A 71397-nucleotide genomic window follows, 5' to 3' on the forward strand; every position below is an offset into this window, starting at 1 on the left:
ACGGAACAAAATTCTAAATGTTAGTGATTTGTTGTCATCCTGAATGTATTCATTTCTGAAAGAAAATTCTAAACAAGCCCCTGAAAAAGTGACTTAACGAGTGATAATGTAATGTGAAAACATTTATGTTTTCACAAATACAAAATCATCTCAGTTGTGTTTGACATTTAAAAAGGGCATTGCTCAACAACTGTGACCAGCAGTGTTGTATGTGAAGCCAAAAATGGACATGCAGCTATGTCTGCAGATTTAAGTGTTAATAGCATGATATGTGTGAATACCAGAGACATATCTGTTTACACATAGTAACAAATAACTGTAATTCAGTTTGTTTAATAGTAAACTTAAAATAAAAAATAAAATGATAATAAATATCTTCATAGTAAAATAAAATAAAACTTTTCATGCATCTGCCTTTCATTTCTTAAAAGGTTATTAATAATTACTTGACAAGAGTTAGACAGTTTTATACATGATTCATTTAATTAAAGTTCTATCAAATGAAAGCGTTAACAGCACTAGTCTACCTGAAAATAAACATTAAATTACATTTTAAATAGAGGCCGTACAGAATCTGTTTTCCCTGATGGAAATGTGATACGTAAGATGTATGGTGCTATGACAAATGTTTCAAGTCATGTAAGCATCAGCTGTGCTCCACGCCATATTTGGCAGGTGTCCCAAATTTAACTACTGCTTTGTAAGCAAAGCGTGTTCACACAAAGGATGGCAAATGTTCGAGTGTTGGGACCCGGCATGATTAGTTAAACTGTTAATCCTCATACATTGTGCATTGCAACACCACTTTATTTTGAATAAGATTTGTTCTGTCGCAGAAACCTTTTTATGTTGTATTTTTAGAGGATCTGAAAAAAGTGTTTACATAAGAATATAAAGTAAATATTTTTTTAACCATAGAATTTGGTCATAGGGAGGTAATTGTGGAAATTGCCATCCTATTGTGACTTAAAACTATCTTTGGAAACATAGTGGAGCTGTGTGTGTTTGACAGAATGATGGAACTACTGGAAGGTGGAACTGTAATAATTTCCTATAATGTCCCGAATCTTAATATGAATTTAAATCGTTTTTTTTTTTTTCAATTATCCAATGATTTTGGTAAGAGTATGTAGCCACTCCATCCATACATCCACTTTTTCAGAAAGTGATTAATTGAAATTGGACATTTCAGCTCTTTTAGGTCATGCAAAATGTTAGTGAACAGAGTGCAATGTTAAAATGAATATAACTAGAAAATACTGCCCACAAAAATTTTAAACTTAAAAATTTGCATTAAAGTTCCCATTTGCATCAAAATACATTTGGAACTGGAAAAGTTATAATCAAACAACTGTCCTAAGCCATAAGCTGCCACAGCTGTCTTGACTGAAAAAAAGGATTGCATGCCAAGACACGTTAAATTGTGTTAGTTGTGCATTCAAGTCCAGATCACATTAGTAAGAGTACAAGGACAAGGAAATAGTCTCTGTTTTATGTTAATGAATAATGACGACAATAAACAAGAAGATATTGATTGCTAGACAACATATAAACAAATTGGAAAAAAAATGTCACACAACATGTTTCCATAGATGCTGGCTTTCAAAATCTGCCACACCACATTTGGTTTGTGTTCCTTATTTAACTCTTGCCATATAAGCAAACGACACTTGGTATAAAGGGAGAACATGGGGGCTGAGGCATTGTGTGGTGGAGGAGCCTGAAGACCCCAACGTGTGGTAAGTACGCATAAAACCGCTCTCTGCTGGGGTGCAATTAAACATATACCTAACATTTTAATACATATAGTACTGACAGTAAAAAAAAATGTCATTTGATTTCAACAGGATTGTGACATTCAACTATTTAAAGGATAGACAGTAGGTATGAACACTGTTCAATTACTTTGCATGGATAATCTTAAATATAGTAAGTTAGTGGCGGCACAGTGGGCAGTTTGTTAACACATGCGTATTGCTGCCCAGAGTTTGCATGTGCGCCCCTTGCTTGTGTGGGTTCTCTCCAGGTACAACTGTTTCCTCCCACATTCCGAAAACATGCATGTTAGCTTAATTAAAGACTCTAAATGATCCTTAGGTGTGAGTGTGAATGGTTGTTTGTCTATGGTTGTCCAAATGTGCCCTGCAATTGGCTGGCAACCAAACCAGGGAGTACTGTTCCTCTCGCCTGCAGTTACCTGGGATAGGCTCCAGCACACCTGCGGCCCTAATGGGGGTGATTGGTATGGACAATGAATGGTTTTAAGAGTAACACTGCTTGCACAGTATGCTGATCTAATATCAAGACATTGGTGAATGTGACTCCATGTAGAACTAGAAATCCCAACTGTGAGAAGAAATTGATTATTTGGTTGAACATCATGTTGGTAAAATATGAACTAGAGATTTGATATTAATTAATCAGACTGTAATTTTAATGACCACACAGACATAAACCACCACCATGAGTACCGACGCAGAAATGGCCATTTATGGCAAAGCTGCCATATACCTCCGTAAACCCGAGAAGGAGAGAATTGAGGCTCAAAGCAAACCCTTTGATGCCAAGTCAGCCTGCTATGTGACCGATGCTAAGGAGCTGTATTTGAAGGGAACAATCCTCAAGAAAGAGGGTGGTAAAGTCACCGTCAAAGTCTTGGACACTGAGGAGGTTGGAATCTTCTCTTTTTGAGTTAAACTCATGTGCTAAAAACATGTCATAGGTTCTCACTATGTCTTATGTCTTCTTCTAGGAGAAGACAGTTAAAGAAGATGATGTCACTCCAATGAACCCTCCCAAGTTTGACAAAATTGAGGACATGGCCATGATGACCCATCTCAATGAAGCCTCTGTCCTGTATAACCTCAAAGAGCGTTATGCAGCATGGATGATCTACGTAAGGCAATCTGCTCAATGATTATCAGAATTGTATACATGGATGGACATACCTTTAAAGCATACAATTAATGTTTGTATACATTGCATCTCTGTCAGACCTACTCTGGGCTGTTCTGTGCCACTGTAAACCCCTACAAGTGGCTCCCAGTGTATGATTCCGAAGTTGTGTCTGCATACAGAGGCAAGAAGCGTATGGAGGCTCCACCCCACATCTTCTCTGTCTCTGACAATGCATATCAATTCATGCTTACTGGTATGTAATAGAAGAAGCTGAACATGTATAAGTTCATCATTATTTGAGCTGTATGCTGTAGAAATGCTATATTATTGATTTCGTGTTTATGTTTGAACAGACAGGGAGAACCAGTCTGTCTTGATCACGTGAGTTATTTCATTTTCATTTGTAAACTAAGAAATGCTTGTCAACAATTTTTCACAAGTTTGTCTCTATTCCCCAGTGGAGAATCTGGTGCTGGAAAGACTGTGAACACCAAGCGTGTCATTCAGTACTTTGCTACAATCTCAGTTGGTGGTGATAAGAAAAAGGAACAGAACAAGTATCAGGTAAATTCATTCAGAAGAAAAGACCATTTGTTTTGAGAAGTTAAAGGGGAAAATCAACTCAAACATATGTTTTTATATAAAATCTGATTAATATTGTGTTAGTGGAATATGAGTTAATCAGCAAAATCCACCCCTTTTTAGCCATCTCAGGGGGCGGCCATTTTGTCACTTATGCCCCCTGATATGGCTTAAAACAGGTGGATTAACTCTTATTCCACAAACGCAATATTTATCAGAATGCCTTGTTTCAACTAGTGGGTTTGCATAGAACATATTCTTGAAAAAAATATGTTTGGGTTAACTTCACTTTAAGGTTAATCTATTTGCTAATGTTAATTCTACATTTGATTACAGGGCTCACTTGAGGATCAGATTATTGCTGCCAATCCTCTTCTGGAAGCCTACGGTAATGCCAAAACTGTGAGGAATGACAACTCATCTCGTTTTGTAAGTGTAGTAATTGCTACAGAATAATTATTTTTACATTTCAGCAATGAATGAATCTAATAAAAACTGGTACGTTTGAAACAGGGTAAATTCATCCGAATTCATTTTGGCACAACCGGTAAACTGGCTAGTGCTGATATTGAGACATGTAAGTGCACAATTCACACTGTGAAAATGCTTAGGCTGTAAGACAAGCATGAGAGATTGATTCCATAAAATAATTGCAGATCTGCTGGAGAAATCCAGAGTGACATTCCAGCTTCCTGATGAGAGGGGCTACCACATCTTCTACCAGATGATGACTAATCACAAACCGGAGCTGATTGGTATGGATTGGTATAGTTATTTCAAAATACAAGTCACATACTTCAATGAGAAAAGCTGAAAATTGCTAAGTCTTACATTTTTTCCCCCACAGAAATGTCACTGATCACAACCAACCCTTATGACTTCCCTATGTGCAGTCAAGGACAGATCACTGTGGCTAGCATTGATGACAAACTTGAGCTGGAAGCCACTGATGTGAGTGATTATTTTTCAGATTATCAATAATGTAAAGAAATAATCACATGCTAAAAGCAACATCTGACAGCATAATTGTATGTTGTTGTTTTGAATCTTATGTTTTGCATGAATAACTTTTTTACACACAGAATGCCATTGATATTCTGGGCTTCACTAATGAGGAGAAGATGAGCATATACAAAATGACAGGTGCTGTCCTTCACCATGGTAACATGAAGTTCAAGCAGAAGCAGCGTGAGGAGCAGGCAGAGCCCGATGGCACAGAGGGTAGGTGGAAAAAGTAGAGGAGTGGCATATTCTTGCTGTCAGACTTATTCTGTTGAACAAAATACTTATTAACGGTACTCTATAAAACATTTCAGATGCTGACAAGGTTGCCTACTTGTTGGGTCTGAACTCCGCGGACATGCTGAAGGCTCTATGCTATCCCAGAGTGAAAGTTGGAAATGAGTTTGTCACCAAGGGACAGACTGTACCTCAGGTAACATCGATCAAAACTAATCATAATAATATTTTTTTAAAAAACAAAAAAACACACACACACATTAAAGGTAGCACTTAATGTAGGCTTAAGTATGTGACAATTTACTCTATTCATGATTGGGCTACTTGTGACACAGCTCTAAATATAGTACTGGCTCTCAAAGTTGATATTTGTTTTAGGTGCTGAACTCAGTGACAGCCCTTGCCAAGTCCATCTATGAGAGGATGTTCTTGTGGATGGTCATCCGCATCAACCAGATGTTGGATACTAAACAGTCAAGGCAGTACTTCATTGGTGTCCTGGATATTGCTGGCTTTGAAATCTTTGATGTAAGCTTCATTCATGTGAAAAGACGAACTCATTTTTAGGACAATGGTCAATGTGGTAACTAGTAAATGATTGGTGACATAAATTGTTCTCACATAGTTCAACAGCATGGAACAGCTGTGCATCAACTTCACCAATGAGAAGTTGCAACAGTTCTTCAACCACCACATGTTTGTCCTGGAACAAGAAGAGTACAAGAAGGAGGGTATTATTTGGGAGTTCATTGACTTTGGCATGGATCTGGCTGCCTGCATTGAGCTGATTGAAAAGGTATGCATTTGATTCAGATTTGGTTATTGACATGAACTAAACGGAATCACCTAAAGTAAGCTTCTTCTTCGTTCTCTTTAAGCCCATGGGTATCTTCTCCATCCTTGAAGAGGAGTGCATGTTCCCCAAGGCCACAGATACATCATTCAAGAACAAGCTGTATGATCAGCATCTTGGCAAATGTAAAGCATTTGAGAAGCCAAAGCCTACAAAGGGCAAGGCTGAGGCCCACTTCTCCCTGTTGCATTATGCTGGTACTGTGGATTACAACATCGCTGGCTGGCTGGACAAGAACAAGGACCCACTGAATGAGTCTGTAGTGCAGCTCTACCAGAAGTCTTCAGTTAAACTCCTGGCTTTCCTTTATCCACCTGCTGCTGCTGAGGGTATGCTGATAAAACAGGTTAAATATCGTTGGCATCGGGAGGAATCCTTGTACCTCCTAAATCATCACTTTTCAGGAGCCCCCCAAAACGACTTGTTTGTTCAACCATATACATAATTAATTACATTGTCAAAGAGAACAAGCCATTTTCAACAACTTTAGAAAGGTCAAAAATTCATAAAAGCAACACCCACATGTGTGGACTGACCAATAGTATAGATTTGTGGAAAAAATAGGAAATTTACCAAATTGTGACACAGGAAGATTTGGCCCGACGCCAACAATCTAGTAAATGAATATTAAATGTGATTCTAATGCTACATCTCCCTCTAAAATGGTGAGCAGAAGCTGGCAAAAAGGGAGGCAAGAAGAAGGGTGGTTCCATGCAGACTGTATCTTCACAGTTTAGGGTAAGGTCTAGTTTGCAAAAAGAAATGTGATTTTCCATCGCACGTTGGATTGTATCGACATTACATTATATTAACATTCACTGTTTTGTACTTTCAGGAGAACTTGGGCAAACTAATGACCAACTTGAGGAGTACCCATCCTCACTTTGTGCGTTGCCTGATTCCTAATGAGTCAAAGACTCCAGGTAATGTATGCATATTATATAAAGTCATATCTATGACATTATAAGTTATACTGTCATAAATCTTTAGGGCATAACACCTTACCTCTAATGATTTGTAGTTGGGGCATGCCATTGTTAAAATAACCACTATGCAATGTTCCCTTTTCCATAGGTCTGATGGAGAACTTCCTGGTCATTCACCAGCTTAGGTGTAATGGTGTGCTTGAGGGTATCAGAATTTGCAGGAAAGGTTTCCCCAGCAGAATCCTCTACGGTGACTTCAAGCAAAGGTATCATTCACAATATTTTTTATCAGCAACATAATAGTGATGGACCAAATTACTTTCACAATAAAAAGATACAAGGTGCTGAATGCCAGCGTCATCCCTGAAGGCCAGTTCATTGACAACAAGAAGGCTGCTGAAAAGCTGCTCGGGTCAATCGATATTGACCACGACCAATACAGATTTGGTCACACCAAGGTAAACAGCTCTTGCCTGAACAGATTGTCCATTTCACGAAAAGATTTTTAAGATTTCTAGCCATTCATTAGTGGGTTTTTAGTTTAGTCGAGATATCAAGTTGGTGTTTTTTTCCCCCCAATCTGGTTAGGTGTTCTTTAAAGCAGGTCTTCTGGGTACCCTTGAGGAAATGAGAGATGAGAAGCTGGCAGCTCTTGTCACCATGACTCAGGCCCTCTGCCGTGGTTACCTCATGAGGAAGGAGTTTGTGAAGATGATGGAGAGGAGGCATGTTAAGAATTCTATAAACACACTCAGGATTTGTCCAAAAAATAAAAATAAAAACACAATGCATCAATGAAAATGTCCATATACAGGGAGGCCATCTTTACCATCCAGTATAATGTGCGGTCATTCATGAATGTCAAACATTGGCCATGGATGAAGGTGTACTACAAGATCAAGCCGCTGCTGAAGAGTGCTGAAACAGAGAAAGAGCTGGCCCAGATGAAGGAAAACTATGAAAAGATGACATCTGATTTGGCTGCTGCTCTTGCCAAGAAGAAGGAACTTGAGGAGAAGATGGTGTCTCTTCTTCAGGAGAAGAATGATCTGCAGCTGCAAGTTGCATCTGTGAGGAACAAGCCACTGACCGATTTTGTTTGTAGGCAATGCTTTGTGTGATTAAATGTGTTTGGTCAATATGAAACAGGAATCAGAAAATCTGTCTGATGCTGAGGAGAGATGTGAGGGTCTAATCAAGAGTAAGATTCAATTGGAAGCCAAACTCAAGGAGACAACTGAGAGGTTGGAGGATGAAGAGGAAATCAATGCTGAGCTTACTGCAAAGAAGAGAAAACTAGAGGACGAATGCTCTGAGCTCAAGAAGGATATTGATGACCTGGAGCTTACCTTGGCCAAAGTGGAGAAGGAGAAACATGCCACTGAAAACAAGGTGTGCAATACATACATACGCGCACACACAAACACACATATACTTATATAGCAGAGTGTCACTGGTGTGGTTGTGACGCGTCTTTATCAGCTGATGTTCCAAGAGGGCGTGACTTGGAACATCAGCTGATAAAGACGCGTCACAACCACACCAGTGACACTCTGGGGAAGGCGTAAGTACACGCTGAAACATGTCAGGTAATTAAACGACCTAAAATCACGATTTTCTGTTATATATGAACCAACCAAAATATAGATAACAAGGAAGACAAAATGAACTTAATACAACTAGGAAGCAGAAGTGCAATTGAAATTTGAATTGCATGAAATAGAATTGAAACTCCATGAAATTCTAAGAAATTCGTGCTGTATTTAAAAATGAAGCATTTATATAAGCCTTTTTACAACATGATTTAAATATTATTGTAAGGACTTTATGGAAACAATACTTAAAGATAGTAAATAGTAAATTGTAGTCATTGTTTTTTTTTAATTTACATAAAAAAATAAAACAGATTATTAAAATTGAAACACTTTCAAATGGTTTGATATGATGGTAGAACGGCACTTCTTTTCCCAGAATATCTTTCTTTATCTAAGTCTGTAAAATGGCTGGCCAAACATTTTGGACATTTTGTTTGGCAAACATCCGACATATGATGAGGATGCATTTCTCTGAATTACATTGAAATTAATTCCACTTCCTGTAATTCAAATTCAAATTGAATTTCACATCCTGTGTGGTGGAGTCAATTCATATTCAAATGAAATTGAATAGAATTCTGAAATTCTGAATTTTGCCCAGTCCCGTTTTGAACCTTGTAATAATCATAATCATCATAATCACCATTATCATCATCATCATCATCATCATCATCATCATCATCATCATCATCATCATCATCATCATCATCATCTTATTCTTTGTTTCAATTGTAGGTGAAGAACCTGACTGAGGAGATGGCTTCTCAGGATGAGACCATTGCAAAGTTGACCAAAGAGAAGAAGGCCCTTCAGGAGGCTCATCAGCAGACTCTTGATGACCTGCAGGCTGAGGAAGACAAGGTCAACACTCTGACCAAGGCCAAGACCAAGCTTGAGCAGCAAGTGGATGATGTAAGTTATGAGAAGTCATTTGCGATACAAAAGCAAGATGTCATAATGACTAAATAATATTACTCTGCAGCTTGAGGGTTCTCTGGAACAAGAGAAGAAGCTGCGTATGGACCTAGAGAGGGCCAAGAGGAAGCTTGAGGGAGACCTCAAACTAGCTCAGGAATCCATCATGGACCTTGAGAATGACAAACAGCAGTCTGATGAGAAACTTAAAAAGTAAAAGCTTTGTTCTCAATTTCATCATACAATATTAGCAATCACTTCCAAAGCAAGACATCACTAACTATGAATACTCTTCACAGGAAGGACTTTGAAATCAGCCAGCTTCTTAGCAAGATTGAGGATGAGCAGTCAATGGGTGCCCAGCTCCAAAAGAAGATCAAAGAACTTCAGGTAGCATATGCTCAATGGTTAAATTTGAAAAATGAAGACCGCATTAAAAAGTAAAACAATAACACGTCCTTACAGGCCCGAATTGAGGAACTGGAGGAGGAAATTGAGGCTGAGCGTGCTGCTCGCGCCAAGGTTGAGAAGCAGAGAGCTGATCTCTCCAGGGAACTTGAGGAGATCAGTGAGAGGCTGGAGGAGGCTGGAGGTGCCACTGCTGCTCAGATTGAGATGAACAAGAAGCGCGAGGCTGAATTCCAGAAGCTGCGCCGTGATCTTGAGGAGTCCACCTTGCAGCATGAGGCCACTGCTGCTGCTCTGCGTAAGAAGCAAGCTGACAGTGTTGCTGAACTGGGTGAGCAGATTGACAACCTTCAGCGTGTCAAGCAGAAGCTTGAGAAGGAAAAGAGTGAATACAAGATGGAGATTGATGATCTCTCCAGCAACATGGAAGCTGTTGCTAAAGCAAAGGTGAACTTATGTTACACTTAAATATATAGGCAATTTACAGTATATAAATGAATCTAATTCTGAAAGTTGATTAGTGATACTAATGATATTTTCAAACTTCTAGGGAAATCTTGAAAAGATGTGCCGTACTCTTGAGGACCAACTTAGTGAACTGAAGACCAAGAATGATGAGAATCTGCGTCAGCTCAATGACCTGGGTGCACAGAAAGCCCGTCTTCTGACAGAAAATGGTACGCATGTAACAGCAAACTACATTGGTAGTTCATAAGTGAAAAAGTAAACATACACTAACGCCACACGATGCTGTTCAAACAAGGCGAATTTGGCCGTCAAATTGAGGAAAAGGAAGCTCTTGTGTCACAGCTGACCAGAGGTAAACAGGCGTTTACCCAGCAGATTGAGGAACTGAAGAGACAGATTGAAGAGGAGGTCAAGGTACGAAACGACACCCTCAACAACAATTTTGTTTCAAGATAAAAATGTGCTCATCGAATATATTTGGGTTACCAGGCCAAGAATGCTCTTGCGCATGGACTGCAATCAGCCCGCCATGACTGTGATCTCCTGAGGGAGCAGTTTGAGGAGGAGCAGGAGGCCAAGGCTGAGCTTCAGCGTGGAATGTCCAAGGCCAACTCTGAGGTGGCTCAGTGGAGAACTAAGTATGAAACTGATGCCATCCAGCGCACTGAAGAGCTTGAGGAAGCCAAGTGAGTATGATTTAAAATTGAAGCATTACTACATACTGACAGCAAGTTTATTTCAGCTGTCTTTTTAATTTCATTTGACATGGATAGATGGATTTATTTCTTATTTTCTTATTAAAGCCACTAGTGTTTTAGGGAGCATCATTCTTTGATAGTGCAGTAACGTGATCAAAATTAGAATACTATGTAATTACATGTTGCAGGATGAGGTAATTAGTGTAAAATCTATTTTTTGGGATTGATATTTTTCACTGAGAAACTTTTCAAAACAGGAAAAAGTTGGCACAGCGCCTCCAAGAGGCCGAGGAACAGATTGAGGCTGTGAATTCCAAGTGTGCTTCCCTGGAGAAGACCAAACAGCGACTCCAGAGTGAAGTGGAAGACCTCATGATTGACGTGGAGAGGGCCAACGGGCTTGCTGCCAACCTTGACAAAAAGCAGAGGAACTTTGACAAGGTACAACTTATACCATACCAAGTGCTCCCATGACATACAATGACAAAAGATAAATAAACATGCATTGACCACTTTGTTCTGTATAAACTGTTCAACTAGGTGTTGGCAGAGTGGAAGCAGAAGTTTGAGGAGGGTCAGGCAGAGCTTGAGGGAGCTCAGAAGGAGGCCCGTTCTCTCGGCACTGAGCTTTTCAAGATGAAGAACTCCTATGAGGAAGCTCTTGATCAACTGGAGACCATGAAGCGGGAAAACAAGAATCTCCAGCGTGGGTTTTACACAGAGTTTGACAACTTGTAGTTCTTGTATATTCTCCATGCAAAAATGTGGTGGAAGAAAGAGTCCCTTTCTTAATATAAAACTCTCTTCGTCTCATTGTAGAGGAGATCTCTGATCTGACTGAACAGATTGGCGAGACCGGAAAGAGTATCCATGAACTTGAGAAGGCCAAGAAACAGGTGGAGACAGAGAAGTCTGAAATACAGACAGCACTTGAAGAGGCTGAGGTGAATCCAATTAATGCAGACGGAGCAAATCATTGCTTATAATCTGAGTGCAAAGATTTATATTTTATTCTCAATCATGTAGGGAACTCTGGAACATGAAGAGTCTAAGATCCTGCGTGTCCAGTTGGAGCTCAACCAGATCAAAGGAGAAGTTGACAGGAAGCTGGCAGAGAAAGATGAGGAGATGGAGCAGATTAAGCGGAATAGCCAGAGAGTGATTGACTCCATGCAGAGCACTTTGGATTCTGAGGTCAGGAGCAGGAATGATGCCCTGAGAATCAAAAAGAAGATGGAGGGAGACTTGAATGAGATGGAGATTCAGCTGAGCCACGCCAATCGGCAGGCTGCTGAGTCTCAGAAGCAACTGAGAATTGTCCAAGCACAGCTGAAGGTATTGCAGTGTGATGAGCTACAACCCGTGCGGCGATCACCGTTCCTTCGTGTTGCCATCCATTCACTTCATACCTTGATTTTCACCAGGATGCCCAACTGCACCTCGATGATGCCGTCCGAGCACAGGATGACTTGAAGGAACAAGCTGCTATGGTGGACCGCAGGAATGGCCTTATGGTGGCTGAAATTGAGGAACTTCGGGCTGCTCTGGAACAAACAGAGAGAGGCCGTAAAGTTGCTGAGCAGGAGCTGGTGGATGCCAGTGAACGTGTTGGCCTTCTGCACTCTCAGGTAAATAATATAATAGTTTGTGTGTTTTTTGATTCAACACTCAAGCATTTGATATAGGTTATGATTTGAATGACTTAATTTGAATTTTCTTCCTGTCTCAGAACACAAGCCTTCTTAACACGAAGAAGAAGCTTGAGTCTGACCTTGTCCAGATCCAGAGTGAAGTAGATGACACAGTTCAGGAAGCCAGAAATGCAGAGGAAAAAGCCAAGAAGGCCATTACCGATGTATGTTTTCTCATCATAACTTTGTCTTATAATGACTTGATTCTCAATCATTTTCGAATAAAAAAAACAATCTTGTCCTTTCCAGGCCGCAATGATGGCTGAGGAGCTGAAGAAGGAACAGGACACTAGCGCGCATCTGGAGAGAATGAAGAAGAATCTGGAGGTTGCTGTCAAGGACCTGCAGCATCGCCTGGATGAGGCTGAGAATCTGGCCATGAAGGGTGGCAAGAAGCAGCTTCAGAAACTTGAGTCTAGGGTAAGACACTTAAGTCAAAATACTCAAAGCAAGTAAAAACTACGGCTACTAAATTGGAACAACAATCCCCAGGTGCGTGAGCTTGAGACAGAGATTGAGGCAGAGCAGAGACGTGGAGCTGATGCTGTTAAGGGTGTCCGAAAATATGAGAGGAGGGTGAAGGAGCTCACTTACCAGGTACATATCATTTAGCATGCATATGAATTAACCTAAAATTTGATGTACTTTATTCAAACTTGCAAACCTGATTTTTCTTTCACAGACTGAAGAGGACAAGAAAAATGTAGTCAGACTGCAGGATCTGGTTGACAAATTGCAGCTCAAGGTGAAGGCCTACAAGAGGCAGGCCGAGGAAGCGGTAAGGATGATTAAGAAAATAATGTGCAATGTACATATAAAGAACACTGGTAAAAAATTTGGCCTGGACAGTTTAATGTATTTCCAACTTAATTTTTCTGTCTGACTTTCCAGGAGGAGCAGGCCAATGTTCACCTGTCCAAGTGCAGGAAGGTCCAGCATGAGCTTGAGGAGGCTGAGGAGCGTGCTGACATTGCAGAGTCTCAGGTCAACAAACTAAGAGCCAAAAGCCGTGACACTGGCAAGGTAATTACGAAAAAATTTAGATGACTAATGTCCATCTTAGAAGATTACTGTGTAGGCGTATTGTCTTATGCAATATAAAATTCATTTTTAACTTTAAGCATTATATTTTCTTACAGGGGAAGGATGCAGCTGAATAAAGTAGACTCTTCAGTAGGGTGTTTCAACTCATATAATATGATGTGAAATATACCACAATAAAACTCTTTGGAATTAATAAAACATTTTTATGGTGTTTTTTTGTCTCAGATTTTTTGGAATTACCTGATCTGAAGATTTCAACATAATTAATCTATTCCACCTGGACAAACTGTGCAAAGGTCCACCATCTCCAGGAAAAGTAAAAACCCAATTAATATTTCGGCGACAAAAATGGTCTTGAGACTTGCCTCATTCCAACCACTCTCTGGAGCTAATATTCTAAACTCAATGCAATAATCAGCAACGGACTGCAAGCCTTGATGTGAAGACATCAATTTCTTACCAGATGTGCGGCTGCGAATAGATTGAACAAAAACCATGCGAATCTCCGAGATAGGATTCTAAAATGATCAATTCAGACTCCCAAAGAGAGTTGGCCCACTTCCCCGCGCTGCCTTTGAGCAAATTAATTACATAAATGTGGCACGATCCGAAGTAAAACCACTGGGCTATTAGTTGACAACTAACCAGCAAATTACGAGGAACTGGCTGCATGCTCCTACTTCCCCCGTGTAATGCTCTCGTGTTTACAGTATTACTCATGTTAAATGGTTCTCATGTTGAGGTTGAGACCACAGCAGGTGGTGCGTTCTCCCGTTGATTGGCGGTAGGGGATTAGGCTGGAGAAGAGGCACCCTAATTTAGCTTGGTGGCCATCGAACCAACGTTGGCAGAAAGGCTCTGAAGACTTAATTGAAAAATTCATCATGTTTGTCAAGAAGCATACCGTGAGAGCGCGGACGGTCTGTCGAAGATACTCAGTGTCTGCTGGATCCATGTTTTAGGCCAGAACGTACTGTGACATGTGAAGCTCGTGTTAGGGCCCAGAAGCGGACACTGACATAAAAGTAACAAACAAATAAACAAAGGACCGAAGTGACAAATAAGCAAAAGATCAGCACGCAAAATGTTGAGGCTAAAAAAAAGAACAAAGAGGAGATCACTACAAATGTAAAGTGCTGGGAGAACCTAAGAATGAGCTCTCAAAAATGGCAATGTAATGAACTACTACACAACTACTACACAACTTACTACACAATAGGGGTGTCCCGATACGATATTGATATGGGCCAAAAACACACTATCATATTATATCGGTTTACATCCAAAATGTCCAATTTCATCACTCATATACAATTAGAATACAATTATTATTAGGGTTACCTAAAGATCCTTTAATTTAGTCTGTATTTATTTTATTCAAGTGCAGGACATTCTCATGTTTGTTGAATTATTGTGACCCAAATGTTTGGAATAAATGTACCCTATTTTCTCATACCTACTATTGCTGACTATGGTTCTTTGTTTGAATTGTATCACTTGATCAAGTCTTTCTGAACATTTCATACCAAAAAATATAAAAGCATGTACTATCATACCTGCTAATACCGTATCGGACCAATATCGGTATCTGACAGTACTATAGGCTTCAAGATTGTATCGTATTGGAAGTGAAAAAAGTTGCATCTGGACCTCCCTACTACAGAGTAGGTAAGTTCAACAAAGGATGATATCAAAAACTTGGAATGAGGAAGAAGAAAAAGACTTGGTAGTTACCAAGTCTTTTATGCAAGTAGGAGTATAACAAGAGGGTGTAAAAAGCCGTTCTGGCGAGGAGTGGAAGTCAGACTAAAACATAAATGATCAGGGTGATGAATGATAGGGAACAGCTGCGCCAGGAGATCAGCACTAGAGGCTGACATTTTTTTCGGGAATCCCACGAGTCACGGCAATTCCGTGGGATGGAATTCTATTTCACCTTTAATCACAGGACTGGGAATGTACAGGATAGAAAGATTGCGAGAGAGCCCATGAGGAAGAGGGGAGGATAAAATGTTTTTTTGTTTTGTTTTTGTTTTGTTTTGTTGTAAATGCAGCTGACCACCAAAATGTAAATGTACGTGAGTGGGAGTCATTCTGAATGGCAGCAGGATGAGGTGTGAGTAATTTTCACCAGGACGGAATGGGACAGGATTTTATTTATTTATTTATTTATTTTTAAACTATTTAACTTTTAACAACACCCAGACCTGAAAACAAAACAAAGACAAAGGCCAAAAGAGGAAACAGAAATGAAAGAATTTCAAAATAAGAAGGAACAAACAATGACTCACAACAAGTAATTTTATTCAAGAGAGCCTTCTGTTTGTTGAACCCTATTCATTGTTCTGCACCAATATGACACAGTCTGTTCCTGCATTATATTACAAGCAAGTTTTCTGAAACCTGGAAATGGGCATCAAGGCATTTTACTCAAAAGCATTTGTAAAGTCTGAAATTTAATTCCTTTTAACAATATTTTTAAGCACATATCACAACTGTTTGGGATTTTTTTTGGTAATAGTTACATCATTTATCAACAACATTTAAAACACATACCTCAAAAAGTGCACATTGAAGTGATTTAAATACAGTACGTACCGCGTTAGGTGAAATAATCATTGAGTTTGATTTGTTAAGGCAATAACAACATTTCATCATTTTGAGCCACTAGAGGGGAGCAAAGGCTTGTTACCAAAGCACAAAGGTTAGTCATGGTGCGAACATCAGAAGTGTCAGGACAATGTAAAAATGTCATCAATACAGTAATCTCTCCAAAAATATTACTGAGTTCAGTGTAAGACTTTCCTGGATGACAGGAAGAAGAAATGTGGTCAAAGTGGTTTGTGAAAAGCATCACCCTCTATTCAAAAAGCAAAATAGGCATCCAGGAAGTGTAAAAGATGTTGAAACATAACTCAGATAAGTAGAGCATGCCACTTGGCTATGGGCTGACGAACTGAGCGGAGCACAAGTTCCAAGTGTTCATTTTCTGAATTATTGTCTTTCTTCACAGTTAACTGTCCAATCATTTTCTTGGATGATTTCCTACTTGAGTAAGTCTCAAAGACAGAGACCAAAATTTTAAACTGTTGCACTGGAAATTGCGGCAAGGAGAAAACAAGAACTTCATTGAACACAGTCACTGTACCATGTACTACTGTGGAGGTTTTCTGGTGCTTCAACTTGCACCGGTTGCACTGCACACTGATCCTGACATAAAGGACTGTACAACACAAGGAATGTGCATTAGAAACAGAACATTTTCTTTTATTCTATGCTCTGTTATCAAAGCTGATAGCTACAACTGTGTCCATATTTGTTTGTTACCTGCATCCACGTGTAGCTCCTTATGGTCTGTACGAACCTTTAGCACTCCAACCTCAATCCTCTGGGAAGTCGGAAGAAACCTCAGTGACAGGAGAACTTCCCCGACAAGATCCTGCCAATTGAGAGTATGTGTGTGTGTGTATATATATATATATATATATATATATATATATATCGCAGTCTACTTCCTGTGAGCGCCTGTCTACGAAAATATGACCCATTATGTTGGGTTTAACTCAAAGTTTGGTCTACTTTTTGAAACACATTTTTCCCCAGACCATTTTGGTTAAACTCCATATTGTAATACTTTTGGGCATTCAGCTTTGGAGGGTTCCTTCTAATGCACAGATGGCCGACTCTGGTCCTTGAGTGCCGGTACCCTGGATGTTTTATTTGTCTCCCTGCTCTAACACACCTGATTCAAATGATCATGATTGTTATCCAACTTTTGGAGAGCTTGCTGATGAGTTGTTCATTTGAACATCCAGGATACCGGCCCTAAGGACCGAAATTATGCACCCCTGCTCAAATGGTATTAAAAAAAAATCAGAAGGAATTAAATTGACAAAACTATATTTTATTACTTTGAGCTTCTTGACTAGTTTCTATTGTTGCGTGGTATAGTGGTTAGGATTCGGCGCTGAGCTCGGTTTCGATGAGTGGTCAGAGAAGCAAATGAAAAATTCTGAAGGAACTTTTACCAGTCCATTTATCTTTAATGTTCACTATTACTAACATTAACTACCAGACAGTATATTCTCAGTTGAACTATTTAATAGGTGCCAGAATGATCGGGATACGGTCATGGAGCCTTATTATGCTAGATGCGGAAGAAGGTCTGTCCTCTCCAAAACGATCCCTATTCTTATTCTGCTTTAGTCTGCATAACCTCAACTATGTATTGATATCTTCCTGTGTATGACTCCACAGTCTTAATTGGTTTCAACTGGTAATTGTGCTAGAGATAAGGACGGCCAAGCAAGGAGAAAGGTCACAGCGGCACAACGGCCGAGCTCAAGCCACCTATCGAATTACAGTATGTGCCTAAAAGGCCTAAACTAACAATAGCTTTGAATGGTGGGCTGTTAGCTAGAAAAAAAAAAAAAAAAAAAAAAAAACAATGTGGGATTTCTGAATTTGTATATACAGTACAATGTGTTTAGTTAATGAAAACACCTGAGTTTTCCTGATGCTCTGGTTGTTTGGGTTGCTAGAGTTAGAATATTACTGTACATAATGCAATAGCGCTCAATTTGGACAGTTATTGTATATTGTACACTGTATGTGCCTTGAATAGTTTTATAATTATATTCACTGTGGCAGGAGGATGGCAATGTAAGGTTACAAAAAAAAACAAAAAAAACCCACAAAAAAATTCCTCTGCACACATCTTAAAATACCACTGGGCCTATATGACAGTTTCACCCGTAATCTGTCTGTTCAAGTGGGTCTTATTTTTACCTTCTGGGGAGTGTCGAGCTTTCCCTTTAGCTCCAGAGGGTATGAGATATTGAGATGTCTTAGAGGCACCCTAACCTCTCCCAACGCTGTGTGTCTGGAGAATTTATCAAAATCTCTCACCTGACACGAAAAAATAAATGGGGGTCACATTCACTGCTTGTCAGACATGTTACAGAACCAACTTGAACAAGCATAGTCATACAGTACATACGAGGTTTTAAATATTTAGAATATCGTCTTTACTTTATACAGACTATAGACTGTCCGAGGCAATAATCTTTCTTAAAAATCATCATAGTCTCACATTCAGAGCATCTGAAATAAAATACATCTTTTCATCATACTGACAATGTGAAATGTGTTTGTAGTGTATGTTAGAGAACCTCCATTCTGAGGTAGATGTGATCCAGCTCCTTTTCATCACGCAGAATACAGGTGAACTGGTCTCCAAACAAGGGGTTACAGGTGCCTTTTACAATGCGAGTCCGCCAGTCCTGCAGCACTGTGCGCAGGGAAAGTGGTGTCCCTTCACCCTAACAGGATCAGTAATAGAAGGTTACTGTTGAGTACGGGTAGATGGAAAATGGAATCTGCCATACAATTGCCACTGGCAATAATAATCCAGCCATCCATCATCCAAAAGGTGTATCCTCATAATGATAATAATAATAATAATAATAATAATAATAATAATAATAATAATAATAATGATAATAATAATAATAATAATAATAATAATAATAATAATAATAATTGTTATTATTATTATTATTATTATTATTATTATTATTATTATTATTATCATTGTTATTATTATTATTCAATTAATAATCAAATGGATAGGATCTACCATTTCATCAATGTAGGGCCCCTCCATCTCTGATCCGGTCCATAGAAGCTTCAATTGGACAAACAGCTGGAGGCTGCCAGTTTGCCTTTGCTGCTGAAGCCCCTCAACCTCCAAGACAGTAACCACAAGATGGTGCTGCTGCGCGTCATAGTATACAGAATAGTGGAGCCATCCTTGAATCTTCTGTAGGCGATATAGGTACAGTATTTTATACATATAATTTTTTTTAATGTTTGCAAGGTTGGACATAAAAGGTTAGCATAATATCAAACAGCTTTTCCACAAAGGACAGCCATTAAAAGGCATCCCATCGAGTGTAAAATGGTCTAATGAGATGAGATACTAAGAAGACGTAAGAACAGTTAAAACAAACTTTAACCTCTCCTGCTTCCTCTGTGGATTCCAAGATCTCCGTATCAACATCCACGACCTGCAAAGTTTGAACATTTGTTTGAACAAATACAGAGTTCTCATGAATATTCCTGTTCAAAGAAAGTTGTGCCTGTTCAGTGAATCCCTTCTGGCTACTCTTTCTAGACAAACACAAACATCCATCCATTATCGATACCGCTTATCCTCACAAGGGTCGCAGGGTGTGCTGGACCCTATCCCAGCTGTCTTTGAGCAGTAGGCGGGGACACCCTGAATTGGTTGCCAGCCAATCGCTGGGCACACAGAGGCAAACAGCCGCAGTCACAATCACACTTAGGGGCAATTTAGAGAGGCCAATCAACTTACCATGCATGTTTTTTGGAATGTGGGAGGAAACCGGAGTACCCGGAGAAAACCCACGCAGGCACGGGGAGAACATGCAAACTCCACACAGGGAGGTCGGAGCCGGGAACGAACCCACGACCTCTGAACTGCTAACCGCCTCACAGGTCAGAGGTCGTGGGTTCGAAATTGTAAAATTAAACAACCAGTTACAGTAACTCTTTTATCTGCGTATTTCTCAAAGTGTGTCTATGAACAAACAGTTCAGAATTTGCCCAATTTTAACATCACAATTTACATACAGTAATAAAAAGTTACCATTTCCTTTAAGTGCCTACAATAACTGTATCCGTTTGTATATTTGTGTTCAGCAATATATCCACTGCACACTAACTGACAAGTTGGCAAGTGCTGCCTCAACAAATGTGGAAAAAGTCTGGTTTTCGCTGATCTTTGCCAGCTCACCATTCTTCTCAGACTCTGGTCTGTTTAAGAACGAAAGGAGGCAATACAGCCTTTTATTAAGACACCCAAGAATTGTTTAAATTGTGAGAAAAATGGTTAAACATTGTCAGCTTTAGTGCAAAAATATAATTTACATTGTTATCCATGAATATAACCAATAAAAACATTCACCCCCCCAAAAAAAGTAAGGCATATTATTTTTCTTGATAAAGATGACATTTATTTCAGAATATATAAAAAATAGATATAGTGGCTGAGTGTTGTTATGAATTTCTGACTTCTCAGCGAGGCCTGGTGAATCATCTGAAATTTGAAACAACTTTTCCCTATTTGTAAATGTTGAGATGCGGTTGAAAAGGTCTGCATCAATGCATTTAGGAAAGCAGGAAGATCTGTTTTCGTTTCATGACAGGTGATGTAATACATTTGTTAAGCACTGTAAATTATTGCACTGTATATGAACCATAAATGTTCCATTCAAATAAGGTCACCTCAAATGAAACTGTCCTTTGTCATGACTTCTCACCTTGATAGTAGGAATTCCCTGGTACTGTCCTGTTATTTCAGCTACGTTATCTGTGTACAGCAAATCACCATTCACTACAGTAAAGAGCAGAACCAAAAATGTTTTTATTTGGTTAATGTTTTTATTATCACATCATGTTTGGTATAAATCTACCGGTAATCCTTGCGCTCACCTGCTTGCGGGTGAGGGGGTGTGGCAGATGGGCGTTTGAAGCATCTAATGGCCTGCCAGGCCAAGATACCCAGTGCCACCAGAAGAAGAGCAACTGACAAGCCCAGGATGCTGTATTTTACTGCATCTGAGAAGGGAAACCTCAATGCTGCAGATGGCAGAAACCCTTCAGAGGTAAAATAGTCCAACGGAAGGACCATCATATTCTGTCTCCATGTGGGCTATAGAGCAGTAAAGCACAAGATTATGTAAAAAGGATCATTGTCAGACCAAATATTTTAGAACAGTTAACTACACTTGACACTAGTCAGAAAAGTAGAATTTACACCAATTTGAAAAAATGTTAACTGGGTACACTGCAGCTGTTACCCTAAATGCAAATGGTCAATACAGAATGTTCTTTGTTATGGAAAACACAATTTATAACATTTCTGCCTTGTGCACAACTACCTTGGATACATTTTAGAACTCATGTGTTCAATATCAGACAAACCATAGGGGTAGCTAGCTCACCATTTTCCTAGTGTCTGTTATAGTCACCCTGGAATAACCGAAACACAGTTAATTTGACATCTCAACATGCTTCAACAAGGTCTGTCAACAAACTGTGATTTAGCCTATTTTCATTAAATTAAATTTGAATAGTTAAGTATTTGACGTTATTCAGTTTTTGGTTTCATTTTTGTTTATGACATACAGTTTTTCTACGACTGTGCCATCATATCTGAGCCATCTCTGCTAGTTTTTATTTTTTAGACTTGCAGGGACTTTTGAGGTTCACCCTTGAGTGGACACCAACCAATTTGAAAAAGAAAAACACTAAAGCTTACATTCACACCTATAGGCCATTTAGAGTCTTCACTGAGCCTCACTTGCATGTTATTGGAATGTCGGAGGAAGCTAGAGGACCCAAAGAATATGCAAACCCCAAACAGGAAAACCTGGACTGACATTTGATCAGCCTCAGAACTATGCTAAACATTAGTTCCATCATTCTGCCGTACATTTAATTTTATTTTTAATCGCTCATTTATATCAGGTGGTCATCAAACGACTCGAAGACTAGTGTACTATTAAGGGTGGAATTTCTTTTCAAACAATCGAATTCTATGGCCATTTCGGCTGCTGAACACAAATCTGACAATCATTTTGACCTACAATGAAGTTTAAATTGGTTCCCGCCATTTTTTTAAAGAATAGTGGGAGATTGGCTTTAAGGGCATATTCTTTTTGTAAGGTGCATAAAAGTGATGTGTAATATTTCTTTATACGTTTTTGAGGTTGCTGAGTTCAAATATCACCATATTTAAGACACTAGGGGTATTGGGAGGGTGGTATCTGCAAAAAAATAATTTTACCTACCTACCAAAATTGTACAGAAAACACATACTTTCAGCTTCAGATGAATGCAGATAATGACCATTGCATACAGTGCTTAATTTTAGATGCTCACTTTTTAGAGCAACTCACCAACACTGTGGCTAGAACAAGACAATCACGCAGTGCCACAAGTGCAGCGTACATGTATATACACATATATATATATATATATATATATATATATATATATAGATATATATATCCATCCATCCATTATCTGTACCGCTTCTCCTCACAAGGGTCGCGGGGCGTGCTGGAGCCTATCCCAGCTGTCTTTGGGCGGGGGACACCCTGAACTGGTTGCCAGCCAATATATATATATATATATATATATATATATATATATAGATATATAGATAGATAGATAGATAGATAGATAGATAGATATCATTTTTGCTGATTTTTAAGGATTTGTATGGGAAAATTGTGATATTTGGGGATTTTGGCAGCCATTTTGGCAGCAATTTTGCAAATTCACTTTGAACCAAAAGCTGATGCAGTCTGAAACCAAAGAACTTGTTTTAAGTACCCCAAATTGCAACAGAATCAATGACTAATTTCCTAAAACATTTTTTTAAATTCTACTACCCCTATTACTGTGGTATAGGACCATTTCCTTATCATTACCTTTGTTTGCTGGTTGGCTTAAAGAATACTGTAGTGTGAAATGTGTCATTTTAATAGGTTTAAGCTACCAAATGCTGTATGGTTACTAATTGAGGCTGACATATTTGTTTACTTTGCATAAGAAGCAAACGAGCAAACCAAAGAATCCAAAGGACAAAAAAATACAAAATGTATGTCTCCTCAAGTTCAAGGACCCGCACATGTGTTAAACGTCACCAGCAAGACTCATAAAGACACATGAAAAAAAAATCACAGCAACGCACAGACCATTTTAGACCGCTGCACAATAGAAAATGTTAATCTTGGTATTCTTAATGTTCATTTGACTGTCCTACATTGCAATACAGGTTACACAAGTCCTTCCAAAAGGACCACAAACACAGTACAGTATCCTGTCAAGTGTATAACTACATCAAACCACTTTAAAGCAAATATCAGGTCCAAATCAAGATGAAGTTCACATTATTAATACAATGTCCATGACATCAAATAAATAAAAATAAAATAGCTCACGGAAACATAGCTAAATTAAAAAAAACAAACACTTACTTCATTCACCAGAAATCAAGATGATTATAGGGAAGTAGCTCCTTCACCCGGACTGGCTGTCAATACATGGTACATCTTTTTAAAGAATTTAGGCGTTTTTTCAGCAGAGAACTTATTAACACTTCTTCCTCATTCTTTGAGACAAGGCACACTCCCTTCCTCCAAGCTCTTCAAACGCATACTCATCATACAAACAAATGGCAGGACGAGTTCCCGCACACACTTCTGGGCAAACTAGTTAGTTGAGATCTTGTTGACAATTTAGGGAGCTAAACATAACCTGATTGCCAGATCTTTCTTTCTCTCAGGTTAACTTTCCCATCAGACCTGTGTTTAGATTACATTTACAAACTCCTTTTATTAGACACACGCTACATATCATACGTACAATGCTGTGAAAGTGTCTTTGCCACCTTCGTGATTTTTGGTTTTTTGCATTTCACACTTGTTTCCCATCATCAAACAAATTCAAATATTAATCAAAGACAACAAAAGTAAACACAAAATGCAGTTTTTCAAATGATTTTTTTATTAAGGGAGAGAAAAATCCCAACCCACATGGCCCTGTGTAAAAAATGATTGGCATAACTTTGCTATGGTATTTCTACAGTACAAGCGTTTAGATGTTTAATCTGCTGATGTCAACAGGTGACTCGCCCTAGCCTGACCCACAATTGACGCACTGATTGGCAACAATTAATCCCAACCAGCTGCAGGTGCGCAGCCTGGGCCAAGGGGACTCTGATTGGAGGACAGGGTACACGAGTTGTGCTCTTAAACCCCTCTCTGTCAGCCAGTGCGGGAGTGACACAGGTGCAACACGTCGTGTGAGAGGGCGGAAGTGACTGCTGCACCGCACCGCACCGCACCGCACCGCACCGCACCGCACCGCACCGCACCGCACCGCACCGCACCGCACCGCACCGCACCGCACCGCACCGTCCATGGGGAAGGGTGATTTTTTTGGACTGAGGACCAAACACTCGACGAGTGACGGAGTTCTTACCGACCTGCTGGTTCGAGTCACCCCACTCCCGAGCTGCTGCCCATCCGCCATTCCCTGACGTGCTTGCCTGCCTTGTGTGGATGTGGACTGCGGGTGGTCCCTCAATTGAACTCCTTTTTTTATTCTCTAGTTTTTAAATGCATGTTGTGGTGTGAGTTTTAATGCGACGTTGCTGTGAGGTCTTCGCCGCAGGCTCTGGACCGAGGTGGCACTGGACAGGGTTGGCAGCTGGATTGATCGGGACCTTAAAGGCCCACGATACCCACTGATTGAGGGGGGAAAGTGGCCTCCAAGAGCCTGGCAAGAGACTCCCACGGCGCCCAACAGTACCTTCTATTCAAAGGACTGGTGTCACTAGAATAAATAAAAGAAGCAGATTGCTGATCCTCTGTACTCTATTGACGTGTGTCATTCCTTGGGGCAAACGGGTACACAGCGGTTGGCCGCGATAATAATGCACCAGACTTATATGGTGTTTTTCTGTAACACACTCAAAGTGCCCACCATGGATACACTTTATGAACTCTGGTGTGGGCAAACAACATACAGTATGCAGCTACAACGACACATGACTCGGACAAAGCAGGATTCAAACAGCGAACCCTTCGGTTACTGGACGACCAGCTGTACCTCCGGAGCCATGGCCACCCAGTATTTTGAGATTTTTTGGTATTTTACTTAAATTGTGTACCTTCTTGTGCTTCTCCCTTGTGCCTATCACAAAAGACGACGGAGCATTATTGGAAAGTTTGAAAAGTATTTGGTGTACGCATCCTTGTGTTTAGTCTTGTATTCACCAAAACAGCATGCCCGCGACCTCAGAGGTTAATTACAAATCATAATGCAAGGCGATTACCAGAGTTGGGCAGTCCGTACCTGGGCCGGACAGGTCGGACCCTGCGGCCCGGCCGGATGCCCATTTTTGGGGCGGAGGGGTGGGGGGTGACAAATTTAAAAAAATGTCTGGACTAAGCATGGCCGGAAGTTGATTTTAGTCCGGCCCACTAATCGGCCCTCATGCGTGTGACGTGCTCGCGAGGCAGCCAAATTCAATCTCAGCCTACTCAGTGAAAGGCTTATTTTTAGGCTTCTTTCTACTCCCGCGTCTGCGCGAGCGACAACTGCTTTTATAGGGATTATGGTATTGCCCCCCCGCCCCCTCTTGTAATGGTATGCCCCAGTTGCAGGTGGGAGGCACGGGTTACGTGATGTGACAATGAGGAAATACAAACACGCTTGAGCGCACGTTGCCGTCTCACATGTTGCGATGACATACAGTTTCCCACAAGGAGACGGATGAGTCACGCAGCTCGTTGCTGCTGCTGCAAAGTCCCATCACTCAAAGTAAACAAGCTATTCACCCACGTTCCCCCATAGCCGCCACCTTCAAGATCGTTTTCGCAATAAAATTAAATGCATCGTCTAGTCATCTCTTTATGGTTGTAGCAGGCACGATATGCATTGTTGTCGCTGTCTTTTTTAAGCGACGCCCCCCGACTTGTTTCAGAGCAATTTATGTCCACGAGTATATTCAGACGCTAGCACATCAAGGTGGAGTTCATGTACTTTTTCTGGCGTTCACTACTTCCGGAAATACGCCATACCAAACCTGCAGTGTATAGTGGTTTGCTAGTATGCTTTTATTTTGAAGGCCGTGAAGGAGGGGAAGTGTGCAAAATAAATAAGTAACACGACTACGACTTCCTGCGACTTCTTCTTTTATGACTCTTTATTATTATTGGACCCAAATAATTATACAATACGACAAATCCAACCCCGGGGTTCGCAATGCAAGGAAGCACGCAGTTGGGTAAATACTACTGCCGCATTTGAAGCGTGTCCACAGCGGGTTCGAATGGTAAATTAGCCAGCTAATGATCCTTAAAAAGCCTCTGCCGCAGCGACGTCAATCACGGCCGCTTTTTTTTTGGGGGGGGGGGTCGGGGGGCGGAATGGGGCGGGGGCCGAAAATGTTTATGAATATGGCCAGAGGGTCGCAGCCTGAAGGGTACCCAAGTCAAGGGTGGAGGGTCGAGGCCGGACCGCCAAAAAATGGTCAAGTGCCCAGCTCTGGCGATTACATAGTGATGGGAAATTGAAGCTTCAAATTTGCTTCATTAACTAGTTGTTGTATTTTTGAGTCCTCTAGATGGCACAGTTAGTTTAGATAAAAGGGTTTAACAAAGCCTTATCCCAACTGTGAAACATGGTGGAGGGAGGATCTTGATACGGGCGTGCTGATTCCTCAGGGTCTGGACAGCTTGTTATCGTCAATGGAAAATTGAATTCAAAAGTGTATCAATATATTTTGCAAAGCTTGTCGGGCCATCTGTGAGCCCACTAGGGGCTAATAGCGTTAACCCTAAGGTGCTATCATCTGACATCTCCATGACTGAGCCCCGTGCGCATCTGTGGTAAGAGTTCAAGTCAAGAGAGGTCTGCTGAAAGGCAATGTAGAAAGCATGCAAGAGCCTAAAGACCCTGTGAAGTCATGTTCGTGATTTGTTTCCAAACACATTAAATTTGTTTGACAATAAGTACTGAAATCTTGCGCGAAGACTGAGACAAATTTACTACTGAATTTTTGAGATATGACGTTAAACCCTTCATCCCCTTATTGGTTGCCCAAATCTTTCGAGCATGGCTAAAATTGGTCCCAGTGGATGCATAAGTCACTCTCGCTCCACTATTGTGCGTCCTCATTTCATCTGTGACTGTCCATTGCAATTGGAAGTTACTTAGTCATAAAACCTCGATCAGTCCATTTCTACCTCTACAGTGTCCAGATAGACATCTAGCTATGTCTCTTTCGGGGGCTCCGTTGGAAGGTGTTCTTCGAACTTGTTCAATCGTTTCAGTTGAAGGTGGTGGGTGTTCTCTTTCAGGGGCGTAACTGCCCCTCCTCCTTAAATGCAAAATGCCATTTCTTTAAGGTACATCTGTCTGTTGGCTGCTTGAAAATTCTATCCGAAATCTGTGTTCTTATCTATTCTTATCAAATTCTAGGACACAGACAGTCAGTAAATATCAATAAATAGCAATGAGTGCAAACCACGAAAAAAAAAAAAAAAGCAAGCAAGACAGCAAGAGCCATCAGGACTCCGCACACTTTGATGCTGACAGCCTGACACAGTCATCAAACTGATCACTTTTTAACAAACCAGGCTTGCTCAAGTGTTTCATTTTAGCCGGCAAAATCGCTGCTAGAGTTGTTACTTCACTTTGTCTCATACACCAAAATATCACTAATGTTTAGGAAGGAAGTAAGCGGAATAGTGGGCTGCTTTGCACAGACTAAATTTATGTATTAAATGTTGATTATCTGGACGGCAGAGTGGTCGACCGGTTAGCCCATGCACCTGACAGTGCAAGGGTCGTGGGTTCGAATCCGGCCCCGGCCTTAATGTGTGGGTTTCCTTTGGGTTCTCGGGTTTCCACTCCCATTCTAAAAACATGCATGGCAGGTTATTTGAATACTCTAAGTCAGGGGTCTTCAATCCTGTTCCTCGAGGGCCCGTGTCCTGCCTGTTTTCCATCCGTCCCTGCTGCAACACACACCTGATTCAAATGATCAGGATCGTTATCCAGCTTCTGCAGACCTTTGGTGAATATCCGTAGCAGGGAGAGAAAACAGGCAGGACACCGGCCCTCGAGGAACAGGATTGAAGACTCCTGCTCTGCACTGGTTTTGTGTTAAAAGCTTAAAACATAAACACATATGCATAGAATGCCATCCATCCATTATCTGTACCGCTTCTCCTCACAAGGGTCGCGGGGCGTGCTGGAGCCTATCCCAGCTGTCTTTGGGCAGTAGGCGGGGGACACCCTGAACTGGTTATGCATAGAATGTTCTGAATTAAAATAATTGTATGAAATAACCTCTGGTTTCATATTAACATTCACCACGTCTGGGGTTGGAGTACTTTATACTCCCACGGGCGACGTCCGCGAGCACGTCACTTGCGGCAATGCTGCGCGCAGTTTGCCTTTATATTATACTCTTGCGCAAACCACATTCGTTGTTTTGAAAATGTTTTGCCGTTTCACTCCAAATCAGGGGTGCTGCTACAGCTGATACTACGACGACGGAATTTCCTCTGCCTTTTATGGCCAATGGTCGGCGATTTTCCTGCCAGGCAATGATCAGAACAACAGCGACAACAATGGATATCATGCCGGCTACAAGAAAGGGACCTAGATAACTTGACGATGCATTTAATTGTATTGAGAAAACGATCTGGAAGGTGGCAGCGAAGGTGGTACGTGCGTGTGTAGGCTTTTTTACACACACATACATGACATAACATCCACACCGCTGGCAAACTACTTTGATTCACAAGTCGCGCGACATCGTATATGCAGCAACAATTTCTGACGTGTGCGCAGACCTGTTGCCAATACGTCTCGCAGCACAACGCGTCAGTCACGTGATGCAATGCGGCAGTTGTCGGTGCGCTGACACGGGAGTTTAAAGACGCCTTAGGTTGGTACTTGACATAGTTAGGGATGAATAGAGGGATGGACGAAAACCCACTACCTTTTTAAAAGACTTCTCATCCTCCATCAATCCATCCGTCCATCCCGCACGTCCCTGGGACGGAATGCCCATCTCTGCTTTTTAAATAGACATTTGGAATTTAAGAAATACTGTATGTAGAATGACTCTATGACATGCAGAGCCTTAACAAAATGTTTTGTTGTTGTTTTTTAATCGTGTGTCCGTGGTAACATATTCTATGGTTTTGTCAACTTTTTTAATCATGTGAGCACAGTCAAGTAATGATTGTGTAATGATTGCCTAACAATTAGTAATGTATAAAATCCTTTAGATAATGGATGAATTTACTGCTGAACCGCAAAGAACTCTGTTCTTTTTAAAGTCACTCGACTTGCATGTGTGCTTTTGTGTCATAAGTACACAAAATTGGCACATTTGTATACATGTGTTTAATGGATATATTACAATAAACCAGAAATAAAATAATTGGGTGCTTATGATCAGTGAATGAATAAAGCAATGGTTATATTCGCAGGGTTTGTTTCTACTGATTGGCTTCGGCAAAGTTGACACAAAAAATCTACAGTGCATGCCTCCCGTTTCCTCTCTGATTATGATCATGTCATCCGTTTAGATTTGAGGGAATGTAAATGCATCACTAAATTTGACGATAGATGCACATTTGAATGCAATGAATATAGGTGAGAAAATAGTTACTTTTGTTTTTACTTTTATTGAGTTACCTTTAGCTATTTATTCAAATTTAACAGCAGGTATGAATTATGTTATTTGGGATTTTGGTTTACCTGGTTAAGATGACAAAATATATACTGTAATTCATATCAGTTGCTAAATTGTCATCACATTTCCAGGGATGGTCATTTTTCTAGTGCATCTGTATGTCACATAATTCTGATTAATTGATGTGGATTTGCTCAGCTCCACTGTGAGATGGGAGCTCGTATGCCTGCTGTATAATTTAGACTTTAAAAGCATGTCAACTCAATTACACAGGATTAGAGGACACAGGACTAGAAATTCGATGCAACATCCTGCCATTTTAAGATTAGCATCTCAGCCAAGGTCCCTCTTTTTTGGCAGCTTATCTTTTCTAATTTTGCTTGCCGTTTTATGAATGCTCATAAATTCATTTAGTTCATGTTAATAATAACATCTGTCTGTATTTCATTGAATCTAATTGTATTTATCTTGACACAAATCAACTATTAGAAATAGATTTCTAATTAACAGTATTTTTGAGCGTTATTCAGAAGGGTGGAACACCCCCCGTATGGCAAGTCACTTAAATTGCCCAACTGCTACCGGGAAAGTTAACTACTGCTCCACTTGTGTGCTTGCTTTGTGCATTTATTTTTGTACAGTACAATTTTGAACAAAGAAGGCTGAATCTCTGGTACTGCAGAAGTAATAAATAGGACAAAGAAAACAGGTTACAGACAAACACTGACTGAGGCAAGTGTCTGTTGAGACAAATAGAATTAAATATGAATTGATATTGAGACGTTTTATTGAGATTTTCAATTAACAGTATTGGCCAAAAACAAACATTGCAATTCAAATCATATCATGGCATCAAACGACTTCAGATGGAATATTCGGGCTTGCTAGATGTTTCAGAAAAGATCATTTTAGGGTTGAGAGGTCAGGTTGCAGAAAACAGGAGTTAACGGAGAAGAGCTATGTTGTGGCAATGGTGTATTTGTCATTCATTTGGAAGTAGCTTTAGGAAAAGATGGGAGGTCCGGCACATGCACCTGGTGTTTTATTGCCAGGCAGCAGGAAGGGAGTATTTTATTGGGGGAGGAGGGCAGGGAGAGCAGACATAATCATACACAACAAGAAAGGATCAGGAATCATTGAATTGGCTCCCTGCAGAGGACGATTTCAAGCTCTCCGCGATACAGCTTCCCTCCGTCAGACAGGCTCATGATGCTCTGCTTGTAGACTGTCAGGTTCTTCAAGTCTGCCTCCTGGAGGACAAGAGGTGGCATGATAGGTTACGTATGATTGGCTCTGGAAAGTAGAATGTGCATCTCCTGTCAAAAAACTAAACACATTAGTCAAGAAGAAGACTTCATTTGCATCCCAGTTACTGTGTACGGTATATCGTCGCTGTCCTGTGAAATCACTTATGTCCAATTTTTGGAAAAAAAAATAATTTTCACATTAATGCGATGTTTATAATGCAGAAACACCATTCATGTAAAAAAAAAAAGTGTTTTTCACAGGACAGCGACGATATGCAAAATTTGCATATCCGCAAAAAAAACAAAAAAACAAAAAAACAAAACAAAACAAAAAAACCCTCTGTGCACTCATCAGTTTAATGCCTTTTAATGCTTTTCAATGACCCATGGAAAGTAGCCAATTGGAATTTTCATTTATTTACATGCATTTGGATAATATGCATTTTGTATATTCATTGTGGATTTACATATATTGTTTTGTATTTATTATTTAATTAACACACAGCAATTTGTGTTTGGGTAAATATTTAGTTTCTATCCTGTTTAATTAAATGTTTGTTCGCATTCAAATTGCTTTGTTCAAATGCACCGTGCATTTGATAGGTGCTGAGGAAAAAAGTGAAAGAGGTGTATTAGATCGAGGCCGTTCATCTTGGAAGAAGTTGAATAAAGAAGCAACACTTTGCACATTTGCACAAGCACTTTTGAATTATTTTAGCGAGGAAGACAGCAGAACTGTTACAACTATACCCAAGCTGTCCTAAGTCAATCAGTTGTCTTTTTTAAATTTCCGCAAACAAAAAGAACAAAAAATAGCCAATCAAAGCAGCTCCTTTCATTCTTTTTAAATGCGGCACGTTAGTCACACACTAAAGCGGGGTTATCAAACTCTGGTCCTCAATGGCCGCTTTCCTGCTTTCCTATCTCTCTTTGCTGCAACACACCTGATTAAAAGGATCAGGATCATTATCAGACACTTGCAAAGCTTGCTGATGAGCTGAGACCCCTGCACTAGAGTTGCAACATCTGCACCTAGAAATGGGCACTTGGAGACCGCCCCTCACCCATCATCGTTATTGTTCCTTAGCATAGATGTGCCACCCAGTGGGATGATTTAGAAAATACAGTTCAACGATTCAGAGAGTTTCATGCCCCCTGTTCACATAATGACGACTGAAATACATCACATATGCACCACATTCTGTAGCGCTTAGAATCTGTCTACTTGTGCCCTGATCAAATTCATCAAAACTGCATCAGACGAGCCATCCATTTTCTGTACTGCTTATCCGCACTAGGGTTGCGGGCATGCTAGAACTGATCCCAGCTGTCTCTGGGTGAGATTCTGGTCACCAGCCAATCACAGTGCATCAGACCAGCTGTACCAATAGTTAGATGAAGTCTGAGCAGATGTTAGTTCACACCGCTTTCTTCCACCAAATTGTCAACCAACCAGGCGCATTTCCAAGGACACACCCTTGCTGGACCGGAAATCACAGCTTGGCAGAAACGGGTCTACCAAATTGACAAACATGGGCAGCAAGCGTTGCGCTGATATGGAAATGAGGATACACCAACATTTGCGCCACAGCCTTCGGTGCGCTGTCTATGAAAATGCAGCCCTTAATATGTGTGTGTGTGAAAGAGTGATAGAGATCGGGTTGCATTTTCTAGGAGTTCACTATGTAGTGTGTATGTAAATGATGGACTGTTTGGCATATTTTGGTCCAAGAGACGAATTAGTTGTTGATAGAAAACTAACATTATTAAACATTTATCGAGCAGCGATATGAGCCCTCAACACCATATAAAGCCTGGCCCGGCAGGGGAGCTTCAGTCGAGTAGGCTGTGGCCACAAACATTTTCTAAAACTACCCGGCATCCTTCTTGCATCCGTAGCTAGCCTTGACGGAACGTGAGAAATGTGAGGGAGCCCATCATAACGTGGAGAGCATACAGGCATCTATGGTAGACCGTGGGCCGAACAGTGGTGCGCTTTTGAGTCCCTTGCTGACACAGCCCATCATGGGTACCATGATAGACGTAATACAAACATGAAAAAACACAGCAAGATCAGAATAGAGAGAAATAAATAACAAAAATTCCCCGAAACGAGTATGTAGTGTGAAAATGGTTGGGGAGTGCTGCTATAAAATGCAAAACATCTAAAGTGGATGAGGCATTTACGAAAGCTCTTGTCTTACCGTCTTGTTTGTCAGGCAAAGGTCTCGTAGCAGGGCGTCCAACTCCTGCTCATCAATGTAGCCATTCCCATCCTGAAATAAGGCAGCAGAAAGACACGTGCTGCTTTAATCCTTGTCTTCCATAACATTTTAAAAAACACATATGTCTATTTAAAAACTGTTCCTTGGGTAACTTAGCATTATTTTTTCCAACACAGAATGCATAACAGCATAATGCTCATAGAATATTTAAAGAAATTGTTATTAATAAATGTTGAGGTGGGTGCGTCAGTAAAGTTTGCCACTCCGTCATTCGCCAGCAGCCGGGCCAGCCATCATCGTCAGTCCGTCATTATTTCAAGCTGAAACAAACCTAATCGTCAGTCAGTCACTCTGTCATCGCTATGTTAGTGCTCCTGTCTCTTCTGCTCCTGTCTTCGCTAAATCAATATATTATACATTATATAATATTATTATATATTATTTCAAATTGACAGCGCCGAAAATCCACAAACCTAAATTAATTATTGCTCTCTACTCTAGCACCGGTAAGGCCACGGGCAAGCGCATCAGCGCCGCCCGCTTCCCCATCTGTTGCACACGCTTGACAGCAAGTCTGAGACACCCTGCGATCCACCCGGCCGCCCTGCCAGGGAGCCCACTGCCTCGTGAGTAACATGCTTGTCCCAAAGATTAGGCCATGCAAGTTTAAGTACACTCGCCCCATAAACTAAACTTGTAACCTTCCAAGCCTTTGTATGATCACAAGGACTCACCATTGTTGTTCTCCCCATCCGCTGTCCCGAAAGTTGCGAAAAGCACTCCTTCGCGATGATAGGGATTTGTAGTATCCAACCTGTACATCTTGCAGATGTATCTCATTATGTCCTTTTTATCAGATTGAGATGTGGACTGACTTGGACGGAATTTTGACTGATAAACGCAAATCTAATCACCGCTCTCCATCGTAAATCCTTTGCCTGCAGCCGCTATTATCCTGCCAGCATAAACAAATGCACACAGGATCACTCATGTGACATCCGGAACAGTAATGGTCAAAGCTGAGCGTTTCTGGCGGTGCGTTTCCACATATAGTCAAAGCAGTCCGCTCAAACCAACCCTGGTGTATTATATTCACCCCCGTGAACAAATACACGTGAGATAGGCGGCACGTGTCACTTCCGTCAGTGCTTAGTCGGTCATTTTGTTGAGCTTTCCCATCAGGCGTGATGGATTGACGGACCTTCTGTCAGTAGTGACAAAATGCCCACCTCTGAATAAATGTTCCACTAAGATATATCTTCGAGAGATGCAGCAAAAAGAATGACGATTTTTCAAATTGTCGCAAAACAATATGCGTCCATTTTCTGTTTATTCTGTTCTAAGATCGCAGAGAACTAAAAGAATCTGCTTTGTTTTTGTTTTCGAAGATAATCTGTGAATTCTGTTGACTGAAATTTCACAGATCTTGGAAAAAAAGAGAACTTTCTCTTTGACTCTTAGACTTTGAGGAGACATCTGGTCAAGCAGAGCATCGTGAGAAATCGAAGCAATCTGTGTAACGCTCGGCCATCACTGCACGCCATCACGCACTTGAGACTTAATTTGGGGCTCTGGCTGTGAGCCTTGTTAGGGTTCAACCGACCAGACACACCGTGCTCTGTTAGAGAACCACTGGCAGCAGCAGTATGTGCTCCTCAAGCAGCACTTACATCAGGATGATGACACTAATTACACACTGTTTATCCCCCAAACACGCACACACGGTCATCGATTCACACTTCATCTAGACTCTGACATGCAAGCACAAACAATGTTGGATAGCAGCTTCAGATTGGTCAAATTTGATTTGGTGGACATGAAGTTGATCTTTTGTGTCAGATGGACAGATTAATTTTTATACTCGGCTCATTTTAACTTAAACAGTCACCACTTTCCATTAAAAGTGACCTTGGAACTTTTTTGTACATGAAGAATGCAATTGTATAGGTGACTCCATTATTGTATTGCTTTGCTTGATTACACTGAAACACGGAGGTGGTGCAATGCAATCCCGAACGGCCGGCCTGTATCGTGGCCGATCGAAGCGCGTGACAAACCCCCCCCCCCCCCCTCCGCCCACCCCGCCTGCCTGATTAACTTTCATCCATTTAAAAAAATATATGTTATAATGTGTTCAAAATTGAGCTAAATTGATATTTTTAAAGGTGATATCTACTGTAATGATATTATTAAAGTCAAATTACTTTGTAAATATTCAATATATTATATAAATATATACTTTTAATGTTCTAGGCCATTCCTCCCGGCTGACGTATGCCGCAAAGTAATGCAATTCATTTCTGGTTTCGGTACTGTTTAGCTGTGTGCATTATTCATTATTATGTGTATTATGTTCTCTCCCGAAACGTATTAAATTGCCTGGTTCCACAACCTACCTTGTCGTAGTATGTGAAGATCGCATTGAACTGCTCACTCGTCAGCTTGACACCCTTTCAAAATAAAAAGATGATTCTACTTTTGCTTAAAGGTAAAAATTAATAAGCTAACTAATTCATAAAATACATTATAGAAGACTTTTTTCTATTTGTTATTTGCTGTACCCTACCTGGAATTTGAGCAAGAAATTCTCCTGAACAGGTAGAAGTCTAGGAGAGGGGTGAATTTAATCAGTGGACAAAATAGTTTTCATTTATATCAAGATGCAGACAATGTGTTTCAACCTAAACATTAGGCAAGGGAAGTGAAATTGCACATTACCTTGCCATCTCTGAAAGGCCCAGTTTCCCATCTCCATTCAGATCAAACATCCTGAGCTACAAAGCGAAGCAGCGTTGGGAAGAGGCAGAAGAGGAAGTTAGCTTATTCATAGGTTAATGCAGTCAGTATGATATCATGGTGAGCAATAGAAAAATAGATCGCAGTTTAGGCTAACTTTAAATTGAATCCAGAACTTTGCAAAGACGGTCAATGGAGGGACAACGTAATAGTTACTTCAAGGTGAGTTGGGATTTTTCACATCAGCCTAAATTAATGTCCATATTTACAAATAGTCATTGTATTGTACAGTATTTAAATAAAGTTGAAGAACATCTTCAATAGTTCTTAAACAGCAAGCTACTTTCAAATGCCGCTCTAATCCCCAACGTCATTGTTGATGTTTTTTCTTATGCAGATCTTTAAAGAAGATTTGCATTAAAGTGATGTGCTGAAGTGAAGCCATGTGTGATCAGCAACCCGCTTCACCAAATCAGGTCAGGTCACCTCTGGGGCCTCCAAGAAGTAGCAGATGTTCACACATCTGGCTTGTAAACACACAACCTGCAGGACACGAGCTGCCCAGACCACTCAGGCGTAAAATGGAAGTCCTCGGAGTAAAATTTACACAAAACATCACCTTTGATCAGACTAGACTTTCTATGTTTGTGTTCTTTGTATTCATTATGGTTTTTAAATAAATACAAATAATAAATCAAACTCAACATCAACAACTTAATTATATTTTATACCTCCTATTCTCCAAATTGTAACTACGAATTAAGTTTAGTTCAGTTTTGTTCAATACATAATCTACTTAACATAAATAATAATTATATACCGGTAAATAATAAATGTGTGTTTGCGAGAGCGTTCACACTTGGGAAAGAGCCTTACTATGGTCTGTGTGTACTCGTTAAGCTTCTGCTCGTCGTAGTGTCTGTTAGCCTTCTTCAAGAGGTCCGACAGAAAGCCCTGAGCGCACACACAAAAACAAACATTTCATAATTGCAGAATCGGTGTACAATGATCCTTTTCATGAGAAGGGTCTTGACACAATGTTTGGTCATATACTGCATGGTTTACTTCTTTATAATAACATTTAAAGTATATTTGAAACCATAAGGGCGAGTTAGCCACTTGATTAGGTCTTTAATTGTTATATACAAGTATATAACTGTAACGGGCAGTAGTAGATAAACTGGAATGTGCATTTTCACTGTTGATTCTTTGTGTTTTAAGAGTTTTGATGTGATGGATGGATGATGATGATGATGATCAGGGAAAAACAAACCTGAAATACATAATTAAAATGAAAACTGTTGAAATCTGCAAAGGGATTCAAGAAAAAGCCAAAGAAACTAAAGTACATTGTACATGTTACTTTGACACAAATAGGTATAAACGTATATATTATTGTATATATATACGCCCAACCCCAGCCACATTTTCACATCTGTTGCCTACAAGCTCATATTTAAATTTTTTTTAGAAGCGTTGAAGGACCTATACCTTATTTGCACCTTGGAAATGTGATCCCATAACAACAAACACGCTTATGTAACCATGAGGTGACCCGGTTCGCTCCCATAGTACTTTGCTTAACAAAATTTAAGGAAATGTTTTCTGCAAAGTGGATAGTAGAAACAATACTGATTGCTTTCATTTTGGAAGCGTCACCTGAAAACGAAACGTAAACAGAAAATGTTGGCTTCACTCAAACATAATGTTGTTGTTTATCAAAGTAGTTGTAATTCCAGGCAGGAATCTCAAACTAAGGAGATGTGCAGTTATTGACTGCCAAGGATTTTCATCCAAGCATAAAAAGGGATTCTTTTTTTCAACTGTAAAATTCAATAACATTAATTGTATTTACAATTATACCAATTTATCCAAGTTGATCATCTAAAATTGAGGTACTCTGCAAATAATGATGTCATTGTCAAATTGCAGTTCCATTGAAGTGATTTATAAAGGCCAAATCACAAAACCATCAACCTGAAAATGTTGAAATAAATCTGGACCTTATTGTAAGTGACCAGTTCAAAACTTTCGCCACCAGTAAGTACAATGCCCTCCCTCTGTTCATAAGGTAGGTATGTATTACTTTTTCTTTTTTGGTGTCCAGCTCTTTGTGAGTCAGACTACTCAATTCAAACCCAATATGTGCACAGAGGATTGTAAATGACACATTTCATACCCAGAGATGGGCATTCCGTCCCATGGATGGAACGGTCCGGACGGACACCTCTTTGGTGGACTGACGGACAAAGGATGAGAAGTTTTTCAAAAAAGGACGGACTGAGCAAGGACGGAAGTGGGTTTTCGTCCGTGCCTGTAATCGTCCCTAACCGGGTCTAATACCGAATGACGCTTTGTGTTGTGTGTGGTGGGGGGGACTGATGGACGGGGTCGGCGGTCAATTTTTTTTAAAAATAAGGACGGAGGGACGATGGCGGAAGGGTGCCCAGATCACAGATGGAGGACAGACCGGCCAAATAGGGTAAAGTGCCCATCTTTGTTCATACCTCTGGCTATTGTGTCTATCAAATAAAGCAATTCCTCCTGAAAACTCATAGATACAGTAGTTGGTTATGAAACATTGTATGGCAAGCATGGCAGCTGCAGCTAATTACTGCACAAACAGATTACCGTGTCATATTTCTCATCCCTTCGTCCATTTTCTACAGTGCCTAGCCCACATGACTTTGGGCAACCGCCATGGTCGCAGATGATCCCAAGTTACGTAGAGACAAACAACCATTCCCACCTATGAACAATTTTAACCTGACATGCATGTTTTGGAGGTCTGGGAAAAAACAGGAGTACCAGACGGAAATCCATGCAAGCAAGAGGAGAACATGCAAACCTGCAACCCCCCACACACGAGGACCTTAGCTGACAATCGATCTTGGGACCCCTTGACAGTGAGGCAGATTGTAGGATCTTATTTCTCCTTAGCTAGGTATGTCTTGTAGCATAGACTCAAGAGTGGTTGAACTGAAATACTGTATGCTTAAAATATCCATTTGTGTTTGTTTTTTAGCACACACATATATATGCATAGGGATGGGGGAGTACCAATACCAAATACCAACTATAGCTACTGGGCCAATACTAGCCTTATTTTCAAGTACTAGATATTCGCGACGGCAGCCAATATAAATGGCTGACAGAACGTTTTCATAAGTGAACTGTTTGTAAGTGGACCTTCCGTCATTAATGACGGAGTGCCACTTGGCCAAATGAAGAAAATAAAAACGTTTTGATCCTTCTATGCTGTTTTTGTATTCAACACATTACATGAGCAACATATCAACACTTTATACATATTTACGAGTCACTCCAAATGAGTGTGCAAGGTAATGGTGGGTGGGATGAGATGCACTTGGGATGGTCCACTCAGGTTCATGGTTGCATTGGCAACGTTATAAAGTGTAATAGTGTTGATCGCATTGACTTTAATTTAATCACACTTGAAACATAAAGCATAAAATGGACATATTTGCTGCCACAAAAGTTGATATGTTACACGAGTCAATGACGTGACGCCATCTTTAATTTGTCAACATTTGTTCCTTCTCCCAGCTCGCTCCTCTGTGAATCTCCTCGTCTTCTCTAGGGATCTCTGGTGGGATGCGCTAACATAAATACGAGGAGGAGAGAGGACTTAGAAAGACGCAAATAGAGAAACGAGATACCATACACATGAGAATATATTTAAACACTGCGCCGGTTTTGTGCACGTGCATGTCACTTCACGCATTCCATTCACATAAGAAGCCATCTTTGATTTTAGAATGTAAACGAATACATAAAAACATTGGATTTAACAAAAAGTCCCGGTTGAGCATCATGCTCTGCAGTGTGAATGCAGCCTACAAGGAAGTGCTCTGTGATTTCCTTCCAAGCGATGCACACGCTTTCGTGACCGCCGGAGAGGCAGTCTTTGGCAACGAGCCAGCCTTCTCCTCCTGGGCCAATGGCAGGCGGCACGATGGGGGAAATTTGGATCTGGGCTCATTCCCCCATGTCAATGCATCACCATTGCTCCGCACATGCACATGCTTGCCTCATCATAGCTCACCTGTTTCTGCCGTGTTGTTTTGGTGACAAAAGTCTTTCAGACCAAAATTGAAAATAAACTTTTGGACACCTTTTGGACTGTTTGTTTATTTATTTATTTTTTGTGCATTCCTAATATACAATGGTGGGCACGTCTCTCCATCATCATTCTGTCAGTCATCATTCCATCATTATTTCAGGCCACCCAAGTCCATTGTCGTCTGTGACAGCCAGCTGGCGTCGAAAACGTATGCCACATGAATATTTTTATATAAAGCGGTATTGTTTAATTACAGTAGCTGCTGCTGGTGTAGCTATGGGTTAGAGTTAGCCCGTATGTTATAATTAGGAAGTAAAACATTATAATAAAAACTGGTCAAAAAAGTATAATCAGCCATATTAAAATGACATATCTATATATTAACAAGAGGAATGTGGATCACAGTTGGCATTAATGCTATCAGTTGAAAAATAGTTGCTACAATAGGCAGGAAAAAAAAGCACTAAATATAGCGACAATATCTTTAAGTATACGTACAACACTGCAGAACATTTGATATTACTGTATACTGTATGTGTGATGTGTATATATATCCATCCATCCATTATCTATACTGCTTATTCTCACAAGGGTGGCGGGGACTGCTGGAGCCTATCCCAGCAGTCTTCGGGCAGTAGGCGGGGGACACCCCAAATTGGTTGCCAGCCAAATGCAGGGCACACAGAGACAAACAAACAGCCGCACGCACAATCACACCTAGGGGCAATTTAGAATGATCAATTAACCTACCATGCATGTTTTTGGGACGTGGGAGGAAACCGGAGTACCCAGAGAAAACCCACGCAGGCACAGGGAGAAAATCCAAACTGCACGCAGGGAGGCCGGGGCTGGGATCGACCTCCGAACTGTGAGGCAGATGTGCAAACCAGTCGACCACCGTGCCGCTGTTGTGTATATATATATTTTTTTTCCTTCTTTTTTCAAATGTATATATTTTTTTATATATGTGGGTGGTACATGTGTATGCATATAAATATACAGTATAAACCTCATGTATATAGTTAAACAGCACTCAACCCTACTTTGTAGTTAAGTACCCACATCTGCTATCATTCTAACTGGGTAATTATGAGTTTACTATCACAAGTACAAGTAGGAGATTGTTTGTCTAAAATGCTTTTCTCTCTTTTTATTGGTGTGCACCAGTTGACAGCTAGACGGTAACAACAGAAACCATTACAACTGAATAAAAATCAAAACACAAAATTAATTTTTTGTATGCCAGTGAGAGAAGCAAAGGAAAAGCAAAAATAATAGTCCACAAAAATGGACAAGCAAAGACAATATAAATAAATGATGAACACGGCCACACGTGTGGGTGTTATTTTTACAAATTACTGACTAATCTAAAGTGTTGAAAATGGCTTGCTCTCTATGACGATTGAATGGTAATGATTGAAATTGAACAAGCATTTTTGGGGGCTCCAGATAAGTGATGATTTTGGAGGTTTTGGAGGATTCCGCCTGACGCCTGCGATATGTATATGATGGAAAAGAGTGGCTGGTTATAACAATTTAGGCCGAATGCTGTGCTCAGAAGATTGAGTGAATGAGGGGGAGGAGAAAAAAAAAGACAAATAAAAAATTACAATTCATGACCATCCAAGAGTTAAATGTGTTTTTGGTATGGTTGCAACTGTGTTTAATGCCATTTCCGTCATTCAAGTTGCCATTGTTTGGTAATCTTATTAAAATCTAATTCAAACCTTCAATTCGTTGGCTTCAATGTAGCCACTGCGGTCTGTATCGTATCGCCGCCATGCCTGAAAGAAATGGAGAAAATAAAAATTACATTTGAGTTTTTATTTTGCTTCCAGTTTGAACTCTTTGGGACCTATTTTCATGCTGGGTGCAAGTCTAGCGCAAAGCACAGTCAAATTTAGGGCATAGGTGTAGTTTTCTTTTACTTTAGTATTTTGCTAGACTTTGCACTGGTAGAATTGGGCGTTTGTGCCTGTGTGCAACATTGTGGGACAGAAGTAGACGTTTTCCTCCCCAATCTCAGTATACTTATGGCATCCCTCATTTGAATCAAATTCAGGGCGGTCATAGCGCACAACCGAGTATGCTGTGACTGTCATTGCATAAAAAGAAAACCACCCAACCATCTTGGGAGCGCAGAGCACTAACCACTGAGCTAAAGGTCCGGGCCTACGGCTCGCCAAGTATCTCTCAGGCTGGTATCCACTATACACAACCTTACATTTTCATATTCAAGATGTGGACGGACCATTCTCAAAGTATACGCCCCCTGTATCCCAGCAGGATGCCCCTTCAACATGCACGTTAATCTATTATTGATCAGCAGATCAACGTGCACCTAATATATTTACGTTGACCGTGGGAACTGGGGGTGGTGCGGGATGTGCAGGCGCTGTGTGGATGCCCCCTCCCAGCTGGATGCCTGGGGTGCTAACTATTATTTTAAATGATGATGATTCTATTCCATTCAATTAATTTCTACAATGATTCAGACTAGGGATTGGCTCACGCTGGTGTCATATTTATGAATGAAATACCATGAGCGCCACCTTTGTCTGCCTGCACTTAGCTCAAATACAGCAAAATCGCGTTAGACCACCTGCGCTACAAAATAGACCTTCATTTAGCCTGTCTAAAATTTAGTCCACTTTTTGTAACCAAATTTACAGATGCGCTGGGGGCGAGGCAGAAATGGCCAGTGAGGCACAGCAAGCTGTTAGCAAATTGATGGATGAGTCGGGGGTGAGGCAACTCTGTGTGCCGAAACGCCGACATGAACATGGCCCCAAACACGCTGGACTACACTTGCGGTTGCATGAAAATGAAATTATGAGTGTTTTTAAGACGAGGGCCCTGTACCAGTCTACCAAAATAGGACCCTTTTTGTTTAAACCCCAGTAGAGTGTGTTACAAGCTGTGAAGAGACATTGTTCCTACAGGAAAAAGAAAAATTCCCATTCCCACTAATATACACAAACAAAGGAAGCAAGGGACAGAAAGTTACAGGCAAGACAACGACAGTGATTTTAATGAGTGTTTTAATCTAGTAGCTGTCCATGTCCAAAGAAGGACTCCTTGTCAAAGATGGATGGTCCTCCCCCTTTCTCATCTCCTCTCGTCCCCATCGCTCCCCTTCTCGTTTGCTTGGTTCTGCAGAGGAGCTAGCAGTGTTCTTATCCATTATACATGACCCTGAAAATAGAAGGTCCTGGTTTCTCATTGTAACCCTTTCAAATCTCTTTGCTCACTTTCTTCTCTACACACCCTTCAACAAGGGACTGATTAGACCTGCTTTCTTGTTTTATGTTTTCAAGCTCTGGCTCTCAGCTTCCCAACGACATTTTATTAAGTTTCTTCTGTGACTGTTTGCACTCGTCCATCCTTTGTATCCTCCAGACATTCTCCTTTACTTGCCCTGCCTCTTTCAATCCATTATTTCCTCTGAATGACACCGGGGACACATTTCCCGCTGCATGCAATTGGTTCATAATTGGATACATTCTTTTGTTGCTGCAAATCTACTACAAAATCTGCCATATTCTTATCTTCAGCAGGGATTTGGGTGACTAAATTATTTCATATTCCATGTAGCTTTCAATGCTCTGAGGACAGCTTTATGTTACTTCTACAATCATTTTTTTCGACACAATACAATGATCTTTTTTTAATTTTGCACATAAGTAAAACACAGGAAAAAAAAAAGAAAACTAATATTAAGTAACTACAATTAAACAAAAATTAAGTGTTTTTGAAAAAAAAAAATCATAAAAACTAACAAAGCCGCCCAGAAAACGAATTTTTAAAACAAAACTCAAAACGAAATAAAAACTACTTTGTATATTGTACAATTAAAATTTCCAAACTATAATAACCCTGATGTTATGATACTGTGTCTGGGTTTGGGTCATTCCCTCCTTTATGTTGCTAGTCGCTTTGTCCTTTATTTGGTCACAAAGTGTTGGCTGTGTTTTTTCTGTATGTAAGCTGGAGTTACTCACTTACACATTGTCAGAACGTTTTGCCTTCCATGCCCTGCTCTGCCTTACTCGGAATTTTTGCATATAAAGACTTTCCCATTTTTGTCTCATGTCTGCTTTTGGGTCCAATTCCTGCTCCAACCGTGCCCTGATACAAACATAAATATATGCATACATACAGTACAAACATACATACGTACAAAGAGCAAGTCGCTAGTTGACACATACATGGAAAAGCAGGAAAATGTGACCTGTTACAATGAATGAATGAATGGCAAAAGTACTGCAAGTCTTTAAGCCAAGTCTTCTTGAGACCGGGTAGCATAAGAAGATAATAATAAATAAAAATAACATTAATAAACAAACATGCTTACCGCCATGAACTCAGCACTGGAACTGACAAATTGTCTGAAGCAGAGCAAGAAGTTCTCTTCAGTGGGAAGAATCTGGGCCAGCTACAGAGATAGAATGACATAGAAATGGAAGAGATGAGAACAAAAGAGTCAACCCTCTTAAGCGATAGTATCTGAAACTTTTTGTCTGTAAAGTTGCAAATGGATAATGAAATAACCAGAGATGGGCATTCTGTCCTGGACGGACGTAGGATGAGAAGTCTTTTAAAAAGGAAAGTGGGTTTTTGTCCGTCCCTCTATTCGTCAATAACCGGGTCAAGTACCGACTGTTGTGTTCGGTTCTTTTAAAAAGCAAGACCACTGTTCTCTTCTGCGATACCACAGAGCCACCTTAATTAACTGCATTCTACTTGTGTGTGTAATCTGGGATAAGGTATGAACTGGGCATAGGAAAAAGGTGCATAGCAATTTTGTTTTGTTAACTAACTGTTAACATTTAGTACATACCTTAACCCTTTGCATGCAAAGTATGTCCTTGTCTGGGACATCTCTAGAGCGTAAAAATCTCTGCGAGCACTGACGTACACTCAACCTGGAAGTGGAAGTATTTTGTTTCCTCCTAAAATAAAGTTGTGTCATTTTGCAACCAAATAATTATTGCAATCAAATAATTATTGCAAAATAGCGCAATAAAAACTGAAACTTATTATAACACAAAAGTTTAGCAATAAAACACAATAGTATTGCGTTATAAAGCAATCTTAAATATTCTCGAGATGTCCCCTGGCGGGCCCCCGGTCTAGTTAGTTTGTTTTGGCAGCTAAATGCTATCTTGGTTAAACAGTTGTAAACAATTCAACAACTCACGGTACTCCCAGCCGCTAAGTGAATGTGCATAGGAAATTAGCCAGCTCTAAATAATGTGTGTGTGTTTGGGGCAGGTGCGCGATGACGCAATGTAAGGATGGAAGCGCTTTGAAAAGACAAGGACGGACAGGGGCGGAGGACGATTATTTTCATGAATAAGGGCGGAGGGACGATGACGGAAGGGTGCCCAGGTCACAGGGGGAGTACGGAGGACAGACCAGTAAAAAGTGCAGAAAAAAATACAATTGAGTTGAGTTGAGTACCAATTGCCACATTTTGTCAACATCTATGCAGAACTGCGCTGTTTGTTGATTGATGAGTTGATATCCGCCCGAACACAGGTGCAGGCAAAGTCTTAGCCTTAGTTCTACTGGACCTGAGAACTGCCTTTGAGTACTGAGTGCTCAGTTACAAGTGTGAGTGCCTTAGATAACTGTTTGCTGCAAAAATGGGATGGAATGAATACCCAGTTGAATAAGTAAGCGAAACGACATGGCGTTCATTCGTCTGTGTTTCACTGCCATGCTTGAAGTCACTGGACCAAGAGGTGCGTTGTGTTTACGGTTCACAGCTGAGGACGGTGACGTCACATGTAAAGGGAGTGTGCAAAGCTCGCACGTATATATATTTCAATGTCTAATAAAGCTGCCAGTCGGAGATTTCGAAGCTCATATGGACACAGAAAAATACAAAAATTTGTATGAGCAGAGTATATGTAAAGTTGACTGAGTTCCTTTTCTTAGACACGGCATGATCGACAAGAAAACAATTAGGAACAAGAAAACTTAAGACTGAAGGGACTTTTTTCTTAAATTAATATCCTTGTGAGACTACTGTTTTATTTATTACATTGTTACAAAAGATAGTAAGAAATATTTTGTTCAACCATTTTTTTTCCTACGAAGAGGTATTATTTAGAATAGATCAAGCATTTCACTGTGTTATTTATTTATTTATTTATTTTGGTATTGTACTGTGCTGTACTGTATTGTAAAAAGGTTTGGGACCACTGGTCCAAACATTCTCTTCTGGAGCATTTCAAAAACATTTAATGTTTCCTCTGCACATGCCATTTAAATTTTTTAGTACAAACTTCTATGCAGAATAACAGGCATCCACCCAGTGTCTTACCTCTGACATCTCAATTCTTCCATCTTTGTTCTTGTCAAACTTCTGCATGAACTCTTTCATCTTTTCTCTGAATGTTGGGTTTGAAGGGTCCTTCAAACATAACATATAACTAAGTAAAAACAAAATGTGAGTGAATGTTTTATATGAGAGCCTACTTAACTCACCACGCCAGCTCCCCTCCGGGCGGATTCCAGCTCCCGAAAAAAACCCTCCAGCTCCTTCCCTTCGATATAACCGTTGCCTTTTAGAGAAAAAAGACACAAAAACACAAAATGAGTGAATGAAATTCAAACAAATGATAAACTCAATTTTCAGTGGTTCAAATGCATGTATGTGTGATACTTGTAAATACTTGTTAATATTATTAGTATTCATAAGAATAAGAATGATAATTATTATCATTATTTATATAACATTTTTATGTTAATTCGTTGCTTCCGTTCTGTTGTATCATGTTGTAAAGTGCTTTGTTACGACTCTAGCTGTTATGAAATGCGCTATATAAATAAAATGGTATCGTATTGTATATTGTATGAGGCTACTTGGATTTGTATCTACTTATTATAGTTTTTTAACTTATTGCAATTTTTGTAGTGGTACCACACTTTTGGGATCAAAAAAACCCCAAAAGCTCTTTCTCTAAAATTTCAAAGGTTGACCCTAAAGGTTGACCGTAGATTTTGATCAACTGTTACTGTCAGGTGTCTATTTACTGTTGGTCCACACAACTTATTTTCCACATCCATGAGTTTTGTGTGATCATCAAAGAAATGAAGACAGCATGCTATAGCAGCTAAACGATGGTGGCAGGGGCAACGTTCCCATCACAATCCTAAAAACTAACGATTATCCAAATACTTTGGACCAAGCTGTATACTTTTCATAAAAACAGCTTTCCATTCAGACAGACACATCTTCTGCACAGATATGTCCAGAGTGCCCATTAAATCTCATGTGTGCATCTTGGTATCGATTCAAACATGAGCCTTTTACCAGTCACACTCTTCCTTCCCTTCTCACTCAATAGATTAACCTATTAAATAACATAAAGCGATGCATGCGCATACTGGCAAGCTATTTGTGGAAAATCATCTTGTAGTGTTTTGAACGTAATGATCCTAAGGTTGGTTCTCTTATTCCAGAGGTATCTATGTATAGACTCATCAGTGAGTGGAGTGGCAAAGAGGGCAAAGGGGAACATGAGCAGCCTCTGATTTGTTTTCACATCTGTGAAGCTTGTGTGTTAAAACAGTTTCAGTGTTGTTGGTGAACTAGATGTTGTTCATCATGATAGCAGTAGTTTATCTAACCATCAATCCATTTTCTACCACTTACTCTGTTGGGTCATGGGGCAGCTGTTGTCTCTCGCAGCTGAATTTGGGCATAAGCCACAAATTACACTGAAATGTCCATCAGTCAATCACAGAGCAGGCGTACTATACATTACGCCTTATTTTTATTCTGAGTGTTCTTCTGCCAGGAAAATTGTCATTCAGAAAGCAAATAACGGTGCTCCTTTCACCAAGGTAGTATACTGTATGTGAATGTGTGCCAACATTTTCTTACCAGGCCCGTCAAATGACAGGATAGATGGCTCCAGACGATTTGATAAGCTGCTTCTTTAAAGCCCCGGAAGGCAGACGAGCCTCATTTAACATTAACAAAGATTATTATGTCATCTACTTTCTCTCCTCTTCCTTAAACTTATCATTGCATGGTCTCATCTTCTCCTCCATTCTACTGACATTTAGCGGCTTTGTTCTATACACAAACATTGTGTGTGTGCACGAGTTTGTGAGCCTGTGGGTGCATGCGTGGGTGTGTGGGGGTTGGGGGGGGGGGGGGCATTTATGTGCTCCTTAGTGATGTTATCACAACTCATAACTGCTTGCTCCTGCTGCTTCCATAAGTAGGACAGCCTCCCTGCTATGAAGCCTCTCTCCTGTAGGTCTTACTGACATTTAGCTCTCTGGGGAGAAGTGACCTCAGAGACAATTAGTGCACGTACATTGCGATTAAATACAAGGGAAATGGCATAAGATGTCAATAAAAAATGACTTTATGAATGCATTTCCCCAGGGTGTACAGTGGAAAGAAAGAATAGACCCATATACAGTATCACTGTACCATACATATATGCATGTGTTTTTTGTTTAAGTCTGCATATAGAAATGTTCATTTCCAAGACTTACTATAAACAGTTTCTGGTTTATCTCAGTAAGAGATGCACTGTACAATATGGTGCATGCTAATTAGACTGTCAGCTGGGGCAAACTCTACTGAGATCACTTTTCAGTCACTTTCACAACATAAACTTCTCATTTTGGGTTGATATCAGGCCACTGACCTGGTCATTGATAAAAATTCTATTTTGTTGCCTTCAAAGCATTTCCAGTTATTCTTTGTAGAAGAAATGGGAGATGACACAATCCTATCCATGATGAAAAAAAAAGCAATTCAACCCAAATCAAGAATGTCCTGGGTAAAATTGTCCTCTTCATGTCAACAATAAAATTAGGTCTCCCTGAATGTAAACAGAGAAGGTTTGAAACAACTGCAGGTTCATCATACTCTGAGTCTAATACAGTCTGAGTTGATCTACTCTGAGGTAGGAAACGCTTGAGTTTCCGGTTCCAGAACAGCTGATAAAAGTGAAATATAATGAAAAACGAATAAAAGTGAAAAAAACTAAATAAAAGTGAGTAAATTCAATACACCAATTTTGTTTACTCAATTTTATTTCTTCAAGTGGTTGCACGAAACATAATCATCTGAATACAGACACATTTATTTGGTAGATGTATAGTCTAGATTTCTTTAGTAGATGTATTGAAAAAAATACCTTAATCCAGATGATTATATTTCGTGCAACCACTTGACGAAATAAAATTGAGTGAATTCAACAGAAACTTTTTTCCATGACACTGTGCCTAACGAGCTTTTCATATATTGACTCCGATTTTTCTTAATGACAGACAGCAGAACTACGCTGTGACAAAACTCATCTGGGCGAACTGAAGGAATGAGGAAATGAAAAGGAGTGGGTGGCTCTGAAAGAGGGCGGAGACAGAGGGAAACTCGAGATTCATTGAGATAAACCGTCAAGCACTCTAAAAACAGTTGTGTTAAAAATAACACAATTTTGGGTAAAAAATGAACCGATCAACAAATTGGGTCAATTTGACCCACTTTCTTGCTTTTTGTACAAAACAGCCCAAATGTTGGGGTTGTTTTGTGCAAAACTGCCCATTTTTGGGCGGCACTTGGTTGACTGGTTAGCACGTCCGCCTCACAGTTCAGAGGTCGTGGGTTCGATCCCGGCTCCGGCCTCCTGTGTGGAGTTTGCATGTTCTCCCCGTGCCTGCGTGGGTTTTCTCCGGGTACTACGGTTTCCTCCCACATTCCAAAAACATGCATGGTAAGTTGATTGGACTCTCTAAATTGCCCTTAGGTGTGATTGTGAGCGCGGATGTTTGTCTTTGTGTGCCCTGCGATTGGCTGGCAACCAATTGAGGGTGTCCCCCGCCTACTGCCCAAAGACAGCTGGGATGGGCTCCAGCACGCCCCGCGACCCTTGTGAGGATAAGCAGTATGATAATGGTTGGATGGATGGATGCCCATTTTTGGGGTTGTTTTCTGCAAAACAACCCAGAATGTTGAGTCAAATTGACACAAGTACTGGATGAGTCCTTTTTTACCCAACTGTTTTTAGAGTGTGTTCTCAATACAATCGAGTTTGTTTTTCATATTGACTATGAAGGCAGAAAGGCCCACAAACAAGACGCAATCAAATGTGGCTTCAGTGAAGGCCTGGGAAAGCACATTTGTGGACCAAACACTTATTTTTGTGATGGCAACAGCCTCTAGACTGCAGGCAGTAAATGACTGTAAAGAATTAACAGCATGTCACTTGGTCCAAAATGCTATATTTTTTTGGAGACATCTGAAATTTAAGTTAATGTTCTACCATCTATCACATCTTTGTTTTACGTCAAATCCATGATGGAGAATACAGGCAAAATTGCAACCACCTATTTGTACATATGTGACAAATAAAATACTGTAACTGGATTGCAGACTTTATGACACTGCTAAAACAGCGGGTGACTTTTACATACAGAGCTGAAGATTATAAGAACAAACTCTCACACATGAATGAGGCACTTGTGCAACTCAAAACCTTCAAAGTCTGCACCAGCCAGCAAGGTAAAAGGTTTGCAAAAGCACTTTAAGCGTACACACTCGTTGGGCTACTGCGTCACACATCCCAAGAGATGCTTGTTAACCTGCTTTTCTTTTGATTGAGTTTCTTATTCTAAAGCACTCCGAACGACGAGCAGTGCCATATAAATGCATATTGAAAGACTGTGTAAAGAGCATTTGGCAGTCAAAGGAACTTGCAGTCCAGCAATTTCAAATGTTTGTTCTCGGCGTGGGTGATTTGGATTAATATTCAAGATTTCATAGCCATCTTAACAAAAAATGTTGACAGCTCTATAATTAGCCGGCGGAAGTGCAGGTGTTTTTTTTTTTTTAAAGCTTTGAACGGAATGGATTAAAAAGACCTGACCGAGACAGCAGAGAAAGATGAGAAGGACGCAGCACAGAGGAGCTGCAAGATGCGGGCGCAATCCAGAAGAGATTTGATCCTGTGCCAACAGGGGAATATACGTGGTTTCATCATCTCTGGATGCATCGCCTCCCGTGTATTTTTAGCGACAAACTCTGTGATGTTTGCTCAATCTGAGCAAACAAATTAGCTCTCCTGTCTTTCTGCTGAGCAAGAAGACACTCCCACTAATGAGGGAAGAACTCACACACTGCAGCCAAATGTGATGATGCACTGGCCACATTTGATTAGCAAAGTAGCTTATTGCAAAGTACAATATGTAAAAAGAAAAAAAACATAGGACTCCAAAACCAAAACAGTGGTGATGCTGATATCCATACTCTCCAAGCAGACTATTCCACATTTCTCTGTGGAATAACTTCCAGCACATGAGCAGGCGTCGTCAAAACAGACTGTAGAGGATCAATACGCTGGGGAGTGTACGTGTAAAGCAGGTGAAATGGGCTTAGCCTTCATCATCTGCAGGTAGAGTTTGTGAGGATGATGACTGGTTGAAAAATAAGCAAAACTTTAAACTTGTAGTACTCAAATGGGAGATATTCACATGACAATCAATCAGCCTGCTGGCTCATTATTTTAATGTTCATTTGAGTGTTCTGGTTTCCTTTACTTCTAAAGAAAATAATTGTGGTTGCTTATTTATATTCTCAAGCCCGAAGTATAAGCGAGACACACACACGTATGTATATATATATATATATATATATATATATATATATATATATATATATATATATACATATGAACTCACACACACGCACGCACGGAAGGAGGGATGAAATACTATGGATGAATTACGTCATTGATAATTCCATGCGGACAGAAACTGGATCAATAAAACCTATGGTAAGGAGGCTTTTTTTCCATACTGCATAAATGTGTCACCTGACACTGCACTTATTGACAAATCGTCGACCAATATGAGTCGAAACTAAACCATCTAATCAGCATCACTCAAAAGTATTCACTTTAGTCTTAAATGATTATTTGCAATGTACATATCACACGAATCAAACCTAATGACTGTTTAAATGGTTATTGAAAAGCCGTGCATATTGTTAGATTGTATGCAGTAATTGCGCATTAGTGTCAATTAAGATGCATCATTATGTAATAATGCCCCCTCTAAATTCGCGATTCTTAGAAGCAGTGATTATCTGAATCTATGTGTTGAAATAAAATAAAGAAAACAATGCAATGAGCACACGCTTTGACCAATTATGATTCATTAAATACATTTTAACACTGTCTCCTTGTGAAGCCTCTTTAAGTAATACAATATAGACTTTTACCTTTTTTTCGCTGCATGACGGTATAAAATATTTACATTTTTTTTCACGCGTTTGATTGCATCACCATTGTTAAGAGCGCCGAACGTTGATGCCAAATACAAAATAACACAACTTGGACAAAAACGGCCTCACCATCGGCATCAAAATGTTTCCAGATGTCGAGGAACTGCGACGCGGTGACTTCGGCCAGGTGCAGGTGAGGAGGCTGTGCTTTGTTGGCCATGATGATCTGCGCGGATGCTGCACGTCTCAAGTCCGCTGCTAACTTTTCTGTGGCTCTTGTCAAACTCAAGCGTCGGACTCACAGTGGCGCGTCGCCGATCGCCTGCTGCTTTTTAACTCTATTCTAACCGCTAGGGGCGCATTTCGCACCTACATGATCTCATCACCATCCGTTCGATGGGCGCATGTGTCTCTTGCGGTGTCTTTTCCTGCAGCTCTGCAACTGTGGATGTGTGTGTGTGTGTGTGCGTGTATGGGGTGTGTGTGTGTGTGTGTGTGTGTGTGTGTGTGTGTGTGTGTGCACATCTAAGTGCCTGCCAGGGATTTGCTGATATGCGTGAGGCTTCACAGACATTAATTAGAGCTCACACACTAATCACATTTCCCACATTGTCTCCAGCAAGCAGTGATTAGCCCACATAATAAATGTAAATTCTAAAAAAAAAACAAAAAAAAAAACGTTTTCATTCATGCGCTCTACAGTATGGTAAACCATGGGAGAATGGGTGAAGAAAGCTTATACATTTTTATTTACCCCAGTTTACTACTTGGGACCCGTGATAATATTCAAGGAAAGTAAAAACCCTGTGACGATCCCATGCATCCGTTCCAAGAAGCATTTTCTTTTTGTTTGATACAACTTGTGAAATACATGCCTTAATATAATACAATTAACACACATATTTGTGGAGTAGACAAATGTGATTCACGAGATCTGCTACACAGTAAATTTCGTATAGAGTTACTCTAATCGAGGAAAATTATACTCTGAAAAAGACTTTATTTGGTCCCAGTCTGGACAGATTCAAATTTACACTTGTAAAGGAGTAAATATCCAGCATACATTTTTGCTCAAATTAGTGGATTAATTGTACTCCAAACGATTAAAATCAACTTTTCTTTGATGAGAACACAAGTTAACCACATTTTATACACTGATGAGGGCAGGGGGCAGGGCATCACTCCAAGTGCAGAAGTTTTGATCATTCTGAAGATTTAGTCCCACCCTTCTGGCCCGGGGGAGGCAAATGTACTCCATAGTGTTTAAACACAACTTAATTAGAGGAAAATAATTGTGACTCTGTAAAAATTGTTCTACCAGTTTTACTGTGTTGATATATTTGTTCCTGTACAGTTTTGAGGCTGCACCTGAATAGGGTTCCATTAACTAATTCTATCCCAATGACATATTTATATGTCATTTCACAATGGGTCTGAAAAAGTCTGGTACTGAATGAGTTAATACTGCATAATGCATATTTCTCCATGCACGATGTTGATTGAAATCAGTGTTAGTTTGTTGGTTATTGTTTGTTTACTTTTCAGCTCTCCAGCTCCAGTGTGACTCCCCAAACCCGCAGTGACTGGTGGTGCTATTAAAATATTTTTCAGATGATAATGATTATAATTCATTTAATTAGTTTATTTCTGGGGCGGCACGGTGGTCGACTGGTTAGCACATCTGGCTCACAGTTCAGAGGTCGTGGGTTCGATCCCACCTCCGGCCTCCCAGTGTGGAGTTTGCATGTTCTCTCTGTGCCTGCGTGGGTTTTCTACGGGTACTCCGGTTTCCTCCCACATTCCAAAAACATGCATGGTAAGTTGATTGGACTCTCTAAATTGCCCCTAGGTATGATTGTGAGTGCGGATGTTTGTCTCTCTGTGCCCTGCGATTGGCTGGCAACCAATTGAGGGTGTTCCCCGCCTACTGCCCGAAGACAGCTGGGATAGGCTTCAGCACGACCCGCGACCCTTGTGAGGATAAGCGGTATCGATAATGCATGGATGGATAGTTTATTTCTACAATGATTCAGAGGGATTGTACCATGCTGGTGTCATATTTATGAATGAAATACCATGAGGTCCACCACGCACTTCTATATTTTGCTTCTTAACTCATATTTTACAAAAGCAATATTAAAGAAATACAATGTTTATAAACGTCCCTTTATAAAATATTATCACAACTCTTCTGATGAAACATTGACTGTGTGAATAGTACCTTTGTCATAGCCTGAGGGGGTCCGTATTGTTTATACTGGCACTAGGCAATTTTGAAGAGGAACCCAGAAACTCTGCCTCATAAAAAAAAATTAAAAAAAAAATACAAATGTGCTGACTGCTTTACGGCATGGGTCACTTCCCTCTTTCCCCATTTGTAATTAAGAAAAAAACGTTGTTATATTATGTTGTTTCGACACAATAAGATTCACTACATCGCCATTGATCCTAAACACAGCCACTGGAAACCAAAATGCCATTCAGTTCAACTGCAGGAGAGCAAGAGCTCAGGATTTCATGACAGTACACTTTGTGCTGCGCCGCTGGCGCTCATGGGAAATGTGGTTGACTTCACCCAAAACACTACCGCATTTGTCCACACGGTGCCGCCATATTCATTGAAAACTTAAGGTTACACAGTGTTGCTTTAATCAGAATGCCGTGTTTAGACTAGTGGAGGCGCATAGAACATATTGTAAAGACACATTTTGGATTGACTTTCTCTTTAAGCGAGAGGAGCGTGCTCTGCATCCCCGGCAGCGGATGAGTATGACGGAAAGTTGGTGAATAAATACATGGAAATGTGTATTTTTATCTTAAAATGGGCTTATCCTAACTAGAATCCCGCGGTGCCAAAGGGGCAATCCTGGTGGATTAATGCACCTTTAAACCCTTGTAATTGGGCAAAGTGAAAGTTAGTGGCCATGACTCCTGCTCTTGTTGGTGCAGCTTCTTCTTCGTCACCTTCTTTTTCTTTGTCTTTTTCTTCTTCGTTGTCTTCTTCTCTTCTTTTCTCTTCTTTTAAGACCATGAAGCAGCGCAGCTGCCAGACGCCGTCTTGGCAACTTACTTTCGCTTTGCACAATAATATCAAAAAGGATTTAAAAGGTGTATTAATCCACCAGGATTGGCTAAAATGCGACATGGGATTATGGTTAAGGGAAGCTGTTTTAAGACAAAATTGAACAAAAAATATAACATAGTTTGCATACATAATTTGTCGATGCCCCTCCCTGAGCCGTCGCCTTACCGTGATGGAGGGGTTTGCGTGTCCCAATGATCCTCGGAGCTAAATTGTCTGGGGCTTTATGCCCATGGCAAGGTCACCCATGGCAAACAGGTTCTTGGTGAGGGACCAGACCACGCACGGCTCACAGACTCCTTATTGATGAACGTCGACATTGGATCCAGATTTCCCTTGCCCGGACGCGGCTCACCGGGGGCCCCCTCTGGAACCAGGCCTGGAGGTGGCGCTCACCGGCGAGCGCCTGGTGGCCGGACCTGCAGTGTGATGGCGCTTATCCCAGCTGGCTCTGGGCAAGATGACGTGTACACCCTGGACTGGTGGCCAAATAATCACAGAACACACGCGCACACACGCACCTTTTTTTTGTTTCATTTTATTCCCTATCAAGATGTATCATGTATTTGTTTTTATAACTATTTAGTATTTCTTATGAAACAAGACTTATTGCGCCCAGTCTTGCATGTCAATGAATCGCTCACAATATTTTCATTATTTCCTTGTTCCTTCATGCTTTCTTAGTAACTCAAAGCTCTTTTAACTTTTCATTCTTTCTTTCTTTCTTTCTTTCTTTCTCTTGCCTCATTCTTTCTTGTCTCCTTGAAAAATAGTGAATAAGCACATTTTTAGAAATGCTGAACTTGTTTTTAAAGCTAAAAGCCTATGGAGCTGAAAGTTTTGGTTCTTGTGCAAGTGAGCTTCCCAACAGAAGTTGGCATATTTAATTACCACAACGTTTCATTCTCTATGTCGGAGGTAAACAGTGTTCAGTGCTGTAAATGAATGCTGATGTTACCAGCCAGTCAACATGAATCAGCTAAAAAAAAAAAAAACACACACACACACACACACACAAAAACTATCATGCAAAAAAAGATTCTTTGCTGAACTTGGTCTTGCACGAAGGTAAATCAGTAATTTTCCAGCTCCAAACTGCAAGCAATGCTTAGATGCTGTGGGGAGTCACTTTGACTTTAGGTTGGGAAAGTCACTTTCACAAAATTGGGGGAATGCTAGCTCAGATTGCCCTCAGGCACATGACTGTGCATGTGCATGTTGCAAGAGTGCAATGTGTTTACCAATGATGTGGAGTGTGCACTCAGCAAAGGTGTCTCCCTCTATATCCTCATACCACCCCTCCCTAATAATCAATACAAGGGTATTGGTCTCTGTTGGCTAATGACCAGCCTATGCAGATCTCCAAGTCTAACAAATTGTAATCTCTTTTGGTCAACTTTCTGTCTGTATTTCTGCTTCTTATCCTCGACTTTCATTCAAAGTCCAGATTTCTGGAATGAAGCCAATTAACAGATCTGTGTATAGAAAATAACTAGTCATATATGTGGTATACGGAATGATGCCGTGGCTTATTTGTATTAATATTTCAGCTCCCCAGTGGGACACACCTCTGCAGGCTGCATGGAAATGAATAATGTAACAGAAAGCAGTTATTTCTCCTTCCTCTAGATCTCACAGTGTCTTTATGTGTGAGGTGTGTTTAAATTGTGTTTGCCTTTCAAAGTATTGAAGGTGTCTGGCAGCTGGACTACACTGTCTGAAGCACTATTTCCACACCAAAAGGTAAGCATAGATGCATTTCATTTTGTTGGCTACCAGAGCTGGGAAGTCCGTCCCTGGGCCGGACCGGTCGGACCCTCCGGCCCGGCCGGATGCCCTTTTTTGGGGCGGAGGGGTCGGGGGTGACAAATTTTAAAAAAATGGCTGGATTAAGCAGGCGGTCAGAACGGGGCGGTGGCCGACAATGTTTATGAATATGGCCGGGGGGTCGCGGCCGGAAAGGTACCCAGGTCAAGGGTGGAGGGTCGCGACTGGACGGGCAAAAAAGGGTGCCCACCTCTGTTGGCTACATAGAATAGCTAACATTAGAGTGACCAAGCGTCTTCTCTTGTCCCCTTTCTTATTTTTAAACCCTCTGCGGGCATCTCGGGGAGTTTTGTAAATTCATGAAAATGGCTGCTTTTAATTGTTTTTTACGGGACCATTTAGCATGTGTTTTATTTGGATTACGTTTTGTGTGATGAATGAGAAGCGGAGTGCATCGTGTTGCGACCGGCGTGTCACATGGACACTGGTGGGGCGGGACTGTGGTCAAGCTACCACGCTTTGGTTTTTCCATTGTCAAACTATCCACTTCTAAATTTTTGCGCGCATATTCTAAACCTTACGGTAAATGCTTTCCCGCATGTCACAAAATACAGTACATAATTCATCACTTCCCTCACGTTTGAACTGCCATAAAAACCATTCCTCCAGTAAGTAGAATATCATTCCAGTGGATTCTTGTTCCTGGAGAGGAATACTATCATCATGTGTCAAGTTTGGACTCATATTACTGTACAGTTTTTTCAAAAATGTGAGGCAAAATCTGCACAAATACATAATTCATTATTTCCCTCACATTTGAACTGCCATAAAAACTGAAAACTGACTGAGTCAGGGTCTATGGCATTTTTGGGTTCTGTGGAACTTGGTTGTCCTACTACGCCTTGCAGGGAGGCACTACTGCCGCTTTGCACATATGACCCCCCTACCCCCTCCCATACACATAGACACACACACACACACACCCGCGCACACACACAAAAACAAAGACTGGTAAACATTAAAAGGATATGCAATAATCACAGTCTGCACAATATTTTTTTCTTAATAATTTGTATTTCAGTTAATAAGCTAATGGAGATGTTACAAGCCCCATCCCAAAATAGTTAGGACAAAGTGTAAATTGTGAATAAAACAACAAAAAGCAACAAATTTCATATCACTTGAGCCAATATATTATTAACAATAGAACATAGAAACTTGCATGATTTAAAAAGCAGCGTGAATGCTGAACGATATATAAAGGTTTTACAGCAATATATGACAACATCTATTCCAGGAAAGATCTTGTGTATTTCAGCAGGACATTTCAAAACAACACATTGCAGCTATTACAACAACATGGCTTAGTAGTAGAAGAGTCCGTGTGCTGAACTGGCCGACATGCGGTCCTGATCTTTCATTGAATTGACAACCAAACTCAAGGCAAGGTTTGTCAAAGGAGATGCAGCCGGAAGCCTGTATCAGGCAAGAGTGGTATAAAATTCCAAAGGTTAAACTCAAGAAATCCCCCTCAATGCCCTGACGCCTCCACTCTGTGTTCAAAAGAAGAGGGGATGCTACACCACGGTAAACAGGCCCCTTTCCGAACATTTTTGTAGACCTGTAGCAGCTATCAAACTTGTAAATGAGCTAATTTTGTAAAGCATATTGTAATATTTCTCAGTTTCAACATTTGCTGTTATCTCAGTTGTATTGTGAATGAAATAGTCGCTGATATGAATATAAAGTCGTTTTTATTTTATTCACAATTTACACTTTGTCCAAAGTATTTTTTAATTACATTTGTACAAAATAACAGAGCAGTACTATGTAACACTCGAATTAAGGAACAATATTAAAAAATATGGAATAAAAAGGAAAAATATATTTGATTATTATCTGTTGGTGCTGAAGGTACACATTTATAATTCTTGTCCTGTCGTGCAGAACATTGGGGATTGCCAATTCCTTGCAGAAAATTCCTCCAAAACTGTCCTGTGGATACAATAAGTGCTTTCTTTGGCAAGCGGGGCTTTGGCCTTGTCGTGCAGCCTCCGGATGCATGAAATAATGTCTGTTGCACTGTACACCAACTCAAAAGACAAAAATTCTTATCTTGCACACTTATTGTTGAGGAAAATGAATGTACACTTACCCTCCCAAATGTTGAAAAATGGAAAGAAGTAATACTATAAGTTTTAAGAAGCCTATACAAGTATACAACACAAGGACTTTCAGAGTCCTCTTAATAGCGCAAATCACTGTAAATTTTACTCGGTTTAGACTGGGACCAAATATAGTCTTTTTAGAGTAATATATACTCTAGAAAATTCACTTTGTACAAACACACAGCACATGAATGTTGTAATCACACCGTGCTTTATACAATTGAATTTTGCACATTTAGCAAAGGTCATGCTTGTCTTGACATGGTCAGATGGCCTGCAGAGACGGCTCCTCTTCCTTTTTTTCCACCCTCAGCAGCAACATAGAAACAAGAGGACCACACTCTACTATTTTGCGTTTTTAATGAGCCCAAGACACGCCCAGTACAAACAGTCGCACAAACAAATGTGCGGGAAATGAATTATGTGCTGTATTTTGTGCAGACAGTACCTTTTATTTTTGAAAAATCTGTACAGTAAAATCAGTCCAAACTTCGTATACTGATAGTATTCCTCTTCAGGAACAAGAATCCACTGGAATGATTTTATACTTATTGGGGGAATGTTTTTTATGTCAGTTCAAACGTGAGGGAAATGATCATTTATGTCCTGTTTTGTGCAGACTTTTTTTCTTTAATTTTGGAAAAATCTGTACAATAAAATCAGTCCAAATTTCACATAATGATAGTATTCCTCTTCAGGAACAAGAATCCACTGGAATGATTTTCTACTTATTGGGGGAATGTTTTTTATGGCAGTTCAAATGCGAGGTAAATGATGTTATGTAGTGTATTTTGTGCAGACTTTGACTTTAATTTTTGAAAAAAACTGTATAGTAAAATCAGTCCAAACTTCACATGATGATCGTATGGGCCACCAAGAAGAAGAATCCACTGGAATGATTTTCTACTTATTGGAGGAATGTTTTTTATGACAGATCAAACGTGAGGAAAATTATGATTTATGTACTGTATGTACTGTATTTTGTGCAGATTTGCCTCGAATTTTTGAAAAAAAAAAAGAAACTGTACAGTAATTTGAGTCCAAACTTCACATGATGATAGTATTCTTCTCCAGGAACAAGAATCCACTGGAATGATTTTCTCCTCCTGGAGGAATGGTTTCTTTGGCAGTGCAAAAGTGAGGGAAGTGATGAATTATGTACTGTATTTTGTGCAGACAGTTGTGACATGCGGGAAAGCCTTTACCGTAAGTTTTAGAATACGTGCGTACTCAAAAATCTAGCGGCGGTTAGTTTGACCACGGAACAACTAAAGCGTGCAGCTTGACCGCAGTCGGGTGGGGGAGAACCCGGAAGAGACGGCAAGTAGTGGCAGTTTGGGCGAGTGTTTGCTGTTGAAATGGTTCATTCTTCTGCGTTTCACCGCTGTGCTTGAAGTCACTGGACCGAGATGTGTGTTACGGTCACCATTTGAACAAGCCAAATACAACTGCAATCAGTTCACCCCTGACTACAGTTCCGAGCTGAGGACAGTGACAACGCTCGAACCAGGTAACGGTATGCAAAGCTCGCACGTACATGTTTCAATGTATAATAAAATTACCGGTCGGAGATCTCAAAGCTCAGATGGACATTGTAAAACACACAAAAAAAAGTTAATCTGCAAAGTCGACTGAGTTGCTTCATTGTTAGACCCAGGAACACAGGATGGACAAGAAAACAATTGAGAAAGAAAACTAAAGACACTGTTTTATCTTTGTTAAATTAATATCCTGTTTAATTATTGACACTGAAAAGATAGTAATAAATATTTTGTTAAAGATGGATTTTCTACCGAAGGGGGTATTACTTACAACATTGTTATATTATTTATTTATTTGTCAAGTGAGACTTCAAAGGAGATAGTTTTTTTTCTGTTTTGTTTTTTTCTACCCACACAGTGGAGGCATACTTTAAATGAGGGCTGCATAATATATTGAAAAAATATTGTCATTGTGATGATGACACATGCAGTGCAGAATGGAAAAGACATGCAAGTAATTCATATGGATTTGTATGCTTTAATCTAACTTTGACCAATTGGATGCAACCTTAAATGTGCATCGCGATCCAATCGGAGAACAGTATTGCAGGCACGTTACGAATACAATGAGCCTTCTTATTTTCCACATGAAAAAAAAAAAAAAATTATTTCATTCACTAGAGAGAGATGTAATTTCTTTAGGTACATGTCAAATATAATCACCCATATCACATATTGCATGTTTTTCCAATATCATGCAGCCCTACTTTAAAATTGTTGGAGTTATAATATATGACATGTTTGAGAAAACTTTTAGTAACATCTCTATCTCCAGGCTGGGCTGAATGCCCTGTTTTTTTGGGAACCAAAATATGCTCACTCTAGCTAACACAATACCTTCGGATAATTGACACATTCTTGATTGCTGCGTGAAGTTGTCGAAGCGGTGTGGATGGGTTATTTGTGTTTGTTTGACATCTCTACAAATCCGAACAACAACTGACAAGTGTATAAAGTGCATCATATGAAGTGTTTCATCCATGACTGAAACTGTTTTGATTTTCTTTATGGGTGTGCTACACCACAATTTTTGATCCTTCACGTATTTTGACTGAAGCATGTCACAGGATTGTTTTAAATGTGGGGTGTCCAAACTATGTCCTCAGGGCCGCTGTCCTGCCTTTTTTACATCTCTCCCCACTGCAGCACACCTGATTCAAAAGATCATGATCATTATCAAGCTTATTCAGAGCTTGCTGATGAGCTGATCATTTGAATCAGGTGTGTTGCAGCATGGACAGATGGGAAGCAGGCAGGAAATCGGCCCTTGAGGACCGGAGCTGGACAAGGATACCGTTTAAATTTCCGTTTGAATCAGCAAAGCCACATTTTTTGTACATACAGTATATTGTAAATGTACCCTATAGTCACTGATAGTGTAGTGGTACACACGCCCGAGTTGTGTGCGGGCAGCGTGGGATCGATTCCCGCTCAGTGATGTTGTCTGTGTGTGTGCCCTGTTAATAGGGTTGCGTCAGGAAGGGCATCCGGCGTAAAATGCTTTGCCAAATCAATGATGCGAATTGAGTGTGCACTTGATTCGCTGTGGCGACCCCTGAGGCGAAAAGCTGAAAGGATAACAACAATATTGTAAATGTGCCCTCATTTATCAGAAAAAAAACGGACCAGAGTCCGAACATGTGTACATGAGGAATACAGCATTTAATATGTAGTAGGAGATGGAATATACTATGTTTCAATCGGTGACCCTACAAGACTTCTGTTAGCATAATACAATACAAATGGTCTAAACAGTGGACTGCCGATAAAGGTTTGCACAAACCTTTCCCGGTCTAATGAAAACGGTCAATGGAACCTGTCAAGAGTTACCAAATAAAAGGTCATTGAAAACTGCAATACTTTGTTGAAAAGCTCATCGCGATATTTCACTGTTGTGGTCTTTGTGTGGGAGGGTCTGAATTGCAACTACTGCAAAAATACTTAGATCACAGCTAGTTTGAGCAGGTTTGACCTCAGCTCTTTCCATCAAATGCCTGGTTTGTTTTTTTCACAATCACAAATAAATCAACAATCAATGATAAAATAACAAAAGGGAAAAGAGACAATTCATGCTTTATTAGCAATACACAATGGAACCTCAATTTAACAGACCAATCATTTTTTTGTGGTCTAAAAAAAAAAAAAAGCAACATTTTCCATACTTGATCGTGATTAATCATATTTGTCAACTTCAATTTTTTACAAAGCTTGGAACCGATATTTACTTGAGTAAAATCTTGGAATTAATGTGTAAAAAAATAAATGTATATTTCAATTCAAAGACTGTTCTAATAGCTTTCTTTGATCCTTGAATACGATTCTTTTCCTGTAAAACACAACGGTTGAACGATACACCAAAAACGTCCAACTAATATGGTATTTGAAGCTGGACATTTTACTATTGAGCATCCGTTATTCGTCATCCGTCTGCAGCGTGGGTGCCCTTCCATCGTCTGTCATTCGCCTTTTTTTCCGGGGATCAAAAAAATAGTACCCGTCTATAGCCCGGTCACTCGCACAAAAAATCAAAAAACATTTATTCGTGTCACTTTCCTCCTAAATCCAACATCCGATTGGTGAGAGTATAGCGCCAAGCATAGGACCTGATCGTTTGCAGTATAGAGTGCTGTTTTTTGGGTGTTTTATTCGATGCCAAAGTACTGTGAAGTGTTTCGGGTTTGTCCGCCATACGCTTGTTCATTCCAAGTCTATGCAGTGTCTACTGTTCATGTCCGGTCAACTTACTCAACACAAGGGAAAATACCATTTTACATGTGCAGAATAAATAATGTGACTTCATGTCTGGCTCTGTATTTTTTGATTATAATTTTTCATTTTAATTTTCATTATTACATTTTTTCCTCTTCAATATGACTCGACTGGTTGGTGGAGTGGCGCCACTGATTAGCCAACTGTTGAGTTGTTATGGGGTATGTGCTCTTATTCTACATCCCAGTTTATCACTACCCTACTTAAAATTGCACGTATCCCCTCTTATTGAACTAGGATTATCTCAAAGCTATAGTTCAAGGATGGATTTTGTTTCCGGCAGATTTCGACTGAAGGCGCTAGATCTTTGTGACAAGATGTCTGACAAGCATCTGGAGTTCTTGTTCACGAAGACTGGTGGCCGTTAACACCTCCTTATGGTTTACTCTCTCATTACTGTCGTAATCTGTGACAACCTTGTTGGTGATCAGCGAGAGACCCAAGACGCGCAAGCCACAGTGACGAGCCACCACTACCTCTGGGACTGTGCTCATACCTAAAAGACAAAAGTAAGAGGAAGATTGAAATACAGCATTTACTACATGTGATTTTACCTTCCATTCATGTTCCCGTTGTTAAATTTGGATGTTGTTGTTGTTGACATGTCCATTGTAATTTCCAGGTCTCTCGTGTACTGTACTGCATTGAGGTGGGGTTTCAATCTGTATACGGTACTCTATGCAGCATGTAGCAACAGTATGAGACATATTAAACAAAAGGTCATATGGTCACTAAAGAGTAAAGACCGGGTAAAGACCATACTGTTTACACAATTTCAGATTTTTGCCTCCATCACAGAGTTTAGTTTCATCAATGTGGTTCTGTCCAGTTGTGTGCAATTTATCGTCTATAATTTCAGATTCATTAATCAAATTAGCTAAATATTCCCACGATGATTTTCCATTACATTTTGGTGTCACACTTGGACAATGTCAGAAAACATATCCCTCTTAAAATTCATGGACAAAAATTCAAACAAAACTGCACCTTTTATTGTGGGCACTCTAACACACATCTGTGCACTAATCGTGGTGTCTAATCAGCATCTTTGAGGTGGGATAAATTATCTCAAGATATTGAAAAATATTTTTTCAAATTAAAACAATCAGCAAATATAGAAATCCACAGGTGTGGGTGTCGACTACTTTTTTATGTGCAAATAAACTGTATACAACAATACTTTTGTAACATTTTAAAGTCAACATTCTAATTAGATAGTGGTGTTTGATTTATGAGTTCCCTTTCAAATTAATTTGTATGGAAGTCAGAGTGTGCCATAGTTACCACTAATCAATAAACTACACTAATGATGTGGCAAAGTCCTATTACTGTAAATATTCATATGTGATTCCAAAAAAATGCGAGAACCAAATGAAAAACGTTAAGTACGAAATGAGGTAACTGTGCTTTCTTGTGCAATGTATTTTCTCAGCGCAAACTCATTCACTGTGTGAGCTTCATTGTTTTCAGGACCACCACATGGCAGCTAAATCCAAATTTTCCATTTAAAAAAAAGCAGAAGAACAATAATCTCACTTCATTTCATTCATTCATTCACAAACACACCGCAGTGTAAGTGAGCCCTGAATTCGATTGTCATTTTTCTCTTGAGGAAAGCATGAAGGACTTTAACTTACCAACAGCATCTGCTCCAAATTTCTTTAGGACGTTGGACTCTGCGATGGTCTCATATGTTGGTCCAGCCACCATACAGTAAACCCCTTCCTGCAGGAAGCTGCCATATTTCTGCTCATGTGCTGTCTGAATGGCCAAAGCCCTCAGGTTTCGGTCATAGGCATCTGACATGCAAGGGAAACGCACGCCATACCTGAGGACAGGGCATATAGTTTAGAGGACAGAACAAACGAGAGGCTGTAAAGATAAGATAAGATAAGATATGAACTCATTCCAAAGAAAAAATAAAATTTCATACTGTCATTAGGCCTTTCTGCAACAGAAAAGCTGCGAGCCCTGGTGTTCTTATCGGGAAACAAGATTTTGAGGTGCCACAAATTATGACTTTATTGAACCACGAACCGAATGGCACGGTTTTCAAGGAAGCAGCAGATTTCCTCATTTGCTGCAGCTATCTTACAATAAAATGAAGAGAGGAAACAGGCAAGTACAACAAAGAGTGTGCAGCTCTTTCAGAGGCTAATTGGCAATGATTGCATTTGTGCAATCCGCCCACAACGACTCTCCACACTTTGAATTTTTAGCCACATGTACATATGAAACATAATACATATCGTATTTACTGTATGTACTGTAGAGGTACAACTTGAAACAGAAACATATTTTTTTGTTGTGAAAATTCATATGATACAATGTGGCATTTTTGATTGGCTGTTACATCTGTGACGTTGCAATGCTCTTGCCCTGCGATTCAAATTCCGAAATGCATTGCCTATGGTCAGTACTCATGAAAACTAGTCGCTGAAATCCGCACATTGTGAGACGGTTCGGTTGCATTTGGGTTACATCGTCACTCTCTGTTAGGTGGGCCTTGAAAATATTACAAACTGCATATTATATTGGATATTGTGCGTTACCTGTCATCATTGTGCCCAACCAGTGGGCTCTGTCCACCAAAACCCGGCAAGTTGATATGATCCTTAATGACCATTATATCCCCCACTTTGTAGCTGCCATTTAGTCCACCTGCTGCATTTGTCACAATCACAGTTTCCACACCCAGCAGGAAGAAGACTCGCACGGGGTACGTCACCTACAGCCACAAATAGTGTGCGTTATGAATTAATATCATTTATTTTCAATCTTTTTTAGTCATTTCAATTATGACTTTATCAACATAAGACAAATATGATGATGAGTCACAGGGGCTTGTACAAATGTATGCGGGTGGCATCACTGAGCGCTACAATGGGTAGCTACCAAATAGACAGTGCTTTTTAAAGGTATTTTGAACTTAGGAGCTTTATGTTTCTGTCTTCCTAATGTCTATGCGTGTGACCAAGATTAAAACTTTGTAACTGATTTACACATAATTATGTGCAGGGATGGTGCAAGGGCCAACAAAAATTCAACACTTTAGTTTACATCAGGATGAAAGTTCACTAATGTCTATCTGCAATGATCTGTGTCAATGTGAAGCCGGAACTGCGCAACTGTTTTCACCCCTCATTGTTGATGAAAACCCCCCCCATTGTTTGTGCCGGCGTCACATGTATATGTACAGTATGTTAAACATCCATCATGTTTTCCTGCTAACGGAATAGAATATGCTTAGTTGGCTATCTAGGATTATCCATGTCACAAAGAATGGGACAAAGAGCATAATCTGTCTAAAGTCCTAACCGGATATATAAACTATCATAATCCGTTAAAGATCAGTTTACTGTATTATGAAGCTGTGTTTTATGATATCATTGACTTTGTTTGGAGAGTCACATCACAGCTCGTAATAAAACAAAACTGTAATGCAATCCTGACAATATTACAAAGGTCAATCCAATACTGACACAGATGTGACCCATCTTCTCAATTGTACACACATTGCACATTTGAACTTTATACTTGCTAGAGAAGCACCAACCAAATAAATATAGCAGTTTGTAAAATCTATGAATTGCCATGAATCCGAATGCGTCGCAAGCACTTTTGCTTCATGCACTTCTTACAGTATGTAGGCTGTAGCCTTCGTAGACGTGGAATCGACCCTGCATGCAGACACACTCTGCACCCTGCAGCTTCCCAAAAACCAGTTGACCAGCATGACCTGCAACTAAACAGTGCACAAACAGTAGAAACACCAACTTGAGTTTCCTGTGGCACATTTCAGCAAAACATGTAACAAACGTTACCAGTGCAAGTTGGGAAACCCAGGATATCCTTATAAGGGAAAACTATTTTGTCCTCTATTAAGTCAGCCAGAGCACCCAGGCCTGACCCACAAATGATGGCTACTTTGGGCCTCTGCTTGATTCGGGCCAGCAGCCAGTCAGCAGTCTCTTTGCAGTCATCATAACTGGAACTGAAAGTCATAGGAAATATGCTGATTAGTGCCAAAGGACATTTCCTTTCAGGCCCAATATCATGCCAACACTCATCCTCAGATGTCATGTCCACCACTATTCGCATTTAACACACATTTTCAATATGAGTTACATAAATAATGCAAGGGGGGTACTGTGTCCCCAAAAAAAATCATTTTAAAAATACATTAAAGTTGTAATAATGATGGTGCAATGACCAAGCCCTTGTACCCTCTTTTTCATGGCAAAGCCAGGAAATGATCAATAAACACATGCTAAGCCCCACCCACATTATGTATAAGCTAAAATATTTTGCAGTTTAGTGTGGCCTGTCTATTAAGATCATTGTTTTCATTTGGGCGAATTCCCTCATACATGTAAGGTCTGTACAAGCCATGACATTCACAAAAATTGCCAACTTTCTCTTGAATTTCGGAGATGGATCCTTAAGACTTTTTTGTGCATCCTCTCATGATAATCATGTCTCTTTTTCAGGTTATGTGTGTCTGTGTATGTGTGTGTGAGTGCAGGTGTGCCTGTCTTTGTGTTTATTGCGAGGGAGGGAGGGAAGGCGGGAGGGGGTTCTCTTTTTATGTTGTATTTTGATGATTTTAGTGTACAGAACTTTGAGTTGCATTTTAAGTGTGAAAAGCGCTATATAAATACAATTTGATTCCATTTGATTTGATAGACACGTCCGCTAAATTTCATGTCCATTGGCGAAACTGCTGCTTGGGGCTCTTATTTTTTTTCCCCAGGGGGTACATGTGAGTGACGTTTAGGGACCCCTAAAATACATACATTAAAAGGAGACAGGGATTTACAAAAAATGGAAGGTTTTTGTCCTTGTCCAGGCCCCCAAAGATGGTGACTGATGGAAGAATAAGGATAAAGATATTTCCAAGAGGCATTTGCACTTCCTGAGAAAGAGAGTCTGATGGTTAAAGGCATTTCCCCATCTCATTTTAGGTCTCTGTTGTGACACATATGAGTGACTGAACAGGCTGTCGTTTGCAGAGTTTGCCCTTCACATTTAACCGATGCGTTAATGGCTGTATTGTACACACACTACGCTGAATCATCAGACTGTTGTAATGAATGACTGCAGCACCCTTCATTTGAGATGCCAACATTTTCTCTAATCGGTGATTCATAAACCCAGGGAACTGATGTAAGCTGCTATGCTCATCATTCTGCTATAGAAGTTCTAAACTGCAAGATCCGTGTGCTTACGTGTGTGTAATTTCTCTCTTGTAGTGCCTCAATTGTTCATCAAACAGAATATTAACCTTGAGCCAACTAGACTCGCAGAAGTGTGTGTTACCATAAACACAAAAGTGAAACTAAAGACGTGATGGTTTGCTAACAGCAGTTACACAGTCAAATTGAAGATTAACATGTTGGGGAAAGTACTTGGCAAACAAGATTAAATGCTCACTCTGGACAAGAAAATATTTTACTGTTAGCCAAGGTTTCCTTAACTTTTGGGCTCAATACCCAAATTAGAGACTTACAAAAAATATGAATTGCCATAACATCAGTACACAGTATACGTAACGATTCATGATGATGAACATACATTACAATTGTATTTATATAGCATACAACATGACATCCATTGTTTAACTGCAATAACACCTCAAAATAATTTGCCCCAAAAATATGTGCTTTTGATCAATAAATAAAGTAGCTTACAGAATTTAACTCTTACAGCCGAATTCAGACTTATCTTATCTTGGGAAATGTTACTCTAACATTACACTATTGATACACAGACCAGGAAACAATGTTTCTGAATATTGGGTACATTTTTCACTTATGTTGTCTTTTCACATGAGCCTGCCTTTTATTAAAATGCTAGGCCTCCTTTCTCAAATATATTCTATAAACCATATAAAACAGAACATCAACCAAAGTCAGTGAATAAAATGAACCTGAACTACATCCATAGGTAGCGCCAACTTACGAGACATTATGGTGAGATACACTGTGCTGCTGACCAAAATCTAAAGTCTGGTGTAAGACATTTTAAAATCTAATATGTACACATTGCTATTTTGTTATCATTGTTTCATTACACTCCCAGGACACTTCATTTGATAAACCTGCAAATTCTGATAAATTCCAGTGCAAGAACTCCATGAAAAAAAGCGCCAAACATACAGTACTTTGCAGAATCAACTTTACAACCAACTCTCAATATGATGCAATGCAGTTATAAAGCACTATAATTATATATAAATTGTTGAATCAATATCTCACCAAAAGTATCAATAAAAAACTGAAACTGATTTTTCTATAAAGGCGACATTTTTTATATTCCTGTATCGGATCACATTACGTGCAAGTGTACATAATAAAGTGGCCAGTCAGTGTAAATGTATAACTACTGTAGTGCTACAAAAATAAATAAAGAGTGCATTATTTGTCCAATACAGCTCTATGGCAGTGATTTTATCATCATGTGTGCTACGAGAAAGAGAAAGAATCATATTTCACTTAGTTGGTCCAGAAATGATTAGGATCTGGGTGTGTGTCTTTCTTCAATTCCTGCAAGTACAATATATCAGCTTTTTGTTCAACTAAACAAGCCCTTGATTTCACTCTGGGTTATCCAGAGGAAACGAAAAATACATAACTCAGCAGAAAGTGCCTCATCAAGGTAGTTGTTCTGGCCATGGGCAGACCTAAGGAATGCCCTTGCTTCTATTTTTTTTTTTAATTTATATTTGTCAATGTGTTCAGCCAAAATGGCATGCGTCACTCAATCTCAAACCATCTCAACCCTGCAACTCATATCAGAAAAATACATTAATAATTGTATGACTATTTTTTAAATGTAAATAATTTATTCAGGTATGCCACGATTGGCTGGCAACCAGTTCAGGTTCAGTTCAGTACCCTGCCTATTGCCCGAAGACAGCTGGGATAGGTTCCAGCACACTCGAGACCCGCATGACGATAAGCGGTTCAGACAATGGATAGATGATTTATGAAGCATTAATTGTTTAAATTGTATTCCACTTTTGGAATGATCTATATCATCCCCTTTTGCCACATTATTTGGGGGTGGCATGCTGTAATAGTTATTCAGTAAGATATGTGCCCTAGCCTAGTAAAAGTTGGTAAACACGACTGTATGGTGATTTATAATAAATAAATAAATAAATAAACCGCATTTTGACGTCAGAGCTAGGGGGCGGGCCTGGAGCTCTCCGTGGTGCTGTCAGTGATCCCAGCTTTCAGCGACCACCTCGGCCCTATAACTCGACCGAGTCACGGCTCCGGTGGTTGTCAAGATAATATCCATGGATCAGAAAGTCAAGATTAACGTGTTTCAACCGAGCAAGTGACATATTTTTGCGAGACATTCGGCTTTGCTGTGCTGGCAGTTACGGTTAGTTGGTGCCCTAGGCTGATCCGGAATTGTTGCCTTGGCGCATAACCTTGTAAAAAAATAAAAATAAAATTGAATAAAATATATATATTTTTTACTTAAAACTTCATTGTTAGGTGGGATGATAAATCGTGTATTGATTGATTGTTTCACTAAGCTGCACCAGTCTTACAATTAAGCAGCTCACGGTTCCTACCTGCACGGATCGGAGAGGCAGGACGGCAACGCCATGGTCTTGATGAACCAGGCCAATCGATTGACGAGATGCAATTTGGGTCGTTTTAAAACAAACAAACAATCAAACAAATAACAAAAAACAGTCTCGCTGAGTTTCACTTCTAGTCTTTTAAGCGGAGTTAATGAAAGGCGGACGTTGTGACGCCATGGAGCACGGGGTAAAGGGGCGGAGACAAACACTCTACTGCGGAGCTGAAGTTGAGATCCAATTTTCTACCAGACTGGACGGCTCACTGAAGCGCAGAGGTGGCAAAATAACTC

General features: G+C 40.1%; 4 protein-coding genes across 7 annotated transcripts; 1 reads left to right on the plus strand and 3 right to left on the minus strand.

Annotated features, from left to right (window-relative positions):
• Window positions 1–1715: 1715 nt before the first annotated feature.
• Window positions 1716–13515, plus strand: LOC147148330 (myosin heavy chain, fast skeletal muscle-like). The gene is made up of 41 exons (XM_086029379.1): window positions 1716–1739; window positions 1848–1884; window positions 2449–2670; window positions 2753–2896; window positions 2995–3151; window positions 3252–3279; window positions 3357–3462; window positions 3817–3909; window positions 3994–4057; window positions 4137–4235; window positions 4328–4431; window positions 4563–4701; window positions 4797–4915; window positions 5098–5247; window positions 5345–5515; window positions 5598–5901; window positions 6246–6310; window positions 6408–6495; window positions 6647–6764; window positions 6833–6956; window positions 7087–7227; window positions 7317–7568; window positions 7648–7890; window positions 8829–9005; window positions 9076–9221; window positions 9308–9398; window positions 9474–9863; window positions 9967–10093; window positions 10180–10298; window positions 10374–10570; window positions 10840–11023; window positions 11123–11288; window positions 11402–11526; window positions 11609–11917; window positions 12007–12210; window positions 12312–12437; window positions 12523–12693; window positions 12766–12870; window positions 12956–13051; window positions 13165–13296; window positions 13413–13515. Exons 3-41 carry the CDS (start codon window positions 2464–2466, stop codon window positions 13431–13433), a joined length of 5802 nt encoding a protein of 1933 aa, XP_085885505.1. The 5' UTR covers window positions 1716–1739; window positions 1848–1884; window positions 2449–2463; the 3' UTR covers window positions 13434–13515.
• A 2089-nt stretch (window positions 13516–15604) lies between these two features.
• syt19 (synaptotagmin XIX) lies at window positions 15605–23588 on the minus strand. 4 transcript variants are annotated; one of them, XM_086029382.1, is made up of 9 exons: window positions 23388–23588; window positions 20833–21052; window positions 20661–20710; window positions 19329–19385; window positions 18956–19138; window positions 18489–18638; window positions 18106–18225; window positions 16645–16756; window positions 15605–16540 (listed from the first exon to the last, which is right to left on the minus strand). In XM_086029382.1, exons 2-9 carry the CDS (start codon window positions 21032–21034, stop codon window positions 16233–16235), a joined length of 1182 nt encoding a protein of 393 aa, XP_085885508.1. In that variant the 5' UTR covers window positions 21035–21052; window positions 23388–23588; the 3' UTR covers window positions 15605–16232. The 4 variants fall into 4 exon arrangements, with proteins under 4 accessions (XP_085885508.1, XP_085885509.1, XP_085885506.1 ...); XM_086029383.1 differs by having other exon boundaries at window positions 19335–19385; window positions 23388–23587; XM_086029380.1 differs by having other exon boundaries at window positions 20661–20734; window positions 23388–23586.
• Window positions 23589–30401: 6813 nt separating this feature from the next.
• calb2a (calbindin 2a) lies at window positions 30402–52611 on the minus strand. Its single transcript, XM_086029539.1, has 11 exons — window positions 52310–52611; window positions 46420–46496; window positions 46256–46345; window positions 44279–44359; window positions 41652–41708; window positions 36717–36794; window positions 35823–35878; window positions 35671–35710; window positions 35501–35554; window positions 33084–33155; window positions 30402–30882 (listed from the first exon to the last, which is right to left on the minus strand). The coding sequence occupies exons 1-11, from the start codon at window positions 52398–52400 to the stop codon at window positions 30766–30768; spliced, it is 813 nt and encodes a 270-aa protein (XP_085885665.1). The 5' UTR covers window positions 52401–52611; the 3' UTR covers window positions 30402–30765.
• Window positions 52612–62794: 10183 nt separating this feature from the next.
• pnp6 (purine nucleoside phosphorylase 6) lies at window positions 62795–71280 on the minus strand. Its single transcript, XM_086028333.1, has 6 exons — window positions 71096–71280; window positions 67332–67501; window positions 67149–67252; window positions 66060–66235; window positions 65145–65335; window positions 62795–64003 (listed from the first exon to the last, which is right to left on the minus strand). Exons 1-6 carry the CDS (start codon window positions 71128–71130, stop codon window positions 63807–63809), a joined length of 873 nt encoding a protein of 290 aa, XP_085884459.1. The 5' UTR covers window positions 71131–71280; the 3' UTR covers window positions 62795–63806.
• Between the last annotated feature and the right edge of the window lie 117 nt (window positions 71281–71397).

The sequence above is a fragment of the Filicampus tigris genome, chromosome 4 (genome assembly GCF_054856515.1).
Source record: "Filicampus tigris isolate MCC_2025a chromosome 4, RoL_Ftig_1.0, whole genome shotgun sequence".
In the NCBI taxonomy this organism is placed as follows: domain Eukaryota; kingdom Metazoa; phylum Chordata; class Actinopteri; order Syngnathiformes; family Syngnathidae; genus Filicampus; species Filicampus tigris.

What these genes read in the sequence shown, in the direction of transcription:
- calb2a (XM_086029539.1), bottom strand. Translation starts at nt 52,400, where the DNA reads ATGGCCAACAAAGCACAGCCTCCTCACCTGCACCTGGCCGAAGTCACC. An exon ending in CCCGGAGGGGAGCTGGCGTG is followed by an intron (nt 46,346 to 46,419) that starts GTGAGTTAAGTA and finishes TTATGTTTGAAG; the next exon opens with GACCCTTCAAACCCAACATT. An exon ending in GGCCTTTCAGAGATGGCAAG is followed by an intron (nt 35,711 to 35,822) that starts GTAATGTGCAAT and finishes CCCCTCTCCTAG; the next exon opens with ACTTCTACCTGTTCAGGAGA.
- LOC147148330 (XM_086029379.1), top strand. Translation starts at nt 2,464, where the DNA reads ATGAGTACCGACGCAGAAATGGCCATTTATGGCAAAGCTGCCATATAC. An exon ending in TCACAAACCGGAGCTGATTG is followed by an intron (nt 4,236 to 4,327) that starts GTATGGATTGGT and finishes TTTCCCCCACAG; the next exon opens with AAATGTCACTGATCACAACC. An exon ending in AGGGACAGACTGTACCTCAG is followed by an intron (nt 4,916 to 5,097) that starts GTAACATCGATC and finishes TATTTGTTTTAG; the next exon opens with GTGCTGAACTCAGTGACAGC.
- pnp6 (XM_086028333.1), bottom strand. Translation starts at nt 71,130, where the DNA reads ATGGCGTTGCCGTCCTGCCTCTCCGATCCGTGCAG. An exon ending in GTTGGGCACAATGATGACAG is followed by an intron (nt 65,336 to 66,059) that starts GTAACGCACAAT and finishes CCCTGTCCTCAG; the next exon opens with GTATGGCGTGCGTTTCCCTT. An exon ending in ATTTGGAGCAGATGCTGTTG is followed by an intron (nt 64,004 to 65,144) that starts GTAAGTTAAAGT and finishes TTTGTCTTTTAG; the next exon opens with GTATGAGCACAGTCCCAGAG.
- syt19 (XM_086029380.1), bottom strand. Translation starts at nt 21,034, where the DNA reads ATGATGGTCCTTCCGTTGGACTATTTTACCTCTGAAGGGTTTCTGCCA. An exon ending in ACCCCCTCACCCGCAAGCAG is followed by an intron (nt 20,735 to 20,832) that starts GTGAGCGCAAGG and finishes TCTTTACTGTAG; the next exon opens with TGAATGGTGATTTGCTGTAC. An exon ending in AGGGAATTCCTACTATCAAG is followed by an intron (nt 19,386 to 20,660) that starts GTGAGAAGTCAT and finishes CAAACTTTGCAG; the next exon opens with GTCGTGGATGTTGATACGGA.